Source organism: Ovis canadensis, chromosome 1 (genome assembly GCF_042477335.2).
Source record: "Ovis canadensis isolate MfBH-ARS-UI-01 breed Bighorn chromosome 1, ARS-UI_OviCan_v2, whole genome shotgun sequence".
Lineage (NCBI taxonomy): Eukaryota > Metazoa > Chordata > Mammalia > Artiodactyla > Bovidae > Ovis > Ovis canadensis.
The window spans coordinates 240742003-240814091 of record NC_091245.1 but is presented as its reverse complement, the minus strand read 5'-3'; the positions used below and the strand labels follow the sequence as shown (position 1 = coordinate 240814091).

The window sequence follows — 72089 nt, the reverse complement described above, 5'->3', positions numbered from 1 at the left end:
AAACAGTGGAAAGTGTCAGACTTTATTTTGGGGAGCTCTAAAATCACTGCAAATGGTGACTGCAGCCATGAAATTAAAAGATGCTTACTCCTTGGAAGAAAAGTTATGACCAACCTAGATAGCATATTCAAAAGCAGAGACATTACTTTGCCAACAAAGGTCGGTCTAGTCAAGGCTATGGTTTTTCCTGTGGTCATGTATGGATGTGAGAGTTGGACTGTGAAGAAAGCTGAGCACCGAAGAATTGATGCTTTTGAACTGTGGTGTTGGAGAAGACTCTTGAGAGTCCCTTGGACTGCAAAGAGATCCAACCAGTCCATTCTGAAGGAGATCAGTCCTGGGTATTCTTTGGAAGGAATGATGCTAAAGCTGAAACTCCAGTACTTTGGCTACCTCATGCGAAGAGTTGATTCATTGGAAAAGACTCTGATGCTGGTAGGGATTGGGGGCAGGAGGAGAAGGGGACGACAGAGAATGAGATGGCTGGATGGCATCACTGACTTGATGCACGTGAGTCTGAATGAACTCTGGGAGTTGGTGATGGACAGAGAGGCCTAGCGTGCAGTGATTCATGGGGTTGCAAAGAGTCGGACACAACTGAGTGACTGAAATGAACTGAACTGAACTGATTATACCAAATATTAAAATATTTCAATATGCCCTGAGTTAAACATGATTAAGAATGGCTAGCGTCAAAGGAATGTGTATTCTTGATCAAAATTTCAACCTTCTGTTTTCTACAGAATACTAAAGATGCTGTATTCTCAACGACTTCTACATATGATCAAATATATATAGCTCGCATATCTTCTGATATTTCTGCAAAAATTAAAATCACTTCAATAAAAATCTATCTAATTTAAATATTTTTTCTTTTAAAAACACGTTACTGCTGTGAATTTCCCACTGTTTCATGATTTTAGGCATATTATTTTCATAATACTGAATGAAAATGTAGGATGTTATAAAACTGGAAAATTCATTTTTTTACACTATCTATTGAGAATCTAATATGTGCCAGGCTCTATTATAGATCTTAGAACTATAAGAATGAACAAGACAGGTTAAAAAGACTTTGCCCTCTCCTTTTTTCATTTTAGTGTGGGAAGATAGACAATAAATAAAAGAAGTAAATAACATAATCTATTAAAAGGTAATAAGTACAATAGAGAAAAACAAAGCAGGAAATAGGGATGGATGTGGGAGGAGCTTATGGTTTTAATTAGTCAGGTTAGTCACACTGAAAAGGTGACATCTGAGCAAAGATTTGAAGAAGGTGAAGGAATTAGTCATGCAAATATCTCAGAGAAGGAGCAGAAGGTACAGTAAGTGTAAAAGTCCTGATTCAGGAGGGTACCTTGAGGTAATTAGCTAATAACTAGCATATTCGAGTGTTCCCAAAGCTAAAGCACCCTTTCATGGATCATAGCCTTGTCTCAGCAAAATGGCTCATGGAATTCAATGAAGTTATGAGCCATGCCATGCAGGGCCACCCAGGACAGACAGGTCATAGTAAAGAGTTCTGACAAAATGTGGTCCACTGGAGGAGGGAATGGCAATCCACTCCAGTATTCTTGCCTGGAGAACACCATGAACAATATGAAGAGGCAAAACATATGACATTGGAAGATAAGTCCCCCAGGTCAGAAGGTGTCCAATATGCTACTGGGGAACAGCAGAGGGTAGTTACTGATAGCTCCAGAAAGAATGAATCAGATGGGCCAAAGTAGAAATGATGCTCGATTGTGGATGTATCTGGTGGTAAAAAAAAAAAAAAAGCAGAGAGATAGTGGAGGACAAAGGAACCTGGTGTGCTGCAGTCAGTGGGATTGCAATAAGTCAGATACGACTTAGCAACTGAACAACACAAAAGCTAAAGCAAAAATGTTTTGTGGATCCATGTATATGTTGGCTGTTGCACACAAAACCAGGCTCCAATCTTGTTTTTTGGAAGTCTAGATTTATAAAATGTTAAAACCAAAAAGTCACCAAAACCAAAAATATTCCTCTCATTCAACTTGATTATTTTACAGATAAAGAATACGAGACCCAAAGAGGTTATGACCTGTGCAAGGACACATAGCTAGACAGAAAGATAGCTGCAGTGCATACAGTAACAAAGGTGTCCTGACACACCCGTTGTATTCAGCTTTACTTCTTGTATTTTAAATATTTTTCCATTCATGTCCTTTCAATTCTTTTTTTTTATCTTATAAGTTTGTTCTTTAAAATGTTTCCGCATTAATTTAATTCATCTGAAAAAGCACTAATCATTCCAACTATTATCTTCTGATGGCATTCAAATATATAGTGCTTATGAGGGGCAATTTGTCTTTGGACAGCAGTTATGAAGTGCCATCTAACACAAAAGTAAAATTGTAGTCTCATATCTTGTTATACCTTTATGAAGTCTCTTTTGGTTTAGGTAGTGTGTGCGAATACATTTTAAAAATACAATAGTAATACATTCAGATGAAAATTTTATGTGATCATTGCAGAAAATTTGGAAACTATTTTTAAAAACTAAACAAAAAAGCCTATAATCTCATCACCCAGAGACAGTCACCAAGTGCAGATATATTCTCCCCAAAATTTTTATCCTATGTGTACATGTAATTTTATCCCAAAGATGAGATACAATTTTGTTTAATGTTTTTTAACTTGATTATATTACCATCATTTTTAAAATATCAAATAATGACAAATGTTCATCTTTAAACGTCCTTACGTCTCCTGCATTGGTAGTCAGGTTATTTATTACCAGCTCCAGAAAACAACAAAATTCTGTAAAGCAATTATCCATCAATTAAAAAAATAAATAAAATTTTTAAAAATGGTTTTGATTTTTGGAAATAAAAGTAAACCAAACATAAAATTCATTACTAGGGTAGGCTAAAGAGTCTGGGTGACTTTTTGCCGCTAATAACAAAGTGTTATTGTAGAGTAATTTGATCAATATGCAAGCTGGTTTTCGAAAAGGCAGAGGAACCAGAGATCAAATTGCAAACATCCACTGGATCAGTGACAAAGCAAAAGAGTTCCAGAAAAAACATCTATTTCTGCTTTATTGACTATGCCAAAGCCTTTGACTGTGTGGATCACAATAAACTATGGAAAATTCTGAAAGAGATGTGAATACCAGACCACCTGACCTGCCTCTTGAGAAACCTGTATGCAGGTCAGGAAGCAACAGTTAGAACTGGACATGGAACAACAGACTGGTTCCAAATAGGAAAAAGAGTACATCAAGGCTGTATATTGTCACCCTGCTTATTTAACTTATATGCAGAGTACGTCATGAGAAACACTGGGCAGGAAGAAGCACAAGCTGGAATCAAGATTGCCAGAAGAAATATCAATAACCTCAGATATGCAGATAACACCACCCTTATGGCAGAAAGTGAAGAGGAACTAAAGAGCCTTCTGACAAAAGAGAGGAGAGTGAAAAAGTTGGCTTAAAGTTCAACTTTCAGAAAACAAAGATCATGGCATCTGGTCCCATCACTTCACAGCAAATAGATGGGGAAACAGTGGAAACAGTAGCTGACTTTATTTTTCTGGGCTCCAAAATCATTGCAGATGGTGATTGCAGCCATAAAATTAAAAGACGCTTACTCCTTGGAAGGAAAGTTATGACCTTTTAATATTAAATATTAAAACTTTAAATTTTAATATGCTAGAGAGCATATTAAAAAGCAGAGACATTACTTTGTCAACAAAGGTCTGTCTAGTCAAGGCTATGGTTTTTCCAGTGGTCATGTATGGATGTGAGAGTTGGACTATAAAGAAAGCTGAGCACCAAAGAATTGATGCTTTTGAACTGTGGTGTTGGAGAAGACTCTTGAGAGTCCCTTGGACTGCAGAGAGATCCAACCAATCCATCCTAAAGCAGATCAGTCCTGGGTGTTCATTGGTAGGACTGATGTTGAAGCTGAAACTCCAATACTTTGGCCACTTGATGTGAAGAGCTGACTCGTGGGCAAAGACCCTGATGCTGGGGAAGATTGAAGGCAGGAGGAGAAGGGGACGACAGAGGATGAGATGATTGGATGGCATCACCGACTCAATGGACATGGGTTTAGGTAGACTCTGGGAGCTGGTGATGGACAGGGAGGCCTGGCTGGCATGCTGTGGTTCATGGGGTTGCAAAGAGTTGGGCAAGACTGAACGACTAACTAAACTTGATCAATATTCATAAGCTTCATAATTAAATTGTGAAAACATTTAAGAGTTTCAGAATATTTAACAAAAATGCAACACTGAAACATATGAAATCCTTTTAGAGAATTTGCATGATAACCTTGGCATACTACCCTTTTTCTCTTTTTAGTCTTGTTTTTTCTGCTCTTAAACATTTTTTTTTCAGATTCTTTTCCCTTACAGGTTATTACAAAATTTTGACTATAGTTCCCTCTTTTTAGTCTTAATTCCTTATAATCATACTTTCTAAAACACCAAATTCTATGAGAGATGATGGAGAATCACAAAACTTACTGTGGTAATCATTTCATGGTGCAAGTCAAATCATTATGATCTACATCTTAAATTCAATAAACAAAAAGTGTTAGTTGCTCAGTCGTGTCGAACCCTTTGTGACTCCATGAACTATAGCCCACCTGGCTCTTCCATCTGTGGGATTTTCCAGGCAAGAACATTGGAGTGGATTGCCATTTTTTTTCTTCAATAAACAAAAAAACTGCCTTCAAATAACAAATAGTATGTTTCAAAAGTATTGGATAAGGTAAGCAAACTTTCCTTTTCCTTTTTGTTTGGAATTTATACCAGTGTGTTCACGTTTTACACAGGGGCCTATTAGTGCAAAACATCAAGGTGTTTCTTCTCCCATGTTCAGTTAGGAAGACAGATGAACTTTGTGTGTTCCATAGGCCTATGCATCTATCCCTGTGGAAGCACTCTGATATGATGGCCCTGTTTTGGAGACTAAGCTGTCATCGAGATTGCCAGGAGAAACATCAATAACCTCAGATATGCAGATGACACCACCCTTATGGCAGAAAGTGAAGAACTAAAGAGCCTCTTGATGAAAGTGAAAGAGGAGAGTAAAAAAGTTAGCTTAAAGCTCAACATTCAGAAACTAAGATCATGCCATCTGGTCCCATCACTTCATGGGAAATAGATGGGGAAACAATGGAAATAGTGACTGACTTTATTTTTTGGGGCTCCAAAATCACAGCAGATGGTGATTGCAGCCACGAAATTAAAAGACGCTTACTCCTTGGAAGGAAAGTTATGACCAGCCTAGATAGCATATTAAAAAGCAGACATTACTTTGCCAACAAAGATCCTCTAGTCAAGGCTATGGTTTTTCCAGTGGTCATGTATGGATGTGAGAGCTGGACTGTGAAGAAAGCGGAGCACCAAAGAATTGATGCTTTTGAACTGTGGTGCTAGAGAAGACTTTTGAGAGTCCCTTGGACTGCAGAGAGATCCAACCAGTCCATTCTAAAGGAGATCAGTCCTGGGTGTTCATTGGAAGGACTGATGTTAAAGCTGAAACTCCAATACTTTGGCCACCTCACGTGAACAGTTGACTCATTGGAAAAGACTCTGATGCTGGTAGGGATTGGGGGCAGGAGGAGAAGGGGACGACAGAGGATGAGATGGCTGGATGGCATCAACAACTCGATGGACATGAGTTTGAGTGAACTCTGGGAGTTGGTGATGGACAGGGAGGCCTGGTGTGCAGTGATTCATGGGGTCGCAAAGAGTCAGACACAACTCAGCGACTGAACTGAACTGATGATAAGAACTAGAGTGTCACAGGTGGCGCTAGTGGTAGAGAACCCCCCTGCCAACAACACAGGAGATATAAGAGATGGGGCTGGGGGTGGGGGTGGGGGCAGGTTGGATCCCTGGACGGGAAGATCCCCTGGAAGAGGACATGGCAACCCACTCCAGTATTCTTGCCTGGAGAATCCCATGGACAGAGAAGAGCCTGGAGGGCTACAGTTCATAAGGTCGCAAAGAGTCAGAGAAAACTGAAGCGATTTAGCACACGTGCATGCATAGTAAGGGGCTTCCCTTTGTGGGTCAGCTGGTAAAGAATCAGCCTACAATGAGGGAGACCTGGGTTGGGAAGATCCCCTGGAGAAGGGAGAGTCTACCCACTCCAGTATTCTGGCCTGGAGAATTCCATGGACTGTATAGTCCATGAGGTCGCAAAGGGTCGACACGACTGTGTGACTTTCACATGCATGGTAAGAATTAATTTAACCTTCTTACACAAAGGACTGGAATTGGGAGAAGACAAAGGAAGAGGTGAAGAAAGTGGCCAGGCCAGTTGGGGCCACTAACTCACCAGAGTGAAACTTCTTTAAAGAATGCTATCTTCGTGTTTTCTTGCTAACAAAGAAATAGCCCATGAAACCAAGTAAAACTCCCGAAAAGGAAATTAGGTAGTAATCTCTTAAAGAAAGTAAACCCAGCAATACCAAAATGTATATGGCCTTGCCTCCTACCTCTTCCAGAACGATTCCTCCTCTGTGGCTCTTTTACGACTCACTGAATGCTTCAAAGTGTCCCTAGATTTATCTATGGATATTTTTATCTCATTGGAAAAATGAGGCTCAGTTCTGAGCCTCCCTAAAATTAGCTCTACTTGTTAGAAGTTCTTCTTGTCAGGGGGTTCTGTCAGTTATCTAATGTTGCATTTAAGCAAAATGCAATTTTTTTCACCATTGTTTAGGGGTTTCTTTTTCTTTATATGGGGCATTTCACATTCTTCTTGAGTAATCAAAATCACTGCAATTAAGTTAGTTAGGGTCTCATTGAGAAAAAGATTTCTTATGAGTATTAACCTTTCATTTCGATATAAAGTTATTAAATCTGTATATAAGAACTGTCACATAGATTGTTAGATATTTCTACCACTTTGGTATGATACAATATGATAGCCCTATAAACTTGTCTTTGACTATATAATGAAAAGCTAGCTTAACTTTGTCTAAACATAATACACAACATATTCTAAACTATGAGAGATTAAGAAAACAAAAAGGTTTCTTTTTAAATGTAAATCAGGTTACGTTAATCCTCTGCTTATAACCCTCCCGTGGCTTTCCATTATATTTAAAATAAAATACAAGTTTTTTTGCTTGGCCCCTGCTCCCTGCAGATGGTTCCAGCTCCCTCTCCACCACACACTGGTTTCCACCTCAGGGTCATTGTCTGCACCTGTCTCTCCTCCTTAAATGCTGGCTATTGACAATGAGCTTGCCCTTGACTCAAAAAAGTCTTTCCATAGGCCCACCTGCCACACACCTAAGGTGCCCTGGCTTCCATCTTCCATGATTGTTTTCTGTCTTCTTAAGTCTTGTAAATATTTTAAATTACAACTTTTTTTTTTTTGCTTTTCAGTGTCTGTTTTCCTATTAGAACATAAACCTTTAGAACAAGGGACTTTTCTTTTCTAGTCTAATTCATAAGTGTTTTCCCAAGTCTAGAGAAGAGGCCAGCATATAGTGGGCTTCTAAATATTTTTTGAATGAAGAAACAAATAGATATTTAAAGCTGTTTATTCAGGGACTTCCCTGGTGGTCCAAGGGTTAAGACTTCGCCTTCCAGTGCAGGGGGTGCAAGTTTCATCCCTGCTCGGGGAACTAAGATCCTACATGCCTAACAGCCATAAAAACCAAAACATAAGACAGAAGCAATGTAACAAATTCACTGAAGGCTTTAAAAATTGGTCCATGTTAAAAAAAAAAAATCTTTAAAGCTGTTTGTTCAAAATATAAGGCTAATGTTACCAGGAGATATTTTTTCTTTCATCAAAATATAATATTTCAGATGAAATATTAAAAAACACAATTATTTAAGCATAGTAATTAAGCTGAAAGAAATTCAGTGGAGAATACTTGGATAATGCGAATGAATCATTACCACACAATTTCTCTTTCTTAGGAATATGCATTTTTGTGGAAAAGGTTGATTATCTTTTCCTTCAAGGGTAGAACCGCTGTATTGACCGAGTACCTATACAGCAAGTAAGAATGAAATTTTTATAAACAAAGAAATCTAGAATTAGATCAGTCAGTGAATGAACATATGCAATATGCAAAAAAAGAAAAATTAGTATCAAAATCCAAAAAAGACAAGGTGAAGATGGAGAAAATATCCTAAATATTTGAAGATGAAAATATATTTGTATCTGGTCAATTTAGTTTAAAAATAGGTAAGTACCACAAAGCAGATGCCACAATAATCACAATATGATTATTCATTAGGGATTTGATGGCCATAACTGGAATGATCTTTCGGTTAGCATTTCACCTTGATTTTGCACTTTTCCCCTATTTCCCTTTTCCAAAGATCCTAGGCAACAGATGGAAAGAGAAGTATTAATTTGCAGAGAAGCAGCTTGTTACATGGACATTTTAAGTAACACACAAATCCTTGTACAAACATGGATCATGAGTTGAGCTTTTAATGAGAATGAATGCTGTCAAATTTGGATTTCAAGTATTCTAAAGTTAAATGCTAAAAGTGTTTTGTTCCCAGTGACTAAAGAACTAGTTAGTTTTGAATTAAAACATAACTTCAAATACAAAGTAGTCAAGATTCCAGCTGTGCCTTTCAACCTTTTGTTCCTTTAAATTAAAAGTAGTCCCATCAGCCAGGTTAGAGTGACCATCAGATTATTAGCCAACAACACTTCAGGTCAGTTCGGTCGCTCAGTCGTGTCCGACTCTGCAACCGCATGAACTGCAGCACACTAGTCCTTCCTGTCCATCACCAACTGCCGGAGTCTACCCAAAACCATGTCCATTGAGTCGGTGATGCCATCTAACCATCTCATCCTCTGTCGTCCCCTTCTCCTCCTGCCCTCAATCTTTGCCAGCATCAGGGTCTTTTCAAATGAGTCAGCTCTTCACATCAGGTGGCCAAAGTACTGGAGTTTCAGCTTCATCATCAGTCCTACCAAAGAACACCCAGGACTGATCTCCTTTAGGATGGACTAGTTGGATATCCTTGCAGTCCAAGGGGCTCTCAAGGGTCTTCTCCAACACCACAGTTCAAAAGCATCAATTCTTTGGAGCTCAGCTTTCTTTATAGTCCAACTCTCACATCCATACATGACTACTGGAAACACTTAGACCATCCTTTACGTCCAAATAACATGTATATAAGTCTCTATTCAAACATATTTTTTAAAAAACTTTGTAAGATGATAATATTAACATACAGAGGGAACTATAATCCAGAAGTCTAGAAACTGGCAATGTCTTTGAATGTTCTTTTGTGAGTGTTAAAGTCATAACTTAAAATTATAGGTATATCATCACTTGAAATGATACATAATCACAACTGTGTAATACCAACTTCATATACACAAGGACAGAATAGACAGTGATGATTCACATACCAAAGGATATGCTATTAAATGTTTGTAAATAAATAGCTCATCTATGACAGAATACATCTTCTTCCTAAAATCATGTACACCTTATAACTTTGTTTTTAATTAACAAATTGTATTGAAAATATTATTACCAATAGCATCACATTCCCAAAGATGCCAAAGATACTATCTTCCCAAAGATGCCAAAACAGTGCTACATGTATTATCTTTTTCCATCCATTCTTTCTCTGGGGTTGGAAGTTTAACACCCCTTTACCACAGTGTTGCTTCTTTTTAGTAACAGAAACTGAGGGGTTAATAAAGACTTCTTAGTGATCACAAAACAAAGTGATAGCAAAATTGGAGATTACTCTTGATCTCAAGTTCTCTCCAATTAGGCAATGTAGATTAATTTTATTCCAAGTGGTAACATAATGTTTAAAAAAAAATGGTTGGGGGGGGCATAGTCATTAATAGATTTTCTTATTTAAGCTAGATTTCAAAACCACAGAATTAATGTTTTGGCTTCTAAATTAAGTTCCATAATAAAAGTAAGTAGGCTTTAATAGGATGTTATATTTATTGTTTAGTTCAAGATGCACCCTTTTCTTTCATCAAATTGCTATATTTTGCCTGAACATCAAAGATCTTTGGGACTCAAGGAAATCTTCAACATTAAAAAAAGACATCATTGTTTGCTAGTATATCAAACTTTAGAAGAGTATCTAATAGAACTTTCCTTAAATGTGAAAATTTTACATACTTCGTTCTCAAAGTTTGTACATCTCAATCAGATTATCAGATTATATTTTTCTCTATAAAAGTATTCATGGAATTTCACTAGCCTTAGGCCTCTTCTGTTACATTTTTTTTTCCTTTTTGGAAAATAGTATAAAATGGCTTCACTGTAAGGGGTTATTAATAAGATATTATTCCAGAAATGAGACCCAAGGTAAATCATAGTAATAAATGAAGTACTTATTATTTAGACAACCGATGTTTATTTCTAACAAATGCTCTTGGAACCTGAAAATTAGTCCTCCACTTTGCGTTTTTCTAACAATTTAGTGATTAAAACTATAGAAAATAGCGACTTCCCTGGCAGTGTAGTAGTTAAGACTCTGTGCTTCCACTGTAGGAGGTGCAGGTTTGATCCCTGGTCAGGGAACTTAGGTATCACATGCTGCATGGTGCAGTCAAGAAAAAAAAAAAACAAAAACTTTTTTAGTATAGAAAATAAATACAAGTTATTTCTAAATTCCAGAAAAATTTCTTAGCTGGAATAAAAACCATCCAATTCCTAATTCACACAAGATAATGCTCAATAAATGTCACTGTCTGACTGGTAGTATTAACTCTAAAGAGTTACTTCTCTTTACCTAGGCAATTGCTTCATTTTTACTGAAAGTATAGCTTTCTTTTCTCTATCCCAGAGTGTTTAGATTACATACTATTACTATTTTATATGTATAATATTCATTCATTGAGAAAAAAAAAGTCAAGTTTTCTTGAGTATCTCTGGTTTACATCCCAGGATCTTGTGACTATAAAATAGTTTTCCATCTGGGAATCAATGCTTTCAAACTGTAGTGCTGGAGAAGACCCTTGAGGGTCCCTTGGACTGCAAGGAGATCAAATCAGTCAATCCTAAAGGAAATCAACTCTGAATATTCATTGGAACCATTCATGCTGAAGCTGAAACTCTAATACTTTGGCCACCTGATGTGAAGAGCCAACTCATTGGAAAAGACTCTGATGCTAGGAAAGACTGAAGGCAGGAGAAGAAGGGGATGACAGAAGATGAGATGGTTGGATGGCATCACTGATTCAATGGACATGAGTTTGAGCAAACTCGGGGCAATAGTGAAGGACAGGGAAGCTTGGAATGCTGCAGTCCATGGGATCCCAAGGAGTCAGACATGACTTAGTGACTGAACAATAAATTGATAAGGGTAGATGATAACCTAGTAAAATTTGGGGGTATGATGCTCTTACATGATGAAAAGATCTTTCTGCCATAATTGCTTCGTGTTTTGTTTTTTTCCCAATCAGTGGAAATACTCCTTAGTTTCTAAGTCATTTTCCTCCCTGCATTGTTCTTCCTAAATGTGCTTCTCATACATTGCTTCAAATTAAGTCTTTGAGGGAAGAATCAAGCACAGAACAGTCAAGTTAGAAGTGCTAGAGCAGTAACCAAGGATTCCCACAGTTTCCACCTGCAGTTTCTGGGTCAGGCAAGAAACAAGGATAGTTGCCTTAATATAGCTAGCCTTGAGTTTTGGTACTCCAGGGAGCTTCCCAGTTCCAGTGAGTTATACTACCAAGTTACTTATTATGAACTTTACACACACACACACACACACACACACATTTGTTGTTGTTTAATCACTAAGTCGTGTGTGACTCTTTTGCAACCCGATGGACTGTAGCCCACCAGGCTCCTCTGTCCATGGGATTTCCCAAGCAAGAATACCAGATTGGTTTGCCATTTTCTTCTCCAGGGGATCTTCCCAAGCCAGGGATTGAACCCATGTGTCATGCATTGGCATGAAGATTCTTTACCACGGAGCCACTCAGGAAGTGCCCCTCCCCCAGCACACACATACATACTTGCATGTATATCCTGCTTTTAGTTACATGTTGGCTTTTAATTTTTTGCGGGCCAACCAGAAATTACATAGCTTTTTTGTAGTTTCATCAGAGTTATATGATTTTTTGTTCTATATAAAATTTCAAACTTATTTACATAAAGCAAAATTCTTTTCATTTCTTAATAGAAATTTTAAGCAGTGAATTCCTTACATTTTAAAATAGAAAATATATAAAAGAAGCTAGGGCCTTAAAAGCTTTTGAAAACTTACTTTCAGGAGAACTATATTATTAGTTTAAACCCACAAAAATCCTTCAACCGATATATAAAAAATTTAACTTTATAGATATTATTTTTTGCTAAGATGCCTTTAACATCTTTAACTCTATCCTTACTAGAAATATAGCCCATTACTGATGTCTTCTAAGTTACCTTTGTCATCACTTTCATTTCATAATATATCCTTTAAGGAGAAATAGTCTTATGGATTACTTAACATCTTAAATGTTCCCTTTAAATGTAGGAGTAGCATAACAAGCAATCGAAAAATTGATGTGGGGATTCCCCTGATGTGGTTAAGAAGCCACCTTCCAATGCAGGGGACATGGGTTCAATCCCTGGTCCAGGAACTAAGAGTCTACATACCATGGGGCAATCAAGTCCAAGCACCATAACTAAGGCCTGACACAGCCAAATAAATAAATTGTGGATCACAATAAACTGTGGAAAATTCTGAGAGAGACGGGAATACCAGACCATCTGACCTGCCTCCTGAGAAATCTGTATGCAGGTCAGGAAGCAACAGTTAGAACTGGACAACAGACTAGGTCCAAATAGGAAAAGGAGTACGTCAAGGCTGTTAATTGTCAGCCTGCTTATTTAACTTCTATGCAGAGTACATCATGAGAAACACTGGGCTGGAGGAAGCACAAGCTGGAATCAAGATTGCCAGGAGAAATATCAATAACCTCAGATGATATGCAGATGACACCAACCTTATGGCAGAAAGTGAAGAAGAACTAAAGAGCCTCTTGATGAAAGTGAAAGAGGAGAGTTAAAAAGTTGGCTTAAAGCTCAACATTCAGAAAATGAAGATCATGGCATTCGGTCCCATCACTTCATGGCAAATAGATGGAGAAACAGTGGAAACAGTGGCACCCCTTATTTCTTAGGGCTCTAAAATCACTGTAGATGGTGACTGAAGCCATGAAATTAAAAGACGCTTACTCCTTGGCAGGAAAGTTAAGACCAACCTAGATAGCATATTCAAAAGCAGAGACGTTACTTTGCCAACAAAGGTCCGTCTAGTCAAGGCTATGGTTTTTCCAGTGGTCATGTATGGATGTGAGAGTTGGACTATAAAGAAAGCTGAGCGCCGAAGAACTGATGCTTTTGAACTGTGGTGTTAGAGAAGATTCTTGCGAGTCCCTTGGACTATAAGGAGATCCAACCAGTCCATTCTAAAGGAGATCAGTTCTGAGTGTTCATTGAAAGGACTGATGTTGAAGCTGGAAATCCAATACTTTGGCCACCTGATGTGAAGAGCTGACTCACTTGAAAAAACCCTGATGCTGGGAAAGATTGAAGGCGACAGAGGATGAGATGGTGGGATGGCATCACCAACTCAATGGCCATGAGTCTGAGTAAGCTCTGGGAGTTGGTGATGGACAGGGAGGCCTGGCGTGCTGCAGTCCATGGGGTCGCAAAGGGTCGGACACAAATGAGCAACTGAACTGAAGTGATAGACATATATGTATATATGAAGTTGCTGTAATAAGATAACGTAATTGGACAAGCAGGCATACAATACTTACTTTTCCAAAAGCTGCACACATAATATCACCCATTGATCTTCACTTTTAACAATCTAGAAAATCAATCCAAAATGAAGTTTTTATAAACTTATATTTGATGTAACCAGTTGATCTAACTTATTGATGGAAAACTGTCTAACAATTACTGAAATTACAGATTTAGTAATGAAACATTCCATTAGCTATTTTTGCCACAATAGCAACATTATGTTACCCCTTGGTTCCTTTACTCTCTCCCACCCCCTTAAGAAGCAGGAATTTTATTATGTTGTCTTATTTCACATCCTGACCTCAGTCATTTGGTTTGAAATACACAATGTCTCCTAAAGTTTAATGACATAGACATATCCTTGTATATTATTTTCAACTAATGACCTAAACAGTTCTCTGAAATTTTAAATTATCAAAAGATCCTTTGGAATAAAAAATATTTCTATTCTTCAAAGATTAGAGAACTGAATACAATAATTACCTTGATTTATGTCAGTCATGATATGATTGCTAAAGCTGTAACAGATATTAAACTTTGAATTCCATCAAGACACTTTAGATTTTACCTAAACAATGTGTCAAAGAGCCACCTTCCTTTTTTTTTTTCCAACTATTTAAAAGAATGACGTTACCATTTTCTTTTGCCAGAGAGTAACTAAATGATGGTAAATTCTCCAGTACTTGCATAGCTGCTTTCTGGACAGGAAAGAGTGCTTTCTAACTTGCTCAGATTGTTCACGGCCCAATCCAAACCATCTAACACTCTGGCTCTAAGAGTTTCAGAATAAACAAAAGAAAGAACTACAACTATTTGACGCAGTAGGTTCTACATTTATGGAGCCCATAAGCTGATTTCATGCTGAAAGTAAAAACAGTCTCAAGATGTTTAAACGAACTCTTCGATGCTGGAATCACAACAAACTCAAGAAAATTAGGAATATGTTGGTAACCTCTAATCTTTTTTTAAACTGACCTCATCCTGGGCAAGTAACCATCTCCTGATGCCATTGTTGGACACTAAAATTTCTGGCTGAAAGATCCTTTTTCTGACTCAATCTGGCTTGCTATTCTTGGTTAATCCTCCCCGTTTCTCTCAACATTTCACTCTTCTGACTATAGTGGATAACATTCATTTGCAGGAAAGGCTTTTTATAAGTGATTCGGTTCCTCCAGCCGTCTCCCTCTTTATCCTAGCTAAATCCCCCAACCTCCATTCCTATCGCCTTCTTTCACTAAGATTTTGCTAAACATTAGACACAGCAAGCACATGACCTCCAGTTTCCAATGTCTCCGAATAAACCGATATAAAAACCTTCAATTGGCGCGGCTGTAAGTTTTCCTAGAGTTGGAATTTAAGAGTCTTTAGTTCTTCAACTCTTAAAGACCTACAGGGCAAATTTAAATTAAAAAAATTTTTTTAAATTAAAAAAAAAAAACCGCTCCCCGTTTTTAACCTTTAGCCCCGCCCACTACCCCCCAGCCTCCACGCGAAACTCTGCAGGAAACCGGAGGGGGCGGGGTGGTGACGTCACGACGCCGGTGCGTCACGGAACGGCGGCGGCTGCGGCGCTGGCGGTGGCTGCGGCAGCGGCGGCATTTTAGTCGGCAGCGGCGGCGGCAGCGGGGCTGCTGCTCCTCCCAGCATCCCTGGCGCGGCCATTTCAGCCCCATCTTGGCCGAGGGGAGGGAGCTGCAGCCGCCGCTTCAGCAGTTTGAATTTCAGTTTCTACAGGGCCTGCGAACCGGGCGCATCGAGGAAGAGTCGAAGAAGCTACCGCAGCTACCTCACACAGCCGGCGCGCCGTCGCTTGCCGGCCTGCCGGCCGCCGCCCCTCACTCTCTCAGGAGCCGCGAGGGGAAGGCCGAGACCGCCGCCACCGCCCGCTCGCGGGGGTGGCTCCCCCTGTATAGGGGAGGACCGAGCCGGCTTTCCCCTCCCCCGGAGCAGGTTTCCGCCTGAGACAGTCGACATGTCCCTGGGACTGAGCTCCGGCTAGAGCCGGGGAGGGAGGGCCGCCCGCCCGCGCCGAAGCTCCGCCACCCGCCCGCGGCTCCTGGCTGAATCAGGAATCCCTGGCTCCGGACTCGCCACTCCTACTCCTGCTTCCCTCGGCGTCCGAGAGCCCGGAGCTGACGCCGGCACTGGTTCGAAGAGCCGGAGCGGGGCAGCACCGCCCCTCACGCCGCCGCCGCCTCCCCTTCGCCCTCCCACTCCCACCCCCAGCCTAGGCCTGTTGACCGCGCGGAGCTGGATTGACCACGGCGGCCCGAAGACGCGAGGAGGAAGCAGCCGACCCGCCCCTGGGATAGTGGTCTCGCCGCCACTGGGGGGATTGAATTGAGGCCCCGCGACTGCGGGAGGCGAGAAGGAAGGAGGAGCCGCCGCACGAGTGAGACGGGGGCAGAGCGGTAGACACCGACTCGGATAAGGAAACGGGAGGAGGATGTCTCACGGAGCGACCGGCGCCCGGATCAGCCCGTGACTCTTACAGCGGCGGGCCTCAGACCCCAGCACGGACACGGACTTTGTCTTTGGGGGCCAGTGTTCTGCCCTTCCTGGTTTCCGGCAAGATCGCGGAGGAGCCGGGTGCTTCTGCCCTTCCAGCCTTCCTCACCATGTCCAAGATGCCGGCCAAGAAGAAGAGCTGCTTCCAGATCACCAGTGTCACCACGGCCCAGGTGGCTACTAGCATCACCGAGGACACCGAGAGCCTGGACGACCCGGATGAGTCACGCACGGAGGACGTTTCTTCCGAGATATTCGACGTTTCTCGGGCCACGGATTACGGCCCCGAGGAGGTCTGCGAGCGCAGCTCCTCCGAAGAGACACTCAACAATGTTGGGGATGCCGAGACTCCCGGAACCGTCTCCCCCAACCTTCTCCTGGACGGACAGCTGGCGGCCGCGACAGCCGCTCCGGCCAACGGAGGAGGAGCCGTTTCGGCCCGGAGCGTGGCCGGGGTGCTGACCAGCACCCTGTCGCCGGCCGCCCCCTCAGCCCCCTCCTCGGGGGCCCCCGGCGCCCCCCCGGTCACAGGCCCGTCCGCCACGCCGGGAACTGCCGCCTCATCACAGCCCCCCACCGCTTGTAGTTCGCGTTTTCGCGTGATCAAGCTGGACCACGGCAGCGGGGAGCCTTATAGACGCGGCCGATGGACGTGTATGGAATACTATGAGCGGGATTCCGATAGCAGCGTCCTGACCCGGTCCGGGGATTGTATTAGGCACAGCAATACTTTTGACCAGACTGCGGAGCGGGACAGCGGCCTGGGCGCCACCGGAGGGTCGGTGGTGGTGGTGGTGGCCTCCATGCCAGGCGCGCACGGGCCCGACTCGGGAACTGACAGCTCCTTGACTGCTGTGTCACAGCTACCCCAGTCGGAGAAAATGAGCCAACCCGCCCCGGCCCCGCCGCAGAGTTTTGGCGTTGGGCAGCCGCAGCCGCCGCCGCCGCCTCCGCCCGTAGGTGGGGCTGTGGCTCCAAGCTCGGCTTCGTTGCCGCTGTTCCCGGGAGCCGCGGCCGCGCCGCCGCAGAGGTTGGCAGCCCCGCCGCCCAGCCAGGCCCAGGGCGCCGGGCCCCCGGGGCCCAACGGACAGGGCCTGCCACTGACGAATGTAACCCTGGCGCAGCCCGGCCTGGCCGTGGGCGCTGCCACCGCGCCCCCGCCCCAGCAGTTCGCGTATTCTCAGCCTCAGATGCCGCCGGGCCATCTGCTGCCCGTCCCGCCCGCCGGCCAGAGTGAGTACCTGCAGCCGCACGTGGCCGGCCTGCAGCCGCCCAGCCCGGCGCAGCCCTCTTCGGCGGGCGCGGCAGCGGGTCTGGCCGCGGCCGCCGGTCTCCCCGCGGGCACCGGCCAGAACGCCGCCTCCACTGGCGCGCAGATGATGGGTGCGCCCTCCTTGCCCGGAGAAGCGGTGGCCCCTGGGCCGGGCCCCGCGCCCGGAGGACCGGCCGCGCAGGGTCAGCCGGCCGGAGTGCCCCCGGCTACTGTGGGAGGCACGGCGCCATCGGGCCTGGTTCCCGCCGGGGTCGGGCAGCCGCAGGCCGCGCCTCTGCCGCAGATGGGTGGCAGCGGCGCGCCGTCGGTCGTGCCCGGCGGTCCTCTTGCCGTGGTGCCCGGAGTTGCCAACGTGCCTGCAGCCGCGCCCGCTCCCAGCGTGCCTAGTGTGTCGACGACTTCTGTTACTATGCCAAATGTTCCCGCGCCCCTGGGCCAGGCGCCGCAGCTTTGCAGCCAGCCTCCGGTCAGCAGGAGCGGCAGCAGCATCCAGCACGTGGGGCTGCCCTTAGCGCCTGGCACAGCCAGTGCCCCGACGAGTCTACCGCAGTCTGACCTGAGCCAGTTTCAGACTCAGACCCAGCCTTTAGTCGGGCAAGTTGACGATACTAGAAGAAAATCGGAACCCCTACCTCAACCACCACTTTCTCTCATTGCTGAAAATAAGCCTGTTGTGAAGCCTCCTGTTGCAGATGCCCTGGCAAATCCCCTTCAATTAACACCTATGAACAGTCTCGCCACCTCTGTATTCAGCATAGCTATTCCTGTTGATGGTGATGAAGACAGGTATGGAAATCTTATTTGAAATATTTGATGGGAATGCTTGAGCAAACGTTGTAGTTTAGGATGCAACTGTGGGAGATTCTTTTGTTTCTTTTTTCCAATTTGAGGACCTTAACATTTCTAAATATAAAAGATAGTTTGTATTTAATAAAATTGATTTATCGGTTCTTGAAAAGACATTCGTTTTAGATTACTGATGTAAAAATGATAGAATTGATGTCATAGCTGTTTATAAGCACCAAAGTGGATAGGAATGCAACATTGTTGATTCGAAAGGGTGGATATTAGTTTAATCTTCTCGATTTGTAAGTCATAGCTAGTAGGTTATGCCCCGTACGATTATCCCTTTATTAGATGTCAATCACACTTGAACACTTAATGGGAGAGTGTTTTGTCAGTGTGAGTTCTGAGACTGAGACATAAAATGAGTTAAGACTTTCCCATTCTGGAAAACCAGGAGGCCCTGTAATAGAGAAAGAACCATGTAAGGTATCTCTAGTGTATCTGGAAAGGGTGGAGAGATAATGATGAAATGTCAAATTCGGCTTTGGAGATCCTGTCTTCAGCCCTTTAATAAAAGAGGACAGGTCAGGAGGCTTCCTAATGACTTCTTTTAAGATGCTTTTTTTTTTTTTTTTTAAAGGCAGAAAGTGTATTGGAAAGATGTTCTTATTTTCCATCAATCTTTTTACTGTAGAAAGGGGAGATGTGAGACTCTGACAGAAGGGAAAGCTGTAGTTCTTAAATATTAGAGTGATTTTATAGTAAAAATATGAACGTTAACAACTGGTTCCCTCTGTTTAGGGGGGATGCTTTTTAAACAGTGCAAGGACAGATTGGTGTATTGCCATACCAAGTCCACTACAGTTGATGTTTGGTTATGATTTAATAAGGATTTTAAGTGGTTTTGAGGAAATGTCACATGAAATTTTGACTTAGTATATATAATGCAAATTTTAAAGAACTAGCTTATTACCAAAAATTACATTTAAAAATCACAGAGAAAGTTTCAGGTACTTCACAGTTAGAAATTTATTTTCTCGGGTTTTTGTTTTGAGAAAGGTTTAATTTTACGTGTGGTAAAGGATCAGAAGTACCTTTATAGATTTCTGATTAGAATACGTGAGACCTGTTAAAACTTTTTCTTCTTATTTTCTTCTGAGTTTCTTCACATTCTTTTCATTTTGAATTACCCTTGTATTTTTGTTACATACTTCTGTGGGTTTGAAATGCTCACTGAAATTCATCCTCTCTTCAAAGTTCATCTTTTTTTATAGGAGATTTGCTTGTGAGGTGTCTATCTTTTGAGAACCCTTAGAGAATACCACATGTCCATAAGTGAGCTCAACTAATCACTGAGAAATTTTATGTGGATGGGACTACCAAATAAAGACTGATTCCACAAGCCACTCAGAAAAATCCTTCTCTACATTTTCTGCCATATTTCACTTTTCACACATTGGTGCAGACCTGAAATGCCACTTGAGTTTATTTGTTCACCTTTGGTAATAATCAGCAGGCATCTTCCCTTTTCTAGCTGCCAGAAGCCAATTTTTTGATGGGTTGGTAAATAATCATTTGCTTACCTCTCTGTTCGTGTTGTACATCCCTCCACCTCATATCTCTTCAAGAAATAATGACTGGTTTCTCAGCCCCTTAGCACCCCAAAAACACATGCACACCTGTGAATTGAATGTATTTTTCTCTCCTTCATACCTCTCAGTTTTTTTTCAGTTACATTTGCCAGAACTTTAATGTGATGATATGGTATGAAGCAGAGAGATCTGTTGATAAATGGGAACTCTGGGTTGTATCCTTTAGGATATGACCTCAAAGATGCATTTATTTCTTCTCTTTATTAAAAGAGTTGGTAATTTCAAGAATCTTATTTCCAAACATATGACTATCTGAATTACAGATACTACTCTATCAGTATTCTTATCAATTTTAACAGTTAACCAGTGCTGGGGTTTTCCTGTGTGTATCCTCCTATTTTAAATGTGGCACTTCCCTCCCCCACCCAGTCTTTAAAGTCTTCATTGCTTATCAAATGTGCATTTCTAATTTTTGCTATAGTCTTCCATTGGTTTCTAATTTAACATGCCAGTTTCCAAGATGTAATCTTACACATTTGACTGTTTTGTCACTGGACCAACACACCTGGTGAAGGAATAAATCCATTAAGTAGAAATAGTTTTGGGGTCTTTTTAAATTTGTTTTTTAATGGAAAGCCTTTGTAAAAGAGAGCACATTTTAAAGGTGTATGCGTGAAATTAAATAACAGTTTTTCCAGTGGTATGTTTAAATTACTGAGATGAGTACTGTTGAGGAGATAGTACTAAAAAAATCACATTAAATATCTTTAATATGATTTTAAGTTGCCTTTAATTAAAATCTTCATACAGTTTTATTTGCAGTCATTCAGATGTAAATAAAATACTGGTGTGAGAGGTCTTGAGTAATTATTAATAGGTTGACAAATTTCAGATCCTTAAATATTTTTTTAAAAGATGTTTGCCTTTTAAAAAGCCGTTAAGATGTCAGTAAACACTATTTCTTTGAGAAAAGGAAGGAAAATGGAAGATAAAAAGATTCAGGTGGTTTAAGTTAATATATTAAACACTCTAGTAGATACTGGTTCTGTTACTTAATACAAGGATCTATATTGTCTCATTTTGAGACCATTTAATTTAAAGAATCAGACCTTATATACTATTCATATCTTTAAAGGGGCTGATGGTTTTGTATGCCAAGTAAGAAAAGTCTTGAAGTTCTCAGTTGACATTGCCTGTTGAGCTTATATTGTTAATTAGCATAACATTGTATATCATTCTAGCTTAATGGTCAGTTGTTGAGATTATTTAAGTTGATTTTGCGTAAACTGGAGGATATAATAGTGGTTGAAAGCATGATTCATAAAAAATTCGTAGACATATCTACAGTAAATGTTACAAAAAAATTTTAACCTACCTATAGACTTAACAGATTCCTATGGTAAAAGGGGGAGGTGCAAAATATTACTGGCCCTTTTGGAAAAGGAATACACCATAGATCGTTTTCCATAGATAACTGCCCAATGTGAACTCTGTAGGCCACATTCCAGGAACTCATGAATGGCTGCAATTGTGAACTGTCAACTGCAACCAAAAGACTGTTGAAAACCTGATTGTAAGGATCCTCTAGTGGCAGATATCTTTATATCTTGTTAATAGTTTTATTTGTGTAGTTTGCTAATGACTGCTGATAAAAGAGTATAAATTGTGAGTGTTAAGTGGTGTGTCCTGGTATGTGCTATAAACACAGATTTTGTTTGTATAGTTGTATATATAGATATGTGTATGAGATATACATATAATTTTTTTAATGAAGTTTTTTTTTTTTTTTGACATTTAAGAGAATTAGTAAATGTGTATCGGGAGGCAAAACTGTCACTCTTATCTGTGTTTTAAAAACCTGTAAGTAACTTCCCAGAGCTCTGAAAAAACTTAACTGCATTTAGTCTTTAAAAGTGAAAGCTCCTTTCTTGAATCTGTATTTCTTTGGGAGCTTATGGTTCCTTATCAATATTGAATTTTGCCTTGTGGCTTTATAGTTGATGTTTAAATCACATACTAGATACCATCTTAGCCTGAGTACTCTTACTGAGGATTTTGTAATCAAAGTTTGATTGACATCATATGAGTGACATTGTTATTTAGTATAAAAACTGATACTGATGCATTCATCAGAGTGCCTCACTGGTATGCTTTAGTCATAAAACCTGGCTCTAAGTCAAGGAAATTATGATACATTTCCAGAAAGGCCAGTGATCAAAAAGTGCCTGAAATTCTTAAAACCAGGAACTCTATCAGCAGGCATATAGCCTTTTTTATTCACGGTGACACAGTTGTTTAAAAGTTTCTGTGAACTAAATTGTATGGACTGAACGTTGGTTAGCTTTTTTAGAAAATATAAGGGCTTTTATGTGTGTGGATAAGATACATTGCCAAGTAACATTTATTAACAGTCTTTTTCTTGAAAGTGATGGAGGGTATTTTGAATTATAGTGAGAAGTTTTTCTTTTTTTTTTCAGTACTGGTAATGGAGTATATGTTTTCTCCCTTATGAGAATAAATGTAAGACCAGTCTGTTCTTTGGGAATTTTGATAGCACTAATTTGGAAATAATAAAACATGATACTAGATTTATGACCTGGTACTTGGTAATTCAGTCGGTAAAGAATCTGCCTGCAGTGCAGGAGACCCAGGTTCGATCCCTGGGTTGGGAAGATCCCCTGGAGAAGGAAATGGCAACCCACTCCAGTATCCTTGCCTGGAAAATCTCAAGACAGAGGAGCCTGGTGGGCTGCAGTCCATGGGGTCGCAAAGAGTCGGGCATGACTGAGTGACTAACACACTTAGTCTTTCTCAGCACCAGAAGAAGTTAGAGGGTGCTCTAGAGTCCTCTCTAGAGTCCTTTAGTAACAAAGAGCTGCCCCACCAATCAGATGGTAAAGAAACCAAAATGAATCTCTTCCCTGAGGAACGGTTTGATAGGGGAGTATAAAAGAGTCTTGACTTTTTTTTCCCTAAAATGGTAGAAGCTGAGGGATTTAGGGAGTAGGAAGTAATAGCAGATAACCAAGACAGAAGTAAATATAGTGAAATAATATGAAATATGGTCTCAAAAGGAATAGGAACAATACCATGTTACTAGTAAGGAACAGTGGTCTAATTTCTTCTTTTAATAATTGTTTTAGACCAGTATGTATTTCCTTTTCCAGAAAGATACTGTTTATTTCTTAATTGAATTACTCCTTAAATAGAAGAGAGGCTTTACAAAAACAGGTATATCTTGTTAAATGTAGCCTGAATAATAATGTTCTAAGGAATCTTTTTATTAGTGGGAAGAGCAGATTTTTAATAAGAAGTCTTAATTGTTGACAGTGTTGAAGGGATATGTGTAGCAAAATTTCTGAATTGTAATAAATCCCTTAAGTTTTTTCTTTATACTAAATCAGTAGTCTTATGATTTGAAGCTGTTCTTTTAAATCATGTAATACAAATTTCTGCCTCCACAAAGAATATGCATTCTGAATCATTTGTATAATTAATTAGGTCTTTACCAGAATAATTCTTGAACACACCAGATTATTCAGTATTTGTTATATTCTTAATCTGGTTTTGCTTAGGGTAAAAATTGGGACTCCTGTGTAAAGATTTAGGAACAGTAATTTGTATCATTCTTATACATCATTTCATGATTTTTCATAATATTTTAATGTATACCCTTCAGATTTGACTGGTAACATTAAGGTATATTGATTATCTGCTCTACCTCTAAAAAGTATGTGATTGGTTCTATTTTTAAATCAGGTGAATTAAATTTCATCTATGCTACTTTGGACTGCTTACCACTCAAATTTAAAGCCTCAAGTCAGGTTAAAGTTTTTAGTTTTAGTTTTATGTCTTTTGTACTCAAACTACCTTTTGTTAAAAAAGAATGAACTCATATTCTTTAAGTTGTACATTTATATATGATGGTTATGTAAAAATTTTGTAGATCATTGAGTTAATAATGTTCACCATGGACATAGACAATTAGTAAACGTCCTGATAATTTATACTCATCATAGTAGGCAAGACAAATAAGTGAAGTCTAAATGTTAAGTTACTTAAAGCCTCCTTTCCCATAAACTCTTACTAAAATCTGATTAAAGAATATAGATATCTAGAAGAGAAACTGATTAATTTGTCAATATTATAAATAATGCTAGTGTGTTTTAAATGTTATCGGTAAAGATTTAGGCTATCCATCTTCATTGTTACACAAGTAAATTGTTTAATCTGTGTATGAAGGATACTCAAAAGTTTAAGGCTGACTGGTTTCTAAAATAGAATTAGAATTCAGTTTCAATAATTGGTATTATAAGTAAACCAAAACAAATCCATGTTATATGGTCTACCTAGCTTTTGAAAACAAAGGAGAGGGGGCTCTTGATCAAATAATCTATAGTGTGTTTAGTTATGTACCATATGGCATATCATGAGTGACCATTAAAGATGATGAAACCAAGAGTCTTCGGTTTTGATCCAAAAATGTAATTGCATGGCATGGATATAATTAGAGAAAAGGAGACATTGGTTCAGGCCAGAAAAAGTCATGATATAATAAGTGGTTCAGAAACTTGTGTTCTAATCCTGGCTTTTCCACCATTTAGCTGATTTATTTGATCAAGTCATTTAATTTTCTTGGTTTTCCTCATTTTCCTGAGCCTTTGGTCAGACTTTAAGATTACCTAAGTCCATTTATGAGAGAGCTGCCAACTTAAACCTTCCTCTTGGTAAAACCCTTTTCCTGCCCTTAGACTAATGTGTGACCCAAAAAATGAAGTTTACAAATACTCTGTAAGCAAGTTGAATGCCCAGGAAAAACATTTGCAGTATGTCAGTCATTCAGCTTTCTCTGCATTCTCTGAGTAGTACAGACTGAGATACAGAAATAAGACTTATCTTCTCCTTTAAGATATCGGGATTTATGGAAACAATTAGCAATTGTATACTTCATTGTAGGCTGTGATGGAATATTTAAGTTATTAATGCGAACAGTTTAGGACATCAAGTCAGATTTGTGTAGGGAGGGAATAGTTAGACTGATTTCTGTTTAAATTATTCTCTGCATAGGTAATATATTTATACAGTTTAAAATTCAAAATATGCAAGTATAAATTGAAAGCCTTTCTGCCACCTCTGTTCTTCTACCCAATTTCTGTCCTCAGAAGCAACCCATTATTAGTTTTGCATTCTATGGAAGCTAACTCTTTGAACTGAATCTTAAGAGTCACTCAGATTGGGTCACTGATGAAAGAAGCAGATGATTTTCCAAGTAGGAGGGCAGTTTTGTGTAACAATGTGGAAGAGTAAGACTGTCCGATGTGGAACATGATGTGATTAATTTGACAGTAACCAGAATGTTTAAGGGCTTAAATGTCACAGAAAGAAATTGAGATTTTTACCATTTAAGTTTGTGATTGCTGTTCTTGAAGTTTCTTGAAGCTTTTATTGTTTAAGTAGTATGTATCTTGGAACCATTTCAATACCCTTTTATAGTGATTATTGTATTTTTAATTAAAATCTTGTGATAAAGTTGTATATAAGGAAATCCTGGGGGAGATCTGAATCCCAGAGGTCAAATTCTCCAATAGAATGGACTAAATAACTTGGTATCTACCTGGCTCCAGGTTCATGCATTCTGCTTGCCTTAAGTATTCTGTTTGCCCCAGTAGTACCTTAATAATGGTAAACTATTTGGTATATGTTAATATACTCTACCAAAAGTTGATTTTTATATAACATATCTAGAAATCATAACCCTGTATTAAACACAGACCAGGCTTGTTTTAGAGCCTATGTATACATAATCTCATTTCATCTTTTCAGTGATTGTAGTGACTGTTTTTCTCCCTCTTTTTATGGATTAAGGAAACTGAGGATTTGAGTCACATAGCTGTTAAGTCAAACAAGGCATAGTTCAGATTCAGGCTTTCAGACTCCATAGCCAGCTCTTGGATATTCCCAGGGTTAATTTTATTACTTTCCTGGCTATGAGATAGGATAAAGGAAAAGCATCTGTAGACACTGATCTGTTGTGTTGTAACCTTTTACCTAAAGAATGTTTTTAAAATCATTTAAAGTTTGTAGATTATAATGTTGGAGAGATGGCCCTTGTTCCTTTGCTTACTGTGTTTCCCTGGTTTCTATTTAGAGATTTCTAAAGTTGAGGTACATATGTTTTTTCTTGCCATTATAGTTGGCAACCCTACAGAGATAGTATCTTAGTTTAGCAGGTAGACATACGTGACATTTAACTTACTTTCTCAGGTATTACATTCATGTACTTGATAATTATCATGACAGACTACTCAGTATATAAACTCAGAGAGAATGTTTATTGTCTGTTGGTTTTGAAATTTTTTTACAAATAGGAAAACAATGTTTTCCTGTAGCAGGCTGAAATAAATTGAGAGTAAGCCACACCTCAGTCTTTGAAGAAGTGCTTCTTTAGCTTTATATTTAAATTAGTATCTTATATTTATATATAAATACTTTATATTTAGTTTACATTGACATCAAATATGTTAGAAAAGTGGTTTCAAATTTTATTTCTTGAGCAGAAGAGCATCTGTGTCCAAATCTCCAAAAAATTTAGTATTTCTAACAAATTTTTAATATCAATTGCTTCTTGATGCCTTCAAATATCATAGACTATAAACTTGAAATGCTCCGCATTAACAGTGTTTTCCTTGGACTCTTGATTTCCTCAATTTTATGCCATTCCAAAACAAAAGTCTTTGATCTGACCCTTCAGTATTACAAATGGCCCTTTTGAAATTCGCCATCAACTAGGTTTCATAGACTTGACTCCTTTAATCTGTGCCTGCTAATCAGTGTTTTGAGATTAATTGTTGCTGTTTGCTAAAAAGCTCTCCGTGTATGGATAACATCCCAGCTTAAGTATTCCAGAAACCAAAAATTTCATATTTTTAAGACTATCTAAATGTTTATCCCTGGAATCTCAGCTATTTAAAAATTTTTATACTGCGTAGATTATATAAATCCATATGGCTTATTTATTTCGAATATATATGTAAAAAGGAATTGTTAACTGCCAGCTCTTGCAACCTAAATGTTTTTGTTGACATGTTCTAAAGACTAAGTACATTTATAGTATTGTATTTCACAGATTTTTTCTTTCTTGCCCCCAGGATACACATCTTAACTGCAGATATATTCTTTTACGCTTCTGCCTTTGACTTATGAGAAACATTTCATTATTAGTATCTGTGCTAAAATGCTGGAATTTCATAACTAAAGTCTTGTGACTTCATTTAAAACTAATTTATTTGCATTTGGATTTAATTTAAATTAAATATATATGTTTATATTTTTCCAAAATTGGGATCTAATGGTCTTTTAAAGTATATCACCCTTAAAAATATATTGTACATGTTCTTTAATGAATTTTTAATTCCAGACTTACACGGTAACTTTTAAGTTTACTCTTTGTTATTTTCTTGTATTTACTACCTTCCTCTTTGTGTCACTTTGTTTATTTTAAACCCAAGGTCTCCAAACAGACCTGTGTGAATAGCAAATTTGTTCCCATATGCTCTTGGGTGAGACTGCTAAAGAAAGCCAAATTGAGTTTTCAGTTGGTTTAGTTGGCTTTCATTTAATTTGGCAGACAGATTTTCTAAGTACAGTGGAAAAAAAAAGAGCCATGGTAAATACATCTAGAGAGGGTGCAAGTTATTAAACAATAGCAACTTCTTAATTCTTTCTTGATATTAGTCAGTTTACTCAGTGCCTTCAATTGCCTTGGATTTAGTCAAGAGAAAAGTGCAGAAATAGTAAAAAGAATAGAAAGGAGTTAAAGTAGGGAAAGCGAAAAGAACACATACTGAAGACTCCTAATTAATCAAACAGTTGAACTGGTGACATGCTGGCATCTAGTGTCTGTCTGCCTTTCTTAGTTTGGGATCATCTGAAAGGTGCCTTCTGGTTAAAATTTAAAATGGTTTTTTTTTTTTTTTTTAATTCAGCAGATAATGTATCTTAACTTGAATTTTGTAATCATGGAATACTATTGAATGTTTTATTTGATGATCAGTGATACTTGTTGATACTTGGTTGTTATTCCAGTAGAACTTGGAAATAGTTTTTCTTATTGTACTAATAATACTTCAGACTCTCCTAAGGCACTAGTTAGGATCTTAGAATTTCCCTGTTGTATCTGAAGTTCATTTTGATGATAAAGATAATAGCTGTCACTTACTGAGCATTGACAGAATGCCAGGAACTTTATATATAGTCTCAGTTCTTGAACCACCCTGCAAGGCTAACTGGTAATATCACCATTTAACTGATAAAGAGACAGACCTAGAAAGATTAAAATTTAACTCTGCTGTATGCTTAGCATAGTAGTTTGAGTATAAATTCTGGGACCAGATTGCCACTTAACTAGCTTTGTGACATTCATCAGGTTCTTCTCTCTGATCCAGTTCCCATGTCCATGAAATGGGAATAAAAATAGCACCTACCTCTTAAGACTGTTGTAGTATTGAGTTAATAAATGTAAAGCACTTAGAACAGAGTCTGGTATGTAATCAGCACTTAGCTTGCTTAGTCTTAGCTTGCTGCTGTGTCTCTGCTACAGCATGCATCGGGAATTATGGAAGTGGCATGGCAGGTGTGCAGATTGGGAGCTGGGGGTACTGCACATATGCTGGGGTGGCAGAGAAACTCGCAGTCACCTGAGAAACAACTTCTGAGATGTGAAGTGAAACAAGCATGCTGGGAGCTTGTCCCGTCAAGATTCTGTAGGATAGCCCTAGGGAATATTTCTCCAGGGAATTAGTAGAACTGGATGGTGATGAAGGCGTATAAGCTCTTACCCCTTAAGGGGACACTGTACAAATGTGAGAAATTAGAAAGCTCCCCTCTAGTTGCAGCATCATTTTTTGTCTTAACCCAGGGAAACCATACATAAATGGACTCTGAAGGTGGAAGTTGTGCAGAGTTCAACCAAGAAAAGAACTTGGTCACCATCAAATCCTATCAAGTCGGTCCTGTGAAGAATTTTTATATTATGAAGGTTTAATTTATTTTATGTGAACACTATACCTAAGAACAGCTTTGTTAAACTGTTGACATGTGTAGGGATTTATAAAGGCATCTGATAAAAAATAGTTGCTGATTAAGCTACGAATTGATCATGCTCATAGGCATATAAACACACACACACACAACTGGATGCTAGTTAGTATTTAATTTTATCTGTATTGTCCCATTCTTTTCCTCCATTGTTGTTGGGGTCTGCTGGATTTTGTCCAGCTTTTAAATTCTTTTGAAATGTTTTTAATCAAGCTAATGTGGGTTGTTTTTTTTTTATTAAAGTGGTTGCACTGTGTTAGAAATTTAAAATATTCCTTCTTTTTTTGAAAAGTAGTGATTTTACTGTACTTTCTCAACTTCATTTCCATTTGATTCTTGGGTCTCACAGGAATCCTTCAACTGCTTTCTACCAAGCGTTCCATTTGAACACGGTTCAGGAATCAAAGAACCTCTGGGATAGGTATGAATACTTGCATATAAAATGCATACATGCAACAGTGTATGCATGAATTGCTTTGTACAGTTTCTCATCGTTAAAACTGATCTTTATATGGTGGGGGGGAAATCACGTGGTATCTAGCATGAGATAAAGCAGCAAAATAAACCAAAAGGACAATATGTATTTTAAATAGAATATGAACATACTTTTTTGCACTTTAAATTTTTGAAGGGCTTACTCTACTGGATTTTATTACATGAAATATCCCCTTACCCATGTGTGTTTAATATAAAAATATGTTCTATTAAAAAAAACCTACAGTTAACTTTATGCTGTTTTATATCATTTCTCTCTAAAAAGCCTCAGTGACTCAAAGCAGAATGTTATTTCGTGCTAAGAAATTGGGGAAGGGAAAAGACTAAGGTATTAAAGTAGCAATCGTTTAATTCTTGGCAAGAAAGTTTAACCTTAAGCTTATTTACTAGAATTCACTATATCTGATTACAGTTGTATAAACCCCTAAAATAGTTTTTCTCACAGAAATGTTGTATAAATTTTTTTTGTAACTTTTTAAAGTATAGACTGAAGTCTTGGATTTCACATATGGCAAGAGATACTTTGGTTTATCTTTCTGCTTAATACACATTTAGATAGTATATGCTCTGTTCACTTATTTTGCTGAATATTTATTAGCACTCCATCAATCTGTGTCTAATTAACAGAAGTTGAGTGCAAACAATGTTTTTAAAATTCACACAAAGCTTTGTTAGATTCTTTTAACTCTGCCTGGCAGCACATTTGTGTCCTTTGGCATAGTTTGGATAACACTCATGGACTGAACTCCATCTCTCATTAGAATAAAGTATTGCTGCGTGCATGTACATGTCATGCTAAGACATGGTCTGTACAGTCTTTTAATTCTTAGGCTTGATTTACTGTATCACTCAGGATATTTTCTAACAAACTATCTTTTTGATAATGTGTTCCTTACTTAACTGAAAATGTTTTAAAATGGTTGCTTATAGAACAAGAAGTTTATAATGTATAGTGCTGTATTTATAGATTCAATTTTTAAATTGTACAGCTATAGCAATATCAAGACATAAATGTAAATTGTGGCATGAAACAGCATGAAGTTTTAATCATTCAGATGGCTTACCAATGTAGCCAGGGTGAGTACTTTAGAAAGGAAAAATCACACTCTTCTTAGAAATGTTATAAAATGTTTTTTAGATATATGATAATTTATTTGAAATAGCTAACTTTCATGAGCTACCATGATAGCAATATGAATAATACCTATTATTTTCATCAAAATGATGTAGAAAGGTTTAAACTTCACTTTTTATAATTTAGATCTAATTAAAAGATTTCTTTTCATTATAAAGCAGCCATACAAGTTGCCTCCTCATCATCTGTTACCGCTAAATACATCTGTTTTCTTTTTTAGATCCTAGAAATATTTAAGGTATCAGAAGTGAGGCAAGTTGCTATATCTATAGTTTCTCATGGGTTGAAAATATTTTCTCTTCTCCTTGGAGCCTCTTTTGTCCAGAGCCACAGAAGTGTAATGGATACTTGGATAGTTGTCTATAGTGTATTAGTGCCAAAATATAATCAGAATTTTATTCTAGATCAGCCATTCTTCACTGTAAATTGACATGTTGTTACTAAGATGATAAACTCAACCCCATGGAAACTGACTAGCTGTTTCCTTTTAGCTTTTCATCTAGTTTAATTTTCAGTTGAGAAGAGGAGTAGTGGCTGGCTTTGTTAGTTCTAAGCATCTACAGCTTCAATTGGCAGATATCTATAAACTTTTTAGGAGTTTAATACCTGGTAAAGTATTGTGGGACTGTTTATTCTTTTTCATTGCAGACAGAGGTTGAAGATTAATGTGTGTTAAGCTTTGAAAAACATCTCAGCTTATTGCCTTGTTCATTTTTGACTATTATAAATTTACGCTTTTTTAAGTATTACTAATTTGGCAAGTCAGTATTTTTTAAGGATGGTATTATTAAATAGAATCCATTAAAGGATTTAAGGGGCTGTACAGTCCTTACATCATTTACTCACTAAGAGGTATAAATTTGTCTATCAGTGTGGATATATATGGTATTTCAGGCTCCCGTTTATGAAATCTTGGAAATCATTTTCGGTAGGGGCAGCTTTTAAGCCCTGTGCCAATTTTTATTAAACCTGCCCTAGATATCTGAAGATCCTTGGGTTTGTCTTACTCAGAAGACTGGGATCTTTTTTCCTAGAATTCTTTTAGCAGACTATCTTTAATCAAAATATAGGTACTGATATATCTTTCTCACATTGACTTAGAGCTATCTAATGGCCTTTTTGTTTTCTCTACTATTTAAATTAGAATTAAGCAAGCTGAGAGACTTTGTGTCAGTCTGCCTCTGCCTATATTTAGATAGTTCCTCTTTCTGTTGATACCCAATGCTTTATTCAGTTATTATACTAAAGTCAAAGCTCCTGTCAAGCCTTCCTTTTCCTTTTCCTGTAGGTGCCATCATTTTCTGTCTTTCCCATTTGTCATTTGCAGAGTCTTCAGGGGATCAGTCAGCTGAAACCATCACCAAATAAAGAGCAGTAGATTCTAGTAGCTAAAATAATACAACTTTTTCTTAGGAAACCCAAATTAATTGCATTGACTGTTTTATTAAAATGAATAATGTAGCTTCCAGGTTTCACTTTTTAAGCCCTGTGCCAGTGTTTAGTGATAGCCTAGCCCGTTGGCATTTCAGAAGAGTAACTTGAGAATTTGACTTCTATTTTTCTTCTTTAAAAAACCAACTTTCCAAACTTAATTATTGGCATTGCTTTGTTGCATCACAGGATTAGTTTAGAAAGTTGCCCTGATAATCACTAGGGGATAGGCTCTCATTGGGAGTCCTTTGTGTGCATAAGCTAAGGGTAAGAATTTATAGCAAACAACTTTTACCCTGTTGTAAATATCGAGTCAGGAAGATAAAGGAGTACTAAAGGGAAGAGATTTTACCTCAGGTAGACTAAAGAAAAAAATCAGGTAGCTTGTAAGGATTTATCCTTATTGATAAACACTTAGAAATGTTTCTGCCTTAATGAAGAAAATACTTAAAATGTAGTTAAACAATTAAAGTAACAGTGGCTAGGTACACCATCTGCTTGAGTCTTTTTGTCCTTCCTTATGACAGCACCAAAATTTAAAAGAGAAATGAATAAGGAAAGTAGTACACATGAATTATTAGCTTAAAGTGAATAAGTCTTTGGGTCTTTTACTCGGTTACTTGATGATTTCAGTTAAGTCTTTATAGTGATTATTTACTTTTCTCTATTTATATCTGGTTTCTAAATTGTTGAATTAAAATGTTCTTATTAAGTAACATCAAGTATTTTGTGTTAGGAGTATCCCAAGTGGCTCAGTGGTAAAGAATCTGCCTGCCAAATTAGGAGATACAGGTTTGATCACTGGGTTGGAAGATTCCCTGGAGAAGGAAATGGCAACCACTCCAGTATTCTTGCCTGGGAAATCCCATGGACAGAAGAGCCTGGCGGGCTACAGTTCATGGGTTGGCAAAAGAGTCTAATATAACTTAGCAACAAAACAACAACAAAAAATTTTGTGTTAGAAAAGGTGTCCAACATTTCCTATGGTTATGAGATTCCACTTTTGAAGTTAGGAGTAAATCAAAACTAAACCATGAGACAATTTGTTCTGTCCTCCTCCAGGAAGCTTGGTGACATCATTAACACCCATCTATTAACCCAAATGGAAAAAAATCAAGTTTCAAAGAATTAACCATGGTGGGCTACTTGTTAGAGATTGTAACTGGTTAGTGTGCTCTCTTGATAATTACACTGTAAGTACTTTGAGGATATGAGCCCAAACTGTGTCTAACCATATGCGATACATTTCTTAATAATTTGTACCTTAAGTACTTATATAATTTATTATCTGATTGTATTTTGACCAATTCCAATTAAGGGTATCTAGTAGAGGATAATCAGAGATACTAAAAATTAGAGGAAGTTTTTAATAGCCTGTCATCTTTTTCCCAGGTGGCACTAGTGGTAAAGAACCCACCTGCCAGTGCAGGAGACGTAAGAGACGTAAGAGTTCAGTCCTTGGGTCGAGAAGATCGTGGAGGAGGGAATGGCAACCCATTCCAGTATTGCCTGGAGTATCCCATGGATAGAGGAACATGGCAGGCTGTAGTCCATGGGGTCACAAAGAGTTGGACATGACCTAAAGTGACTTAGCACGTCACCTTTTTTAGGACTGGATCTCCGAGTTAGATGAAAACCTAAGAACATGCTTATAAAATGTTCAAATGACATTAAAGCAGGAAGTCATAGCTATTATTGGATGATAGCATTTGTGAATGTAACCGTCTAAAGTATGTGCAGAAATTCAGAAAGTGAAAGAACGTGTATGTATACTCAGGAAGGTTGAAACTTAGCTGAATAGGTAGAGTAAAAAGTATCTAGATACACTAGTTGGCTGCGTTTTATAGTTACTGCTTAGCAGATGACGGGCCTGCCACAAAAGCTAATGTAATGTGAGGCAATATTTATATAACTAGAATAAATAGGAAAAGATGGTGACAGACCTACTGTACTTCATTTCTGTAGGCTGGTTCCTCTAAACACAAAGCTAACTAGAAAATCTAATTTATATTCCACCTGGACAGCCAGGTGGGAATTTCAGTAGGAAGACTTGAGCTTATTTTCTGAAAGAAAATGGGTCCTCTGGGAAATAGCCCTGCCATCACTAGAAATAATAAAGCGGTCTTCCTGGCTGTTAGGAATGTTTGAGGTTAAGAGCCAGTTACTTTTAAAATCCCTACTGTGCAGAGTATTATTGTGCCGCTTAGTTCTAAAGAAAGAAAAGAGGTAAGAAAAGTTTTGAAGTTGATCTGCTTCATTTTGTTTTGTCTTTGTTGCCCATTAGTTTTAGAAAACCTCAAAGAGCTGTGTATTTATTTAAGGAATGGAGGCTTAACAGACCATTGGAAGGTTAATGGGAGGTTAATAAAATTCTTTCCCTATTGGGACAGATTTCCCATGTCAGAGGCAATTAAGTTGTGGCCACAAATTGGGAAACCAGTGATTGAGTAGAATTCAGTTGTGCGGGCATGCTTAGTTGCTTCCTTCAGTTGTGTCTGACTCTTTGTGACCCTATGGACTATACAGCCTGCCAGGCTCCTCCAGGCAAGAATACTGGGGCAAGTTGCCATTTCCTTCTCAAGGGGATCTTCCTGACCTAGGGATCAAACCCTGGGTAGATCTGCATTGAAGGGAAATCCTTTACCATTGAGTTACCTGGGAAGCCCCAGAATTTGGTCATGCAGAGTTAAAGGACTGAGGAGGCACATTGCGGTTAGAGGAAATGCTGTGAACCACTGTGGAAGTATATGGTAAGGATGGTTAAATTTGATTGGTGCGTAAAACATTTGAAGATGACAGAGAAAAGATGGTAGATTCGTTAGAGATCAAAGATATTAGGAAGGTGATCAAGGTCTGAATTAGGCAATAGAGATGAACAAAGGGGTTTCCTAGGTGGCGCTAGCAATAAAGAGCCTGCCTGCCAATGCCAGAGATATTAGAGACATAGGTTTGATCCCTGGGTTGGGAAGATGCCCTGGAGAAGGTAATGGCAATCCACTCCAGTATTCTTGCCTGGAGAATCCCATGGACAGAGGAGCCTGGTGGGCTACAGTCTATAGGGCTGCAAAGAGACAAGGCTGAAGTGACTTGGTGCGCTCGCACTTATGAAAGGAAAGGTTGATGAAAGAATGGATATCAGAAGGTTAGAATTAAAGAATTCTGCTACTGATTAGGTATGACAGGGAAACAGTCAAATTTGACTTTGCCAGACCTAACTGAAGGAATAGTGGTATCATTACTAGTATTAGTGAAATTATTGGTTTGGGAAGAAGAAAATAGTAATGAGATTTTGCTTTGAGCTCAAGAGCCAGTGGAACGTCAAGGTGGAAATATTCAGGGTGCAGCTCTAGCTGCAAACCTGCAGATTGGTGGAGAAGTTAAGGCTAGAAGAGATTGAAGGATCTTTTATTTATTTGTTTCTTAGTTTATATTATTGTTTTATTCTAGAATTCAGGCTTTAGGAAAGGCTCATGTTTTCTAGGAGCAGAGTAGTGGAAAGGGGGCAGGCCAGGAGGACAGGCCTTGGGCAACACTATCTACATTTAGAGAATGAGGGAACCTTTGAAGAAGATAAGTGGTCTTAGAGACTAAAAGATTCCAAGAATATTAATTTTTACCCAAAAAGAAGGGAAAATGTTTGAATCTCTATTTTGAAAAAATTTCAAGTTTACAGGAAAATTACAAGAATAATACTATTGACCCTTAATGCAGGGATAAGGGGGTAACCAACCTTCTATGCCTGAAAATTCCTATGTAACTTAATAGTCAGCTCTCCATAGCCACAGAGTTCCTCCATATCTGTGGTTTTGTATACATGGATTCAGCCAACCTTAGACTGTGTAGTGCTGTAGTATGACTATTGGAAAAATCCACATATTAAGTGAACCCACACAGTTCAAATCCATATTGTTCAAGAGTCAGCTGTACAAAAGCATTTCAGTAATCTTAACAGATTTGACATTTGTTAGCATTTAGTCACACTTGCTTTATCACCCTAACATACCATTTAAGAGTAACTTGCAGATATCATCATGTTCATTCATCCCCAAATACTTTAGCATATATTTCCTACTATGTAAAAATAGTATAGCTACCAAATTCAGATTTGTTAGACTTACCTAATATGTAACATACAGTTCATGTACACATTCTGTTGGTTGTCCCAGTAATGTCCTTCATGACCATCTTTTACCTGATCAAAGAGCCTAAAAAGATCACAGATTACATTTAATTATGAAACATTTGTCTTTTTTCTCCTGTCTTATATAAATAAATATTGTATCCGTCTTCTTTAAGATCATTTAAATAGTCACTAAAAAAGGAAGTGCCCGTGTTGTGCTTGAATAACAGGGAAAAATGCATCTGCCTTTTTACAGATGCATGTCTTTTTACAGTCTATGTTACAGGGGTTGGAAAGGAGAGATGAAAGGGTGTGCTGACTAGAATCCAGCTAAAACAACTACTGGGATTGGAGAAGTTTTTAAGAAGAGTCATATTTCTTAAAGTTTAGTAAGGAGCAGCAAAGGAAGGAGAACATGCAGATATTAATGAGGGTGTATCCCTTACAAGAGAAATTGAGGTATATTCATATACCAGTTTTTTCTGTACTATGGTTTTTATACATTAAGCTGGGATTTTAATAATATGAAGACATTCTTACTCACCACTTAGGTTTACAAAATACGTGATCGCTGTCCTTTATAATCTGTTTTATCCTCCTAGTTTTATTGTGATAGTTGCTTAAGGTGGATTGTTTGCTGCTAGATTTTTAACCATAGATCTATATCTCATTGTCTGAAGTCGTGTTTCAGTGGATCCTAAGCATTTGTTCTCCTGTCAGCTTTTCTGTGACTAACAGAAATGGGACACCTGACATGCTGATACTATTTTCAGCACGTGACTGGACTTCAGAATTGGTGATGAGAAATTATTAACTGCTCATCGACTATGATATGCTTCTTTGTGCATGTGCTTACTGCCTTTCTCTTTAGTTAATAAATTTTCTCCATGTAAGTCACCACAACCTACCTACTCTGAAAGATTATGATAGTTATTTTTAGGATGAAACTTGAAAAGCAGTTTTAAAACATGGAAATAGTTGGTAAGGTCTCTTTATTATTGTTGATATTAATTGTTTAACTTTTCACTGAATAGATTTTAAGTAAATCAAACCCTTGAACAGAACAATGTGTGTGTAATTTGCTAAACCCATCTCTTTTTTTTTCCTACAGAATCTAGAACTCTGTAGCAAAGCTTTTTAAGAAAAGACTCTGAGTTTGTTCAGATGACAAGGAAATTCAAATATAGCCTGAAATTGTTGAACCAGATCAAACATACAACATCTGTTTGGAGGTTTTTTTCCATTCTAGTTCCTAACAGTTTAAAAATATGAATTCATACCTTTTCTCTGTACTGAAACCTGCAGATAGTTTTGGCAACCTATTGAGAAGAAAGAAATATTAAGTGGAATTACTTTAATATTTTTATTTTCAGCAAGATTTGGGTTGGTAGGTAGTTAGACAAAAGAAATGACTGATTCCATTCCAACTGACATTCTTTGTGTGTGTGCATGTAATTGACTAATATTCTAAATCATGCAGATCAGGAAATGTGTTAGATTTTTGTGATTGCCATAGATCATTTATATGCATTTGCTTACTAGAAATTAGCTTCTATGTTTAGGTTTCACTTGACGACTTCTAAAATATTTTCCACATTTGACAAATTTAGATAGACGGTAATAATTTAGAATATGTATTCATTGATAAATATCCTCAAATAGCATTTTTATGCTGTTTCCTGGTTATTGTCAAAGTGTAAAGATTTTGGTTATAAATAGGAAAAGATATGGAGGGTCCGCATGGTATTTTTTTTCAGTTTTTAATTTAATGGTGATATTTGGCATGGAAATAGTGGTGGTGTAACCTATATCCTGGAAGCCAAAAACATCTTTCTACATGTCTACTTGGTGGTAATATCAAGGTAAAGAAGTATTCTCCTTCTAGCCCTGTGCACTATTAGAAGGAGAACAAGAAGGGAAAAAGTTGTGTCTGACTAATCCCACTCCTGTTCACAGTGTCTATTAACCATTAATCTTCAGAAAACTTCAGTATTTACAGCAACTGTTTCTTAGATATTACTAACTTAGTCCAGAAAATGTTGCTGAATACATATCTGGAATGGTCATAACATAGTTTGTTTTACAACATTAGCTGTTAACTCTTAAACATAACATGATGATATTTAAAATTTTAAGAACAGTTCTGTTTGCTTTATGTTAACTGTTCTTGGGCTTCCCTGATGGCTCAGAGGTTAAAGCATTTTGCCTGCAAGGCGGGAGATCTGGGTTCAATCCCTGGGTCGGGAAGATCCCCTGGAGAAGGAAATGGCAACCCACTCCAGTATTCTTGCCTGGAGAATCCCATGGATGGAGGAGCCTGGTAGGTTACAGTCCACGGGGTTGCAAAGAGTTGGACACGACTGAGTGACTTCACTTTCACTTTAACTGTTCTTAACAAAGCTCAAAGTCAAATATGCAGCTTTCTGTTAACAAAGCCTGCAGAATGTTATTGTGTATATTTGAGTAATACATTTTTCCATTTTTATCTTCTCCCACCCCCAATTTCCATTTTTTGGTGGGTTTTTTTTTTTGGGTATCCCGTAGAAAGTTTTTTTTGAAAGAGAAGTATAAATCATTGTGAGTAAACATGATCGATCTATCTGTAACTATCTTGTTAAAGCTCTTTTTCCAAAGCTATATTATTTTTTTATGTTAATTTCTTGAAACACTGTCTTTCCAGTATTCTTATTCTACTAGGTACATTTGTACTGATTTTTTTCCCATAAGTTTATCTTTGATATTTCTAGTCTGGTTTCTCTTACACATATGGGAAGTCCTTATGTAATTATCAGGGGCATGAGGGGTTGGTCCATATACCCCCTTTCTGCATTAAAAAATAAGCATTTCTGACCTTTTATAGAGAAGCAAGCATTGATTTTTATAATGTGTAGGAAATCACAGAACAGTGTAGTGAACTTTTTAAAAAATTGTTGTTTATACTTTGAAAGTGAAATTGTGTACCAAAAGAAGCTAAGGACATGCATTCAAATAGCAAGTTCCTTTAGGAACTCATATATAGGTTTGTCTGATTTCACTTACAGGTTTTCAGATAATGACTTGGAAATTGTAAATGGTCTACCTCTTTGCCCCTATGCTCACTCTTTTATTTTGTTAATATAAGTTTTCCATAAAGTTAGCTAAATGATGGTAAACTTTAGCCTGGTTCTTGCTGGGCTAAAAGAACATTTAATAGCTCATTCTCAGTTCAATAGAAATTTTTTCCTCAAAAATTAAAGAATGAAATGATAACTATAGGAAATATTCAAGATTTGTTTTTTATAGCAATCTTGCCAGAGATTCAAGATTATGAATAACTTCTAAACATTCATTTTTAGGAGAATTCTAAGTTAAATTTTAAAGGATATCTAAATTAATCTTAACTCTTTTAATGTATAAGCATTTTATCTACTCAATTTTATTTCAAATTTTTAATAAGAATTTCCTACATGTTAGAATTTAGTGATTGAAACTCTTCAGTTGTGAGCCTTGTTCTTGGTAGGAACTAATTTTGAGAATGCATGCTTGGGGAAAAATTGACACAGAAGTTTTGTATATTTTTAATGTGTATAACTCTTACATCCTAAATTTCCCATACATTTATATGGTGCATGCAACCTTAAAGTACCATTTTTATAAGTGTCACAGTACAAATAATTAAATCTGCTTTATATGGCTGGTTTAATTCTATCTTTCAGAGATTTTTTTCCAGGCATTTATCATGACAGTGCTTTTTGTTGGTAGGTCCTTTACTAAAAGACCGAGTAGTCTGCCATTTAAATGACCAGTTCATCAAAGTCTTACAGACAAGCAGCTTACCAGCATTACTAATTATATAGTTCAAGAAGCATTTACTTATGGCTGTGTATTGTATCTTCTCATGGGACTTGTCCCTCAAATAAGTAAATCATTAAAGTAACTTCTTTTGCTTTTTAAATTATGGTAGTATTTTGGTTGATAGGAGATGAGAGTTGCGTAAAAACATTCTAAAAGCATTTTGATAGTGATGTTGATGAAATGACCGCAACCTTCAACTATTGTTTATCCTAATAAATAAGGATTTTTGCCTTCACCAGGTGATTACATTGTAAGGCTGTCCTTTGAAAATAAAATCTTTGATTTTGTTGAAGTCAAATGTGTTGTCAGGTTACATTTGGAAAGATTATATTTGTAAATTGAAAAAATTCAAGTAGACCTTCAGATTACATAGAAGACTTTTAAATGACCGTGTGTGTTTATAACAGCATAACTCCAGCCCCCTATATTTGAGTCAGAATCTCTGGAGATGGCTGCAGAGTTTCCTTTACAATGCTGTCTTTGAGTTTTTTATAAATTTGCACATCTGATCTTCCTCAATAAGGGCTTTCCTCTTTCCCCCTCCCCTTTACCCCATTATGCCATTTTATTTAGGGTTTTAATGTAGGCAGAAATGTCCCCATAAATGTGTGGGTTGCCTTTCTATGGTTTATTGCCGACTAAAAATACATATCAGCATTCTTATCAAACAGAAAATTCAAGCAGAAAATGATAATATTACCTTCCAATGATTAAAACAGGTACCCAATTGAAAGCTTTTTTATAAAAAATTTAATAAATTTAAGATTATATTCTCAATGAAGTAATTTTTGCAATTATTTAATCTTCCTATCCCCGTATTTTCTTCCATGCCTATAGCAACTTAGCAGCAGCAGCAGCATACACAGATGAGCAGTAGGATTACTTTTGAGTAGGATACATTTGTTATATCTATTACATAAAACACGTACTAAAATTTTATTCTTTCCATCATGTTGTCTAATTTTAAAACTGGGGATGATAAAGATAGACTTGGATTTAGGTATTAAGTTAAATGCTGTCTTGAGCATTTAATGATTGATACAGATTATTACTGATCCAGCCACCTGTGCTGTGTAAGTCTAGAAACTGGTATGGTTGTGGACCAAACAGTATAACTCAAGTGCCATTCTGCAGGACTACAAAGCTATCTATACCAGGTTATGGTGTTAAATCATAATTTCTGGATCATGATCTTAAACCTTTGATGGGTTACATTTCTACTTGACTCTTAACTGACAAGTATTCCTGATGGCCTGAAAGTCCATGTTATTTAAAGTTTGAAGTATCCAGATCAAATATGAAATTATTTTACATTAAAAAAAAAAGTACAAAATATCAGTTGTGTAATCATGGTAGAACATAAACCTTTGCTATAAAAGATTTTTAAAGGCTATTTGATTAAAACACGTATTTACTTAAACTCTTTGCTAGAATTTTTTTTAGAATTCAGCATCGGAGGAGGAATGTGACATAATAATGATCGAAAGCCGAAAGTTTAAAAGTTGTGATGCCCTCACATGGTTGAAGGGTTATTCTAGCTTCTAAGGACTGAATGTTGTCCACAAGAGTGTCTCATCAGGTCATAAATTGGTAAGACTTAATGGATTAGATTTTATGTATTATACCTGATGTTATTGTATTGAGATGAATATTTATGAACAAACTGAGCACATTGTATAACATAAGAGTATAGTATTAAATATATACGTTAAAACTTGGAATTTTAAATACTTGGAGTATGTAATCCTTTCAGGCTGTATCTTCGCAATGGTGTTTAATAAACAGTTTAAAAAATAAAGTGACATCCTATATCATAGTATGATTATTTAAATATTGCTATCGCATCTGCTGTAGATGCTTACAATATAATTAGGGACCCCATATACCTTCTAGTTAATATCCCAAGAAATATTTGAGAAATACATTTTACATCCATTTTTTTCATAAAATATAATTTAAATTAATTACTTACAGGATTTTATTTTTCATAAAAAAGGCATTTTTCATGCTATCTCTAAAAATAAAAGCTGAAGAAACTCTCTCAGTTCTTAATTGAGAATACCTAAGATGATAATATCAGATGAAAATAATATATCAGAAGTCATTATACATTATTTGTATACCCTGAAAAAACATTTCCTTTCAGAATTGTGTTCTGCTTAGAAAGCAGAAATTTGTAAACTTGTGTTATAATATGTCTTCTAATTTTGCTTTGTTTTACATAGCTGTATTTTGTAGGGGAACTCTTAAAATAATATGGTTTAGATTAGGATAATACAGTTTAGATTTAGGATATCTTAATGCTCAATCAGATCATCATATTTGCATATGAAGAAAAAGAATCTGTGTTAAGATATATTTTCACGGTTATACAGAAAATATTAGAACTAATATTTTTCATTAAAATGTGGTACACACATTCTGCAGGTCTGTCAGGTATTTGAAAAAGCATCATCTAAATAGACTATGGTATCTATTTCTAACCTTAATCAGAAGTATGTTATTCTTTTGTACACATTCATACTAATTCTTTTTAATTATATTCTTAATTGCTTCCGATAATAGTATTCCATGACTTCATTTTGATCATATTTTGTATATAAAGTTAAAAGTTTCTTAAACCAGTAATAGCAATCAGTGGTAATCTGGAAGGAAATACAACAAACTAATAGCAGTTGTCCCTTATTCTATATATGTTTTTCATTTTTATTTTTTAATAAGTTCTAATTTCTTTAGTAAGATATCTATATTTAGTAGTCAGTGGGTAGGCTTCAGAGGGTCATGAAGCCTGTGGAATTTTGGATAGAACGTTATATATGTTTTCAGTGAAAGGTTCAGAGCATTTGCCAGGTTTTCAAAAACAGTTGGGTAACATTGCTAGTGAATGTTTGTGTCTAAGGAACAGGCCTTGTTAAACACGCAAATCCGTGACTTATGAAAGAAATTTTTAATGAGTACACTAATTTGTAACTCTTACTGATATTTATCCAAGGCTAGTTTATTATGAGTGATCATTAGACTGATGGAACGAATCATAGCCTAATTGCTTTTAGTTTAGAATAAATCCTTTCAGTCTCTGTGATCAAGTGCTGATTGAATTTCTCCACAGAGTAGTTGTCTTTTTTTTTTGCTACTTAGGGATTACTATATGTCAAGGACTGCTAAGTAAAAATACGCAACATGATAACATGCCAAGTATTTTTGACCTGTTATTTCATTTAATTTTCACAGCAGATGTATAGATACTATCAATAGCCTCAGTTTATAGAGGAGGAAAGTGAAAACTTAGATTAAGGAACTTTCTCAGGTCACATAGCCATTAAGTGGTGAAACTAGGGTTCGGATCTAGCTTTCTAAGTGGAACCTGGGCTCTCAGTTGTATGCAGATCTAGAGAGTAACCCTGGAAAACTTGAAGGATAAGATAAGGGAGAATATCGTATTGTATGAAGATATGAATACATAAATTCCTATGAATTTTAGTAGCAGGGGGTCATCCTCATTATAAAACCATTTTTTAAAGCACTTGCCAAAAAATAAATTTGATAGGTTGCTTACTATCTAAAATTGTTTATTGCATTGTAAAATAACCTCCATTTAAATTTAATGCTTGTAATTATAAACAAGTATATATGTATTAGGAAGTTTTAGTACTTACTGGAATAGTAGTATACTAAGTGTAACCATTAAGGAGTTCACCCTTTAGTATTTAGGATCTATAAATAGGAAACGCCATCAGCAGTTTAAAAAGCTACTTCAGACTGCAAATTTTGGGATAGGAAGATGAGTCAAATGTAGAAATCCCTGCTAAGCTACATCACATTTGCCCTTAGTTGTGAATAACCATTAAGAAACTTATTTTATATTTACTTCTTAAATATTTATGTAACATTCATTTTGGGGGGGTCTGAAAAACAGGATTTTTTTTTGTTGAGCAACTACTTGGTGCAAGTCCTTTTCATTGGTTTAATTTTATCTTCAGATGAACTCCAAACTTTATAACCTTTAGCCTGTTTTTAAGAGTTTGTAACAGAGACACATATTTGTGTCTAAATATGGCTTAGTAAATCTATGATAATATTACTCCTTAAAGCAAAAACATTGTACCTTACTAATACAAATTGTGTAATTAACGTGTTAAGTATTTAGCATGTGCCAGACACAAATGCATTATTTCACTGAATCCTAGCATCTGGTCCTATTTATTATCCTTTGAGTTAGGAGGGAATGTAGTGGTCACTTAGTCAAACCACTTGTCTTATACTTAAATTATGTCTACCACATACCTTCCAAGTTGTCATCTAGTCTTTGAACACCTCCGGTGATGTTTATCTTAGCTTCCTGGTCTTCTTTCTTTTTCCATTTCATGTTTCAACCTTTTATAAACCCTTCTTGTATAGCAGAGACTCTAAAATGTGAAGCAAAAAAATACCTTGCCATCATTTAAAGATTTAGTAGAGAGGTTAGGTTCATGTAAAAATGTAAGCTATACTACAAATTGTATGGAAACATTGAACTGAGAATATTCCGTAGTTAGTTGTGTTAGTTTTCATAGCAGTTGTAGTCAAGAATATGGGTTCCAGTTCATGGCCATAAGTCATGGTTTTTAGTTCTGAAGTTCTTTTTCAGTGGATAAGGAGACATTGCTTAACATCTTAGAGATAGCAAGATGTTTCCTCTCTTCCTAATTGCTGATTCTAGAGGTGATACAAGGGTTTCATTGGACTGCTTTATATGTGCATTGATCATCAGTATAAAAAGAGTGAAGTATATCTGAATGTCTTCAGAATCCTGGATCTACTTCACTTAGAACTTCTACTTGTTCATGATACACACTTAAAGATATTACAGTTTGAGTTGTCAGCTTTCTCTGACCTGACCAAACCAGCAAGCCTTTGAACTCCTCTTTCCACTTTCAGGATAGCCTTTGGTTTCATTTTCTTCTTCCCTATGACTGAATTTTAAAGTCCAGCTTTATTTTCCGCAAAGTCTGCTATGACTTTGTCATCCCCATAGAACTGCTAAGTTTCAGTGGCATAATTTTGTCAGAAGTAACCTGAAAATCCATAGCGCACTGACTTTTCTTTTCCTCATACTTAGAGTTTCTCTACTTCGGTTGCCTATGTTATATAGAAACTGTTATACTTTCTTCCTTTTCAGTGAATAACAACCAGATGAAAAGAATATCAGAAAAAAGTTTATTGGCTTTTTATTTAAGCTGACTTGGTCCAGTGGTTAGGACATGACAGTTTCACTGCCAAGGGCCCAGATTAAAAAGAAGAAATGAGAAAAAGTAATTAGCTGTTAAAACTTTTTGCCACTGAAGATATGCATTTTTTAGCCTATTTCTCCATGAGTGAGAAAACCTTGTAACCCTTTAAATTTTATAATACTGCTACTTTATACTTTTCTTTATTGTCCAAGAATCTCTTTTTTGAGTTAAGTAATTCTAAAGCAGTGATTCTCAACTAAGGGAAATGTAGTTTAGAAGCAAAACAACACTTTATCCCACTCTTTTGAGTTGTTAGTAATATTTAGTGTTGAAATGTCACGTAACACTAGAAGAAGGGCGTGAAATATTTTTGGTTAAACTGGTTTTTGGAAATTTTTATGTTGGATTAAACTGATTAAGTTATATTTTAGTGGCTTTGGAAAAGTTTTTTTACAGTAAGTTAAGATTATTTATATCTAAACAATGAAATTTTAAGATCCTGTCAAAGAATTTTATGAATGTTCAATTCACAGGAATGCTGTGCTTCATAAACATTGATGTAAGTTTAAATCTCAAGTCACAATTTTTATTAGCATATATTTTGTGACTGCATTGAATCTTTAACAAAGAGTACAAAGTAATCAAAGAAGTACAAAGAAATCAAGTAGATTTAAAGCATAACTAGCATTATTTTTCTTTGGGAAAGACCATAAAGGCTGTTTCTTAATGTTAATCATAATTTTTGTTTATACCTTACTGCTTCATTTTTAATCCAAGATACAGTGGGATAGTAAACCTTAAACACTGTCAAAATCCAAATTGATCCAAACAATAGAAGGAACAAAAAATTTTTAAGTACTACTGTTGTAAAAAGTCTCATATAATCCTTACAGCAATCCTTTATGGTAGGTACAAACCATGACCCATTTTACAGATGAGAAAACTGGTTTCAGTATGTTAACTTACTAAGAGCACCTCATTAGTGAGTAGGGGAGTTGGGATTTTAAAACAAGCTTGTCTAGTTGTAAAGCCTATGTTCTTAAACCCCTTTATTACTCTTGGAGAATTCACCCTTTTGCTTAGGCAGCTGCTAAGAAGTCAGCTGTCTTACCCCCAGAGTGAAGCAGAGAGCAAAAGACAGTTAAGCCAAACGGTAGTGAAGTGACAACCTAAACAGTTATAAATCTTCAGGGCGTGCCTTCACAGTACTCTTCTTAGATTTGTTGAAGATGAGCAACTCAATTCTTTGCTCAAACCCAGGCCAACCTATATTTTTAAAACATCCCAAATGCAAAAATTAATTGATTTATTAAAAGTAAAATAGACCAGATATTTTTTTCCCTGATACAGTATTCTCTTCACTTTATTGAAGGGTAATGACCATGCTTGGAGCTGTCCCTTTAGTCTAATTCATAATGAAGCAACTATATTTTTAAAAACCTCATGATACTTTTATTCTTCTGGGTTTATCCCTATTTTGAAACAGTTCCTTGATAACCTCCATTCTTATTTATTATTATTGGACTTTGGGGACAGATTAGGAAGGGATATAATATGGTAAAGAAAGGTTAATTATTAACCTGGGAACAAAAGCTGAGTTTTGGTCAGATAACCCTAATGGTTAACCTGATACAGTTTTACTTTGTCAAATATATTGTCCATAGAATTATGCTTTTTCTATAAAAGCTTTTTTAAATAACATCTCTGCAGACATAAATGAAGAGATTAGCTGTAAGACAAGCAAAAATTGTGATCTCTTCACTGATATTTGGCATTTGATATTCAAGGGGATAGTCTCATTTTGACTCATTTGGTTAGGCCTCATTGCAGAAATGGGATTGAGAGGATTTGTTCAAGAATAGCTGCTTAGTTTAAAAAATTAATATGTGGAATGCTTGAGAAAGAAGAGACGATTACAAGGATATTCAGTGAAAGAAATAATTAGCTTTCTCAAGAAAGGGTAGTGTCTGCCCAGCCCTTCTTCTGTAGCTTTTTACCTGCTGATCTCCAGTGTCCTGGCCCTATTTGTCTTCACTCTTTAACTAGGCTCATCTCTCACAGTTCGAGCTACCTATCACATTCTGACAACTCTCAAATCTAGACTCCTTGCCAAAGATTATAGAGTTCTACATACCTATTTCTAGTAACCTTATTTCTCAACTTGTGTTTCTCCATTGTGATCTATATCTCAGATTCAGCAGTCCCAAATGTAGCTTAAAATGTCTCATTTCCATCTGCAAGTTTCTTTGCCACTCACTCCCCACCCCTCAAAAAATCTTAACAATCTTATGACACATTAATGATCTCCCCACTCCTGAGTTGTTCCATACTAAAAACTGCAGTCATTCTTGGTGTTTTCTATGTTATAGGTGACTCTCATTTTTATCATCCCTCTGATTTCTCAAAGATTCTCTGTGCTTGAGTTATAAAACTTTCATTTTCCCTTGCTTAATCCCTGTGACCGAGCATTTTGCAGTGTCTAGCTATTCCCTTTACTCCTTTACTTGCTTGGGTAACTTTTTTAAGACTTGTCTTAAATGTTATTATCCTTTCTTCTTACTGAATCTGCACCCCTCTTCCCTTCCCTCCCCTCCCCTACCCACCCAAAGACACACACCACCACATTGAAGTAGTTAGGGTGTTTCAAAAGTCTCTAAAACTAAATAATGAAGGGAAAAAGCCCAATAAGAGTAACTTGCCTCTGGACATAGTAAACCTGAGGTGAGGCTAAGTTGCAATGTGTATTTGCTAATTCCACATGTAGTGGTCTTCTCTGTGATGAACACTAACTTCTAACTTCATGTTCTTTCACCCAGTATTTGTTGAGCATTGTGTGTGTGCAGAGGAGACAGATTCGATTTTTATTTTATTTTTTTACAAAAGTGTCATCTAGAAAGGTAAATGTTACTGAGATTTGGCTATTAGGAAATAAGAGGCAGAAGTTTGTCCAGGGTTTATCACCTCTTACCACCAAAGGTATTTGAATTACCTAGGTATACGGATTATTTCATTAATAATAGCAAGAACATATAGCAAGTTTAGTTTCAAATTGAAAATGAGAAATGAGAGTAAGGAATGTTTCCTCAATTATTTGTTTTGTGTTTGGTTAAAATAGTACCATTACCCAAGTTTATTAAATACCAAGAAATGTTGGAAAAGTTTTGCTGTTAAGTGTAGGAGATGATTTAGAGGTGATCCAGTACAGCTATTTCGTGTTACAACTTTACAGGAAAAAAGGCCCCACAGTCAGCATAGCAGGTAATGTATTCAGGACTCAAATTCCAAGTATACAGTTTTTGAGTCTTAAGTTCTGTAGCATTGTTTATTAAATGTCTGCCAGCCTCATGGTAGATTGTTAGCACTTTTGTGTGGTAGGAGATTGATGAAACTGTTAGAACACACCCTATATGCGGAGTGCTGCAAGTGTAGTGTGAAGTATGACTTACTGTATTACTTCTGGAAGAGTTACAGAAGGCTTTCCAGAAGAGAAATATTTGAGCTGAAAGCTCTAAAAAGAATGGTAGAGTATTTAGAGAGTGAGAAGCAGTATCAACAAAGAGAATAAAAGTAAACCACGGAGCATCTTAAGGAGTTTAGACTTTTCACTTCAAAAGTTGCAGGCATTTGGAGTTGGGGAGAGGTGAGGTGGGATAATGTAAAGGTTAGCATTAGAGATACATATAGTAAGCTAGTTCTTGATTCTTCCCCCACTTTCCCTGCCACACACACTTTGGCCCATTTGTATGTGATTGCTGAAGAATTCAAAGTTACTTTAAAAATTGTAGATGAATTTAGCTACATAAAAAGTTGTTTTATAATAGGCCCACTGCTAGGTAAAAATTTATTCAATGCTTCTTGGCCTCTGAAATGAAATGCAAATCTTAAGAGCTTTGCATTTTTGTTTTTATTGCCCTTGATATTCTTTTTTATTATGTTCTTTCTCCAGTTTTGTTCATTTTCATATACTTACACCATGAAAATTTCCTTAGTTGGTAACTGTTATTTCCTCATAGTCAAAGGGAAGGAATGCCATATTGTTAACCATTTAAAGGAGACTTGATCTTATCTGCAAAATGGCTGTTAATCGTAGTCCTTTCCCTGAAAGTATTTTTCTTAATCTTTATCCTTTTCCTAACACAGCTGGAAAAATTTGAGCTTTTATGTGTTTGTAATGTCTTCATTAATATTAAGAATTTTTATTGAATTTTTCTCTTCTACTGAAGTTTTGTTTTTTGTAGGAAAGGTAGGTCTTAAAGTATCAGAAATCATAGAACTTTTACTAGGTTAACCTATATGGTACTTTAATCACCAAATTTTAATATTTTTAGATGTTGATTAACTATCAGCTTCTGTCCCAGCAGACTAAAGGGAATGGCTTTAGAATATCTAAAATGAATATGTGGAACTACATCCACTATGTTATTTTTCAGTATAACTATGTTAAATAGGTTTTTGTTAGTTATTCTGAACATGAGTTGGGAAAAATACCTTCCTAATCTCTCTCCTCCTTTTTTTACTCTCAGATACCAGTGTACATCTCAGTCTAGATAATTGTCAGTCGTATACTGGTTTCCCAGTCTCCAGGAAGTATTAGCCAGGACTATAGTGTCAAATTTTAAATTTAGGCTTAAACACCTCCGTTATGTGTCCTTCCCTCCCCTGTAATTTCGCTATCACCAAATTACCAGTTGCTGCTTTGTAAACAGTAAACTGAAATCTCTTTCAAGAGAGTCTCCTTTAAATGTAAGCACTCCAACATTGGGGAAAATGCTACCCTCCTACCCCTTTCTCACACCCTTTCTTTTTTCAGTCTGACTCAGGAAGGAAATAACTTTTTCATTGTGTCAAACCTTGCCTAATGCTAGTCTAATAAGAAATAACAGTGCATAAGCTCATTTATCTTATGTAATTTATCTTATGTAGATATGATTTTTCATGTACTTGTTACATTTAAGTATTTAACCTGAAGTAATAGAATGTTAGGGTTTCCGTGATGGCTCCCACGTAAAGCGTCTGCCTGCAATGCAGGAGACCCGGGTTCAAATAGAATGGTAAACTTTCTTAGTTTATTAGAATGTTTGCACTGTAATGGTAAAATTGCTATGCTGTTTTCCTTTTATATAAGTCTCCTGACTAAATTCTTATATCTTCCATCTTGACTGTTTTAACAGAAAAATATTTTTAGTTTGGCTAGTTTTTAAGTTGTTTCCTTAGAGTAGCTCAAGAAAAATATGTATATAATTATATCAGAATTTTACTATCAAATAATAATTCCTCCAAAATATCATAACGTTGAAGTGTAAAGAAATCTGGAAAAAAGTTAAAAAGATCTTACTAATACTTTATTTGGAATTCATTTTTTAATGCAACACTGTGTAAGCTTATGTAGCCTGTTGTATCTTAGATACTTATCTGAGAGACTTTTACTATTTAGTTACCAGCATCACTTTAAACAGAAATAACTATACTGTGAGTTATGTTTTTAAGTGATTTTAATTCACCCTAAGCCAAGGAAATAAATTTTACAAATACAAGTATCATGTATATCAATAGTTTCCTGTGTTAAACATAGTACCTAATCTTTCAGAAAGAAAAAGTTCCAAAAGCAAGTGGAGTTGTTGGTCCTCTTCCCTCCTTTCTTCCTTTCTTGTTTCCTGTCTGCCATTTGGTCATGTCTTAGGTTCACACTGTAATAACTCCTTTATGAATCATTTTCATTTTGGAAAATGTTTTTCAGTATTCTTCAAAGTGCATGAAAGTAGTCTTCAATCCCTGTTCCCCTTGTGCCTTGCCTTCGCAAACATAACTTTCTTTGTGTGTGTTTCCAGTCTGTCTGCATATACAAGCAAATACATAATCTCTCTCTTCACATAAATGATAATATATACACATCATACGGTTTCCATCTCAGTACACAGAACAGCATCTTTGTGGGTTTTTCCCCTTACTAAATGGCTAGTATTAAATGAATGGCTATACCATGATTTATTTAAACCCCTTCCCTATTGCTAGTCAGAAACCTTGCTGTTAGGAACAACGTTGTAATGAGTAATTTTGTCAGTACATTTTTCCTATGTATGTAAAAATACCTGTTGGATAAATACCTACTTGTAGTATTGCTGACTTGAAGAGTGAGGGTGTGTATGTACATGCAAAATTTATTAGATGTAACCAAATTGCTCTCTATAAGGATTATACCATTATACCATTTTTCATCAGCACAGTAAGAGAAGGCCCATTTTCCCACAGCCTCACTAATTTTGCATTAAATTTTAATATGTTTGCCAGCGTGTTTAGGGAAATAGTATCACATATTATAGTTTTAGTCTGTATTTTTATTATGAGATAGAGTATTTTTTAATGTCTTGTGAATGTTCATGTGTATTCTACCCATTTTTCTACTGGGGTTTCTTGTCTTACAGATTTATAGAAGTACTTCATATATTTTGAGGCATATAGTTAGAAAGGCCTCTCCCACTCCAAAACAGGAAAGAATTCCTTCCTAAATGGACATTTTTAAGGTCACTGATACAGATATGTGGTTGACTTGGACGAAGGGAATCTGAGGTAGGAGAGGGACTTTATATTGATGGTATACCTTTTTGTGTGTACCCGCTGAATTTATTTGACTTCCCTGGTGGCTCAAATGGTAAAGCATCTTCCTACAATGTGGGAGACCCAGGTTCAATCCTTGGGTTGGGAAGATCCCCTGGAAAGGAAATGGCAACCCATTCCAGTACTGTTGCCTGTAGAATCCCATGGATGGAGGAGCCTGGTGGGCTATAGGCCATGGTGTTGCAAAGAGTTGGACATGACTGAGTGACTTCACTTTCACTTTCCTTTCACTGAATTTATTCTTTACTCTGTACTTGTATCTCGTTTAAAAGTTTTATTTGGAATACTTATAGATAAGTTGCCCCCCAAAAAAAGAAGTACAGGGAGGTCTTATGTATCCTTTCACCCAGTTCTTCCCCCAATGGTAAAATTTTGCATGACTATAATATAACACCTGAAGTCCAGAAACTGACATTGGTATAATCCACAGTGTGTATCCTTTTTTCCTCTTTTTAAATATTCTTTTCTGAAACAAAATTTCAGGATTTTGACCTGAAATTAATTAGATGAATGTAAAATATGCTAACGGTATTGGTGAGCAAGGTTTTTATAGATGTTAAAAACAAATATCAGTCTTTGTATATTTAGCTGGGTTTTTAATATTTCCTTGGTAAAAAGCTTTTTTCGCAGTAAGATTGAGTACTTGATAACGTTTAGTTTTGTGAATAGCCATTTTACCTGCTTGCTTAGCATGATAACAGCTTTTATGGTCCACAGAAATCACTTATTTTGTGTTACTGAGAATAAAATCTCCATGGGGACTTTTGCCTATGTTTTTTAAACCACGAAATTAAACAGATTGTTTTTACATTGTTAGAACTTACGGTTAATAATTAGGGTACATACAATTTGAGTTCTTAGCTTAATTTTCTGTTAATTTTGTCTTACAGTTTTATTCTTAACGACAGAGGTTTGCATTTAGCCAGAGACTGTCTGTATGAATTTTTATCTACATAGGCTCTTTTTTGGAAGGAGGATTGTCACTTGCTCTTAATTGTGAGAAAATATAAATAGTTTTTAAAATTCCTTTTGATGGCTCGCACGGTAAAGCGTCTGCCTGCAGTGCGGGAGACCCGCGTTCGATTCCTGAGTTGGGAAGGTCCCCTGGAGAAGGAAATGGCAATCCACTCCAGCACTCTTGCCTGGAAAATCCCATGAAGGGAGGAACCTGATAAGCTACAGTCCATGGGGTCACAAAGAGTCGGACACGACTGAGCGACTTCACTTTACAGAAAGGGTAATAGTTTTTTGTTGTTTTTTTTTTTTTTTTTAAACCTTGATAAGCTTGCTGAGCTGTAGATTCATTGGATTTCTTCTTTTGCAATCAGCTACTTAACAATTACTTTCTAAAAATAAAAACACACATTTCTTTGAGAGGAGGCAAATTGTAATCCAGATTAGAATTAAACCATTTATAGTACTAATGATATAGAGCTTATTATGGGCGGTGGGCAAGGGGTTGAAGATTGTCAATGATGTGTTGGAAACAGTATGTGATTCTTGAGGACTGGCCTCCAAGAAAGACTATAGTTTCTACTTTTAAGTTTAAAAAGAATTGATTTTACCTGGTTTGGGTAAAGGTGCTTGAACCTTAGTGTATGAGATTGCCAATTCAGTCAAATGAGTTCTTATCACACAACATTTTATTTTGTGATTTGTGGAATTCCTGTTTTAATTGTATTGTGCTTCAGCAGAGAAGATTAGGAGGGTCTTTGAGTAAAGCAAGGTAATTTTTAAAATAATATTCTGCATATGGATCTGTATAGTCTTAAGGTACCTTCAACTTTGTAACAAAAGAACATTTTAGTCCTTAGCAGAGAATCAAACTATGCTGGTTGTCTAAAGATCACTGAGCAAGTGCCTTTTCCTAGAAGCTACCTACCTTGTTTTCAGACCTGAACCTCTTCTAGGAATATGCTAGCTAAGATAAATGGCATGTTATGAACATAGTAGGATCCATGCTTGTGGTTTCACAACTAAGTTTAAGCACTTTTCACAATGCACACAACTCTGTATTTCTTTTAGGTCATTATAGATAGTTGCTTTCTTCCTTTCACAGTCTTAATGTTGTGATAGGAAAAGCTTGATAGTGTGTTTTGACATTAATTAGGTTAGGTGGGCTTCCCTGGTGGTGCAGAGGTTAAAGCGTCTGCCTGCAATGTGGGAGACCTGGGTTTGATCCCTGGGTCGGGAAGATCCCCTGAAGAAGGAAATGGCAACCCACTCCAGTATTCTTGCCTGGAGAATCCCATGGACGGAGGAGCTTGGTGGGTTACAGTCCACGGGTTGCAAAGAGTCAGACACGACTGAGCGACTTCACTTTCACTTTCTCCGGTTGTGTCTGAGTAAGTTACTAGGCTTCAGTTTCCTCAACTGTAAAGTGAGAGTATTACTCAGGCTTGGAGTAAGAACTCACTAAAGTGTGTGTGCTGCCATGAAGTGAGAAGTCATTTGTGTTCCTTTCCTCTACCTTGTTGCTTTGTTAATAAGCATTTTTGGGACTTCCCTGGCAGACCAGTGTAAGAAAAATTTTGATTTCTCATAAGGAATTTTTCTTCAATATGAGATCAAGTTAAGCCTAACTTTGCCTTCACTGGTTTTAATTTTTAGAGAGGAAAGACGGGATGATTTGCAGTCACTGAGCTGAGAGCATGGATGAAAGAGTTAGCCTATTAAGAAGGATGCAAATGTAAGACACTTGTGAAGACGGAGCGAAGTCTCCTATCTGGCCCCTTGTCTTCTCAGTGAGGTTGCAAGTAATCTAATGTGATAAGAGTAAGCAGGCCTGGGGAGAAAAACTGTGGTGGGGAACCAATTGTGGTAAATTAAAAGATGAACAGCGTGAAAGTCCATCCAACACTGATACTTAAGTTTTCAGTTTCTCTTAAGTTTTACTTTTCTTACGAATGTGATTGTAATTTATTTAGAGCACTATCAAGCTCCTTTGGGTTCCTTTGGGAGCCACAATTCCAAGAAACGAACATTCATTATATAAAAAAGTAATAGTTCATTCTTGTGTTTCTTCTCACAGTTCTATATTTCTGTCCATTCCCTCAGTACCCACAATTGTTTATTCATCTAATAAATGCTAATCCACCTATGACTTTATTCTAAAAGAGTGACCCATAGTAAACAGAAAGTTTCTTTATGAAAATTACCCCCTTTTGTAGCACTGTATAAGTTTATCAGAATAGTTACAAAGTGTTAGGAAGCCTTCTCTTAAGGAACTCAAGTTCGGAAACTGGTTATTAATCGCCCAGTTAGTGTAGTGAATGCAATAAGAAAGAAAACAAGGCCTAATACTGTAATGTTAGGTCAAGGAAGCAAATAAAAGAAAAGTATTCATTCTGTTGCAGCTAATCATTCTCATTTTAAAAGATTGTAAACCCCAAACCACTATGTTGACTTTGAACACAATAGAAAACACCTTATTACCCTCATTGATCCCATGTTCTGGGATCATCAAATAGAATACCCTCCTATTTGTTTTTATTTAAAACTACCATGTTGGTGCTTGCTTGCTTAGTCGCTATGTCCAACTCTTTTGAGCCACCAGGCTCCTCTGTCCACAAGATTTCCCGGGTAAGAATACTGGAGTGAGTTGCCATTTTCATGTCCAGGGGATTGAACCCAAGTCTCCTGTGTTGCAGGCAGATTCTTTACCACTGAGCCTCTTGGGAAGCCCATTTTGTATCTTTATTTTTAAAGCAGTAGTTCTCAAACTTTAGTTTCTTGCATATCAGCTGGAGGAGTTATTAAAATAGATTTTTTTAATCCCACCTCAAAAGCAGGTCGAGTGGACTGGAATATTTGCATTTCTAACAAGTTCCCATATTATGCTGATGGTGCTCCTGGTTCAGGGACCACACGGAGAACTACTGATTTATTTAAACTCAAAAAAATAGAATGGCTTCCTAATATGAACCAGTGATTGTTTCTAATATATTCAGTAACTGTTGTCATATTGACTCTTTCTGTACACACCTGAGCTCCTATGTGCCAAGCACTGTTCTCTTCACAGAGGTGAAGATGATAATGAACCTCACTCAAAGAGCTCAGTCTGATAGAGTTAACAGTGGTAGTATTATTTAAAGTCACTTAATCCTCACAGGAGTTTTGTGAATTGGGGTTTATAATCCTTGCTCCTTGCTCAGTCACCTCCGACTCTGCAACCCTGTGCACAGTAGCCCGCCAGGCTCCTCTGTCCATGGGATTTCCCAGGCAAGAATCCTGAAGATACCATCCTTATTTTAGATTAAAAAAAAAAAAAAAAGCTGAGATCTAGGAAGGTTAAATAATTTCCTAGAATTCACAGTGAGTATATAGAGGGGCCAGAATTTCATGGTTATGCACTGTAAAAAGTTTGTGATTATTTTATTGAAACCACAAAAGGGATGGAATATTGGTTCACCTTAGGAAACTAGAAGGCATTCCAGAAGAGATGGCAGTGAACATCTTAAGAAACAAGTAGAAGAAAGCCAGGTGAATTGGAACTATGCCAAGATATATATGTCAGGACTGGGGTTAAAATAACTTGAGGTTATTTTATCAACAAAGAGTAGGATGCTAATTATTGTTCCTTAGCTGAGGAAATGGTTTGAAAACTGATTAGGTTTTATTTTAATTGTCAGAAAAGAAATCTTTTAAGAGTTTGAGATTTATTTAGATTTTTTGTTTGTTTGCTCATTAGTATGTAAAACTGGTATTAAAGTTAGCATTTACAATAGTCTATTTTAAACTGACATATTAAAAGAATTGATTGTATTTAAGTCATGAAATGATTTCAGTTATCCCTTGATACAGAATAAAAAAGTATAATCTGGGATTCTCAGGCAAATTCTAATCTAAATGCCTGCTGCTGCTGCTGCTGCTAAGTCGCTTCAGTCGTGTTGGACTCTGTGCGACCCCATAGACGGCAGCCCACCAGGCTCCCCCGTCCCTGGGATTCTCCAGGCAAGAGCACTGGAGTGGGTTGCCATTTCCTTCTCTAATGCATGAAAGTGAAAAGTGAAAGTGAAGTCACTGAGTCGTGTCCAACTATTACCATCTTTTTTGCCAAATTATGGCCAGTATTGGTGACTTTATCCATATGGTGTCTGAACTGAACTTTACATTAAAGTTTATATAGTTCTGTAGTTTATAGTTGCATGAAGCCATATTTAGTCTCTACAAGCATTTTAAAGTCTAACATATATAAGTATTAATGATCTATATATCCTTTCCAGTTATTAGGTATACAGAAGCTCCTTTTCATCTTAGCAATAGCAGGAAGTGAAGTAGTATCCTATTATTAATATTGTAAATGCTCAGATAAACAAGATTAGTGTTTTCCATACATTGACTCAGAGTTTAGAGGATTAAAAAGTTCAAAGGCCACTGAGGCAGAGATACCAACCCCTTCATTTTACAGATGAGGAAACTGAGGCCCAAGGAAGCTAAATAGATGATTTACTGATGTAGGGTAGTGAGTAACAAAACCAGGACTGTAACCATGTCTACTTAGATTACAATATAAAACGTACCACTACGTCAGATAGGATATTTCTGAGCTCAATCTGATGGTGAGGGTCCCCATCATCTAAAGTAAAATAGTCTTCAGATATATTAGCACCTAAATTTATCACTAAATATTAAATGAAGAATGTGTAGTAAAGTTTTATATAAAAATAAAGACCTTTTCCTGTATTGAAACAGTAGATTAATATATCAGATTTAGAAATATCTAATAACTGTTCTTTAAAATTTACAAAAACACCAAGAAAAGGATATAGGTCCTTGCTATATACATAGGAAAATATAAACTGCCAAAGAGGATAATTATTCAGCCTTCTGTGTCATTATCATATACATCTAAAATGATACTTGAACTTGAGATATACTTACCAGCTAAACTGTTTCCAATTGTTTCTAGGAAAATTTGGTCTAAACCACATACCTTAGTTGGTGATTTTTGCCAGGTAGCAAGCTACAGTCAAAGCATGCAGGTCTGCCAGACATTTGAGTTCCTTGTTAACCAACCCTCCCAAGTATTGTTTGTCCAAAAGCCCTCTGAATCATTTCTACAAGCCAGTTTTTAAAATTTAAAAACGAGATATTAAAAATATAAAAATCTATAGGAGTAATCATCTGAATTTACTGCAATAAGTAACCACTAAAATTTTTGCATGAAAGTTAATTAGAACATACAGTTAGTAAATGAAGAGATGTGGAGCAGATACTGCTCATTTGAAATATATCTAAATTGAGAACTCCTGGATAGAACTGGGAGTTAATTTTTAAAGTAGCATATATATTTCATAGGCAAGTTGGAAATGTTGAAACTACAAAGGATTTTTAGAAATCACCTATTTGCTGAGATCCTCATTTGCAAAGTGAGAGCTTTGAGTATGAAATTCTGAAAATAGACTAATAGTCTATTTTAAATTACTATTTTGGTTTTAAGTAAAACACAAATGTTTTTATTTACTTTAAGAGTTGGAAGGGAGCTTACGTTTTCTTAGAATAATTTAATGAAATATTCTAATTTTTTCCAGTGCATCTGGGGGAGGTGGTGTAGCCATTGACAACAAAATAGAACAAGCAATGGTAAGTAAAAATTTATAGTCTTCTCATTTCATACATTCTTGGGTTTTATCAGTCCTAAAAAACAAGTATCTAATTTCTTTAAACCAAGATGACCAAAGTATATTTTTCAATAATAAGATTTAGTTGAAAATGCTAAAACATTGAGAATTTTTAGTCTAGAAATACCACTGGAGTAAATACTTTTCCTACTTGAACATCTTACATTTCATGTTACGCTATTGATAAGGACCATTTGGGGGGATGTATATAATCAACATGCATTTGATCCCCTAAATATCTCAGCATCAAGAATAACTTAGAGACCTGGACTTTTCTGGTGGTCCAGTGGACAGAGAGTGTATTACTCAGCTTTAATAAAGAGACTTGTTTCTGTTGACTCTGGTTCTGATTTCTGCTGTTACTTTCAGTTTTTCTTAAAGATTTATACTCAACATTATAAAAAGTATTTGGATTCAAGTTATTAAAACTATAAATAGGTTGTCAATAAAGGCCATTAGTCTGCTTTTTTTTTAATCCTAAGATTTTGAAGTTGGAAATTGCAGGTCACTTTATTTTTTAAAGCATTACTATAACTAGTTTAATAGCAGTTTAGTTTCCTTTGTTCTCTTCATCTGACATCTAAGTATATGATTTTAAACTTTTTTTTAATTCTAAGCTTTATTAATTGAAAATTTAAGGAGCTGGTATTTTTTTTTTAATCACTCCAGACTTTGAAAAGAAAATTTTGAACTTGCTGCCCCAGTTGGGAACTAGATTTTTTTCCACCCCATCTTCCTCAGGGTTGGTCAGGAAACAGTAGAAACATAAAAAGCAAGAGCAGGAAAATTAGCATAAAATAATCTTGTGTTTATAAGGCACAACACAATCGTCTTGTGTTTATAAGGAGAACCAGATAGCAGCTCCTTCCCCTTTCACCCTTTTTGACATTCCTAATTTTGTTTTTCACAGGATCTGGTGAAAAGCCATTTGATGTATGCAGTAAGAGAAGAAGTGGAAGTTCTAAAGGAACAAATAAAAGAATTAGTTGAAAGAAACTCTTTACTTGAACGAGAAAATGCACTGTTAAAATCTCTTTCAAACAATGATCAATTATCCCAACTCCCAGCCCAACAAGCCAATCCTGGTAGCACTTCTCAACAGCAAGCAGTGATAGCACAGCCTCCGCAGCCAACGCAACCTCCACAGCAGCCGAATGTCTCCTCAGCATAAAGCTTTCTTGCCTCATTGAGAAAAAAACTGAAAGCAATCTATCCTTGTGTGCCACTGGTGTTCTTTCCACTTTATACGAAAGCAAGTAGCCATGCTTCAGTTGTGTGTTTGGCCCTTTCAGTATTAGACAATCATTCTACAAGAGCTTTTCCTCTCTGAGATGTCATGCAGCGCTGTTGGTGTCCAGTTTCTGTCATCAGTACACAAGGAGAGTAATAGATGAGGTGTATTAAAGTGAGCAGAGTTTGCATTTTACCTGGTGCACACGAGTAGGGTCTTTTAAGAGCTTTGGTGGCTCTCCCATGTTTCCTATTACCCATGGATTTACCCTGAGCCTTTCTATCATATTATAAATAACAGTTCATCTAAAGAGCCACTTTTCTTTCAATATCAGTAACATTTGCCTACATAAGTTTTCATTTATTTGTGTTTTATTTATTACAGGGCTGCTATTTTCATAATGTACATGAACAATGTCACAGAACTTTTTTAATTTTTTGAATAATTATAAGTATCAGTAAAGGAATTGAAAGACAGGATTGCATTTAATAGATAAAACGTTTAGGCAATAATTGAACAAAAGAATCCTGGCATATTTCTAACACTAATGGCAATTTACCTTCGGTATTTATTTTCAGTAGTAAAGACCCAGCTTGAATGTAAATTTTGTATAGTGTAAGTATGAAGAACATAGTGCAGCTGTACAGGTAGTCACCAGTTATTGTGATATAATGAATAATTGGGCTATTTTGATGAAGAAAGCTGTTCATTTGTTTCTACTTTCTAATAGAAATTGCCACGATTCCTCTGCTTTTTGACATTTCGTATGACTTTTTTCGGGTGGGAATAAAAAGCTGTGAAATTGTTCAACCTACTTTGTAACCAAAGAAGCAAAGCTGTGTAATGGAGTTTTGTTTGTTTTCTTTTTTTTTATAATGCACATTCTTTATGTATTTTTATTTAGTGTTTTCTCGGTCACAATTTTCTTTGCTGTCTAGCATGATCTGCATGACCTATAATCTTTGAACCACTTTCGTACCTCATGTTTTTATCCAGCACTCTTATTGTAATATGTACTAGTCTGTGAACAATGTCAAATAAAAAAGAACGAACAGGTAGTGTGGTGGAGCTGAGCTAGTGTATTATACACTAGTTGTAAAAATAAAAATGAAGTGAGCCATCTTTTGTTCATTTAAAATGGTGTTTTGAATTTCGTATGCAGAAAACGTTTTGTTACATTGCAGATTTTAATGTATTTAATAAATGCAACATGCAGATTAAGTGCAGTGTATACTGAGTATTTAAATTAAAATGTACATTTCATAAATACAGTTTCAAGAGAAAGCATCATTTTGTGTATACTAACACATTAAGTGTATGTCAGAAATTGATGTATAAATATATATTTTAACACATTTTCTGAAATTAAACTGCAGTTTTGTTGAAATATTTGGCTCTATATGTGTTCAAAATTTAATTTGATTAGATTTGTATTTTCACAGTTCCAGATATTCCTTCAATGAAAACCTGTTACTAATGACTTAAGGATGGTTCTTAAATCTTCAAGGTAAAATAACTTAAAGAATGCAAGAACAGTGAGCAATATTTGTACTCGATACTCATATTATGTCAATGACATTTAAGTAGGAAATCCTTGTCTACCAAAACTTTTACTTGAATTCAGAAAGGTGCCTGTAGAAATTAAGATGCTCTATATCTATAGCCAACTAGCTAATCAGGAGTTACTGAGAATCAATAATTAGCTCTCTGCATTAAAAGAAGACAAATGTTGTTTATTTAAAATAAAAAGCCACAAACTAAATGCATAAAATCGGAGTGTACATGGAACTTCCAGTTATTTTATATTCTACTTATGCTGCAGGATATATTCACTAAAAACAGAACTTTAATGTTAATAGAAATAACTAAAGGAACTTAAGTCCTTAGGCTTGAAGAAGCAACCCGAAGATATGGAGTAAGATTGCTAAGTAGAGCTGTATCAGATGAGTTAGGAAGTGAAACTTCCATGTTGGAATGTTTACCAAAAGGCTCTCCGGGTGTGCCCCTGAAGTTCAAACAGTATATTTAATACAGGTGGAGAAAAACTAGTATTAGAAAAAGTTGGAATTTTTGTGAAAATATCTATTTTGGTGTTGGGAGTAGAAAAACGCTATAATTCCTAAGTAATAGTCATAAAGGAAATGATTCATATGTTTAAAATGGTAATTAAAAGCAATTATTACGATTACATTTTTTTTAAATCACAGTAGAATACATGAATAGTTCACAGAAGAAATAAATGGCAGTTTCTAAGGGTTTAACCTCTAGTAATCTAAAAAATACAAATTAGTATTTAACAAAATTATTTGTCTTTAAATAGCAGGACCTAATGTAGAAAGGCAAGCTTTCTGTAAATGTCTAAAAAGTAAGTTGGCAAAAATGTACTGAGCCTTAAATATTAACAAACTTCAATTTAATGACATGAGAAGATAACTAATGGTGCCATGTTCAAAAAATGCAAAACGATAGTAGTGCCTGTTGTTTGCTTCCCAACTCCCCTGCCTTCCCTTTGGACTTGTGGAAGGAAACCTGTATATCCATACCTACTCTCATGAGTCCCCCACTCCAAAGTCAGGGACAACTTAGCGTGGAAAATCTATATGCTTGTCTGCATCAGATAGACTGTATTTTAAAGCAACATCAAGCATTCCTCCAATTGATTAAATCTTTAAATTTCAGTTTTACCTCTGATATTTAGGGTCTCCAATTAACATAGCTGGAATATCAATTTACTAAGATGCTAGTTTAGGAGCACAGTCTTTGTATGAATGCCATCTGTAATTTTCTCAGTGAAATGCTCATAGGCCAGGGTACCACAGAGGTTTTCTGTTTATTTACTTTAGCCAACTGCAGAATCATAGGACATTTTGTTTCTGATATGGCAATATGTACAAACTTTATTGCCCCCCCCAAAAATTAGGTAGCTACAATGTTATTTTATAGCTTACTATACCACCCCCCAAAAAAGGGGTTGCGAGATATACATGGTTATTTTAACTCATAATTTTTTGTCCAAAAATAGCTGGATATTGCCAATTCTATTTCCAATGTTCTGAACCTAGCATAACAAGTATAAAGACAGGAATGCTTTATTATCAAGCCCTCAATGATGGCCAATTAAAACTCATTATTCTGTCATGGGTCAGAGATGAGAGTATTTCTCCAAGTTCCAAACACTAGTCATTTCTGGACCTTTAAAAAAAAAATGGAAGGGGGAAAAGGGGTGCAGTGTACTTAAGATTATAGTAACCAAAATATCTGTTCATGAAAATTCTTTGTAGAACCAGAATTAAAATATCACTGGATTTTCTGTAAGCAAATTTTTAAGATGAAGTTGGTTTTTTTTTTAAGGAAGTTATAGCTCAGTGGCAGGCACTTTGTGATGTGACTCAATTCTCTTTAATAATTGGAATTCAATTGAAAAGGACAAAGCCCACCCTTCAACATTCAGAGTTTAAGGATATAGACAAACCAAGAGATACAATGGCAATAATAAAGATCTGTTATGCACTATCAAGGATGGCTTTGTTAGGGAAGATTTCTCAAAGAGGTGACACCTGAGTCTTGAAGGTCACAAAAGTAAAACAGTGCTCAAAGAGTATGAGCAAGGCTTGTTTCCTAGGAGGCAGGCAGTCAACGACTGCCTCACTCAGCTGGGTAGTCTGGCATCGATTAGGAAAGCAGGAATGATTTCGTGAATTTAAGCAATTGGATTGTAATTAGAATTTCATTTCAGAAAAATCAATCATTCCAGCAGTGCATAAGAGGTCGTTGAGGGGTAAAACTAAAAGCTGACATAATTTAGGAAGGACAGTAGTATTAACGTAAAAGAAATGATGGATAGGCAAAATTGCATAGGCCATCTGACATTCATGAAGGAAGTTGGTCGTGAGTCTTTCTGTATCATCTTTGCCTCCATGATGAACATTGCATTCCTAGAATCAGGTGCCTCTTGCGCCAAGGAAAGATCAGAGAGAACTCTAAGTCTTAGTTTGAGTAAGACTTTTGCTTCCATATATCTCTATGAAATGAAAGTCTTTGTTTCCTGTTTAAGGAATTTCAAGAATTTAAATAAAGGGTAGGGGGGACTAGATCAGCCTTGGCTGTCTTTTAATGCCTTTGTGTAAATCCAGTCCTAAAGGTAAACCAAATTTAGCCCTTTTATAGTGACTAGGGATTAGAGTGGCCCAGAAGGATGAATTCAAGGTGTGTCCCTCAGAGCTCTCTCTTCCTCCCCAGAAAGGATAATATGGGTTCTACCTCCATGGCAGACATTTGACAACCCAAATCAGAATGGGTTCTGCTAGGCTGTAGCCTTTCATTCTTTGACACAGTTCAGTTCAGGTTTCTTTCTGCCCTATGAGCCCCTGCCTAAGCAAAACTGGACATTTTCTTCCACCTCCTCCTGGCTAGTAATCCGTGTTTCTATATTCTAGCAATACTAATAGTTTCTTATTTAGAGATGTATATTTACATCCTGTTTTTTTCCCTTTTTTGACTTTCCAGAATGCATTCCAGTTTCATTTATTTCTCTAGCAGGTTTCAGAATTTTTATGGTAAGATCAGCTCTTTATAAGCATGTATTCCTTTCATCAGTAGAGAGATTCTTGTAAAAGTGCTTCTTAATGATTTCCTTCAGTTCACTGCAATTGGATTGACATGTGTTCACAAATAAAAATGGTAAGCGGGGCACTATACAAAGAAAGTTAAAGGTCTTAGATGGCCTTTTTGTTTTTAGCAGAATCATCAAAAATAAAAGTAAGACAGCCTTTCAGGATTGATAATGGTAAAGTAAGAAGCTGCTATTTTGCACTGGCACAATCTACTTGGCTCATAGAACTTGTTCAACATTCTTGGACCATGTAAGTTAGATTTATTTTTCCTTCTCCTCATCAGGGAAACTGATAGATTAAATAGTTCAGGGAGTTTTCCCAAGGTCTAATGACTTAGATTGAGCTATTAAACAGAGCATTGAAGTTTATGAACTAAGGCATTACCCATGAGAGCCAAAGTCACTCCTCTGAAAGAAGGAAAAGGTGTGCTAACTTTGATCCTAAAAATGACTGAATTTTAAAATACAGCACATGTAACTTTTACTTTCCCATAAAAAGTTGAATTTACCTTTTTAATTCATTGTTTTGCACGCCTGATATTTTTCTGTATAACAACCATAAAGTATGCTTGCCCACTTAAATTCAGAATGTTTTCCAGATCTCAGTTCTCGCTGTCATTTAGCAGGCAAGCAGTGTATCTATAGATAGATCATACCTGAGGCAGTCCATGAACAGCAAGGGAACATTTTTCTCACATTTGGGTGTGAACTGTCAGGTCAGTGTCTAGTTCTAGTGTTCCTACTTTAAGAAAACAATAAAAATTCACAAAATATATATAATTTAATCAGGCGGCAGATGGGCAGAAAAAAATATGCATAACTTTGTTATGCCCCTAAATTTTTTTTTTAGAAACTTGAGTTTTGTTTTTTTTATTTTATAGGAACACTATTGAAATACAATTCAATTCTAGTTCAAGTCAGGCACTGCCTGCAGCCTGAATGGAATGTTTGGGAGTAGAAAAATGAGGCATGATTTAAACACTTCAGGAGTTCATGGTCCAATGTAAAAGTAAAAGAGCATCACATTGTTTTTCAAAGTATATCTCATGATTTGTGGACCTCATTTCATTTGTGGAATGAAACATTCTTATAAATGAACAGTAATATTGCCATGCCATGTGAAACCCTTTGACATTACCAGGAAACAACTTGAAATCACCAAAAAGCTTTAACATCAAATACTAGAAAGAGGGGACCTGGCGAAAAGACCTTCCATCTCTATATTTAGCCTGCAAGGTATCCCCTAAGAAAGGAACTAGTCTGAAAGAGAAGTTTACACGTTTCTTAATACTCTAAGTTTGTAGATAACAGAATTGATTTAAATAAAAAGAATTCTTGTATCATGAATTATATCCTCTATTGTCTCATAAACAACACATTCATTATCTTAGCTGACAAAATCAGCTACCATTCAGTGAACCAAGTTAATAATAACTCAGGTACCTAATACCAAAATGAAATCTGATTAAAGCTGAGAATCCAGAAAGAAACACTCATGTGTTGAGTAAATCATAAAAGTGACATTTCAAATCAATAAGGGAAGAATGGATTATTCAGCAAATAGTACTAAGATAACATAACCTTTTGGTAAAAAATAATTTTAGATCTCTAACTCAAAAAAATTAATTCCAGTAGGACTCACGCTTTTTGGTCACATACACATATTTAGAAATATCCCTATGAAAGTACGTAAGCAAGAAGTTTTGCAAGTAGATTGTGAAGAGATGCCCAACTTTAAACAAATAAGGGGAATGTACATTAAAACACAAGAGATATCTCAGATCCAATTGGCAAAATATTTAAAATATAAATCAAGAGTGTGAGGAAACAGGATTCCTACCTTACCAGGGAGCATATAAATTAGCACAGCCACTTCTAAAGACAACCAAATGGTATCCATTACAATTTTAAATTCACATGCCCTATGACCCAATATTTTTCCATTTTTAATGAAACACACTTTACACACTTTTATTCATAATGTAGCTTCTATGGTGATGTCTGTTGTTCCTTTGGTTGTAACTATAAAACTGGAAAAACCAAAATATGCATCTAAGGAATGGAGCATGGTACGTGTTATACATGGTACATGTTATAGATAGGCATCAGTGAAAAAGAATTGAGAGTCCTACATGCACTGACATGGAAAGATCTCTTAAGATACAATGTTAAGCTTTTTAAAAGTTTAGGGGAAAATAGAAGGATAATACATGAAATACACATGGTACCACTGATGTTAAAACACATACCACACCCATTCACACAAATACTGTATAGTGTACATCTTAAGTACCTAATTGTGTATTATAAAAATGTATAGAGAAGGTCTGGAAGGGTACTAACCAAACTGTTCACAGTAGTTTGGTGGAGTGCATTAGCTTTACCTGTAATGTTTGATGTTTTTGAGTATGCGTTCATGTATTGTTTGTGTAATGGACCAATTAATAAATTAGAAATAAAATAAAATAGAAGATGTTTTCTTCTTGTCTGTTGCTAAAGTCTCTCCTGGTGCTTTGGATCTCAGCCTGGCTCCCCACAATTGCTTTCCCCTCAGTTCTCTCCCATTTCTTTTCCTTGGCTCTCTCCTCTGGCTTCATGGCATCAATATTTACACAGGCTCGAACTGGTAAACAAACGACAAGTAACCCCTCTTCCCCAACTAGGAATGTGCCTCCTCCGCTTGCCCTCACTGTTCCTTCTGCCTTCCTACTTCTTTGCCATTCACTGCATGTCACACACAATCTGACTGAGTCCCCACTGTGACCCCAAACCATTTTTGTCATGATCACCAATGGTCACTTTGCTACTAATTCCTTTCAATGCATTTCATTCTTACCTTATTGAACTGTTTTACCTAATTTCAGCTTCTTATCATTTGTTTAGCCTAGTAGATAGTTTTCTATCTCTTCATTTTCCTCCTTTTCATTTTTTAAGGGTTTCTCTTGTAATATATGTGTGTGTGTGTGTGTATACATATATATGTGTATATATATACGAAGTTGAATTTTTTTAACCCAATCTGTCTTTTGGGTCTGGGGAAAGGCAGCCCGCTTAGCTTACAGGATCTTAGTTCCCAACCAGGGATTGAATCCAGGCTCTCTGCAGTGGAAATGAGGAGTCCTAACCACTGAACCCCCAGGGAATTCCCCAATCTATATTTTAATAGATTAATTAGCTGTTTCCATCTATTATCATCACTGGCACTTTTAGATATGTTTCTGCCATCTTGTTTTGTGTTTTCTCCTTGAAATGTTTTTTAGATTCCCGCCCCTCCCCTTCTTTTCCCCTTTTCTTGCCTTTTGTTTTCTTATTCATTTTTATCTCTTCTAAGGGTTGGGAAGTTATACATTCCATGTCCATTCTTCCAGGGGTTTATCTTACAGGTTTTATCATTTTGTTGTGGAAATTTTCAATTATGTACAAAAGTAAACAGCATAATGAATTTCTATGTACCTATCATTCAGCTTAAACCATTACCTAATCTTCTGTTATTTACACTTGTGCCCCATTTCCCCCATGGACCTCTGGATTATACCGAAAGAAATTCAAGATACCATAACACTTAATATATTTTTAAAATAAAACATCTTTAAAATATAAGGTTTCTTTTAAAAAATAACTGTACTATTATTCCACTACAAAAGTAACAATAATTCTTTAATATCATTAAAAATAGTCAATGTCTATGTTCCTCTGCTTATCTTAAATTTTTTTCATAGTGCATTCATTTGTTTGAATTTGAATCAAAATAATGTCCATACTTTGCAATTGGTTGGCATGCTTGTTAAGTCTCTTTTAATCTACAGATTCTTCACTCCCCTCTTTTCCTTCTGAAATTAAAAATCAGAGTTGTTTGTCCAACAACTTTCCCAAGTTTTCCTGATTACATTCTTGTAGAGTCACTGATCCCTGCATTTCCTGTAAATTAGTTAGATCTAGAGGCTTAATCAGATTTGGGTTCATATCTTATCAAGATTAATTCATAAGTAGTGGTGTATACTTCCATCACATAAGGTCTGGCTATCCCTATTTTGTGATTATGGCAGCACTGATAAGCATTACCTAGACCCATTAACCTATTAACTCTCTCGTTCCTTCTCACTCATTAGCAAAACAGTTTCTCTAGAGAGAAAATGACCCTTTTTAATTATTCAATGACCTTGAAAAAGTGAAAGTGAAGTCACTCAGTCGTATCCGATTATTTGCAACCCCATGGACTGTAGCCTACCAGGTTCCTCCATCCATGGGATTTTCCAAGCAAGAATACTGGAGTGGTTTGCCATTTCCTTCTCTAGGAGATTTTCCCGACCCAGGGATTGAACCCGTGTCTCCCGCATTGTAGGCAGACGCTTTACCATCTGAGCCACCAGGGAAGTCACAGTGACCTTGAGGCACAGTTCATATAAAGAGGTCAGGGACTTAATTCTTTCCTTTAACTTCTCAGTTTTCAAAATAATAAGTTGAGTATCTAGAAAGGAATAAAAAGTAAATGAGTGATTGAGGAAGACTTCCTTAATATTTTATTCTGAGAAGAAGAGAGAATAAAGGGAGTTGATCTGGGATGGTCTATTTCAGAGGCTGGTAGGGAGACACCAGGAAATAACTACTCCCAAAAAGCTGAGGTTGGGAAATGGCAACCTGAAAACTTGTCTTTACTGCTGAGTCTGGGAGTAACTTGTGAGTCAAGAGTACCTTGAGGGAATAGAGACAGGAAGCCCCTATCTGGGCAGCTTGGGGGCTGGGTCAGAGCAGCATACAGAAAAAGCAGGTCAGGGTGCCCTGAGGACCCAGGGAGTGCAGAAGAGTTACACAAACGGAGTCCTGGATTATTGTGTGCTTAGTCTATGCCAAATGGAGACTGGAAATACTCTCCTTACAAGCTGACGACAAGCCAGGAAGTTTCCTAAGAAACACAGCATGGGATGGGTAACATTTAGCTTATGCCGCATTTTCTTCTAGCAAGGCAATAAAATCAACGACACTGGTGCCCATGTGTTCTGTTTATTGCCTTTGTTAACCATGTCTTGACTCTTTACAAGGATCAATTTATTATTCTGTGATCTTCCCCTGGACACAAGAAGAGACTTCAGTATTGAGACATGAGCTTAAGCACCTCCTAGTAATCACTCCTCTCATCCTCCTGTCTTTCACCATCCTCTGGCCCTTTCCTCTCCCCTCTCCCCACCCCACTGTCCTCAGTAAACAAATGCTCTTTGGGAAAGATTGAGAAGGAACCTCTTCCCAGAAATACCAGCATCTTTTTAAAGGGGACTCTTGAAGGCTACCCCATCCTGCTCTCCAGAGAGAATGAGCAAATAAAAATGGCACCAGCTGCAGAAACACGGCCAACCCCCGGCTTCCAGTGACCTTGAGTTCCAAACCTGTGAGTTTTGGCTTTTTCCCTGCCTTCAGCTTTCTGAACCCGTCCAGCTCAGCATTAGGTAATCTCTGTGATGATGGCTGACTCATCTGGGAATGCAGTTTTCCTGGAGGTTTGCTTTGCTCAGATAATCACACCTTGGGGGGCGGGGAACAACAAAAACTGGTTAACAGAGGCTTCTACCCCTGGATATTCAAGAATGTTGCTGGCACAGGGTGAGGAATCTCAGGGGGAGAAAGAGAAAAGACATCCGTGTTCTGGAACCAACGTGTGGGATATAAAGTTGTTATTTAGTCGATAAGTCATGTCCAACTCTTCTGCAATCCCATGGACTGTACAGCCCGCCAGGCTCCTCTGCCCAGCGAGAATCCTGGATTGGGTTGTCATTTCCTTCTCCAGGGGATACTCCCAACCCAGGGATGGAACCAGAGTCTTCTACATTGGCGGGCAGAGTCACCTGGGAAGCCCTGGAAATAAGGTGAAGAATCCAGAAACCATGGGGCAGGAAGGTTACAATACTTCAAGCCAGAAGCTGAGTGGTATGGCACTGAAGGAGAGGACTTCCGTGCTGGTACAGTGGATGACAGGCCACCTGCCAACGCAGAGGACACAGGTTCAGCCCTGGGCCAGGAAGTTTTCACCTGCTAGAGGGGCAACCACTGAGTCCATGCTGCAGAGCCTTCCAGCTTCAGCTGCTGAGCCCACGTGCTGCAACTACTGAAGCCCATGTGCTTAGAGCCCGTGCTCAGTAACAAGAGAAGACACCACAATGAGAAGCCCACACAGCTAGGGAACAGCGCCCGCTCGCCGCAACCGGAGAAAGTCCACACACAGCAAAGAAAATCCAGTGCAACCAAAAATAAAAATAGTAATAAATAAATACTTAAAAAAAAAAAAAAAAAAACAAAGAGAATCCCTCCTTTGCCATTCACAGCCGAGGACCTTCAAGCCAGATTGCCCTCAAAGGTAAGATCTGTGCGTGCAGGGACTTCACCTTAGTTGTACGTTTGGTACCTAATATTGTTACTAAATGGATAAATGAACAAGGGCTTGCACGTAGGTTACACATTTCTTTATTTTGAGTGTTCTGATCTGTAAACATAGCCTGAGATAACAAGTCCTAGGCTTGTTGTGAGGATGAAACAAGGTGAAATACATGCATTGCTTAACTGGGACCCGGCCCATAGTGAGCACTTCTCAACCAAAAGCCCTAGGAAAAGATTGGGTGATTTTTAGGATCTGAGAATAGCACCCATGATAATAGAGGTCACCTAGATAAGTTAAACCACCTTCTAAAAGTCTTTTTCCCCCTTTATCTCATTAAATCCTCACAACTATCCTAGTAAGTCTTGGGAAAGCAAATATTTTGCTCATTTGACAGATAGGGAAACAAGTGTAGAGAATCCAGAGAGAGATCTTGTAATCTGCGTAAGAGCTCAGATCTGGTTAGCGGTAGAACTAGATTCCAGGCTATGGAAAAAAACCACATCCCATGTTTTTGTTCCCATTGTACTTAAGTGAGTTAGACACCAGAGGAAGAAAAAGCTCCTTTTTCTAGAACAAATTACATTGAAGCTATACACAAATTATTCCTATTCATTGATTCAGCTATTTGATTTCATCGAGGCAGGGCTATGATTCAAAAGATGGCCATGTGGCAGCCTGAATGGAAGGGGAGTTTAAGGGAGAATGGATACATGTAAATGTATGGCTGGAACTATCGCAACATTGTTAACTGGCTATACTCCAATATAAAATCTAAATCTGACTCATCCTCAACCCTAGTCTGCAGAGTTAATCTCTGCTAACAGTTTTTTCTGCATATAATTAAGAAATACATGCATATACACATTTTGTGGGGTTTTTTTAAACATAAATGGGATCATACTAAACATACTCTTCTTCACCTTGCTTTCTACAAATCTACAGTAATCATGGACATCCTTCCATAACAGTATAATCTAGACAATAAAATGCAACATAAACTATTTTAAATAAATAATTTGATGAGTTTTGACAAGTGTACATAGTCATATAACCACAACCACAGTCAAAACGAAGAGTAACTCTATCACCTTAAAAAAAAATTCCCTCCTGCCCTTTTGAAGTTGAGTCCTACCCATCTCCTGCCCTAGGCTGTTTTTTCTGTTGTTGTTGTTCGGGTTTGCAGGAGGATTTTTTTTTTTTCGGTCTTTTTGAAATTTTAGATTTCCTTTATCTTAAACTTCATATAAATGAAATCATGCAGAATTAATCTTTTGAACCTGGCTTCTTTTGCTCGTTGAAGTATTTTTGGAAATTCATATTTGTTGCTCTATCAGTAATTCATTTCTTTGTATCCCTGATTAGCATCATAGAGTTGCACCACAGTGCATCCATTCAGTGTCAGTGAATAAC

General features: G+C 36.9%; 1 protein-coding gene across 4 annotated transcripts; it reads left to right on the top strand.

The window, feature by feature from the left end:
* Positions 1–15294: 15294 nt before the first annotated feature.
* Positions 15295–61087, top strand: TSC22D2 (TSC22 domain family member 2). 4 transcript variants are annotated; one of them, XR_011251112.1, is made up of 5 exons: positions 16289–18318; positions 29356–29427; positions 41453–41611; positions 58380–58431; positions 59380–61087. XR_011251112.1 is itself a non-coding variant. In XM_069562762.1 (4 exons), the coding sequence occupies exons 1-4, from the start codon at positions 16370–16372 to the stop codon at positions 59638–59640; spliced, it is 2334 nt and encodes a 777-aa protein (XP_069418863.1). In that variant the 5' UTR covers positions 15359–16369; the 3' UTR covers positions 59641–61087. The 4 variants fall into 4 exon arrangements, 2 of the variants coding, with proteins under 2 accessions (XP_069418869.1, XP_069418863.1); XR_011251113.1 differs by lacking the exon at positions 29356–29427 and having other exon boundaries at positions 15359–18318; XM_069562762.1 differs by lacking the exon at positions 41453–41611 and having other exon boundaries at positions 15359–18318.
* Positions 61088–72089: the final 11002 nt, after the last annotated feature.

What these genes read in the sequence shown, in the direction of transcription:
- TSC22D2 (XM_069562762.1), top strand. Translation starts at nt 16,370, where the DNA reads ATGTCCAAGATGCCGGCCAAGAAGAAGAGCTGCTTCCAGATCACCAGT. An exon ending in GTTGATGGTGATGAAGACAG is followed by an intron (nt 18,319 to 29,355) that starts GTATGGAAATCT and finishes TGGGTCTCACAG; the next exon opens with GAATCCTTCAACTGCTTTCT. An exon ending in ACAAAATAGAACAAGCAATG is followed by an intron (nt 58,432 to 59,379) that starts GTAAGTAAAAAT and finishes TGTTTTTCACAG; the next exon opens with GATCTGGTGAAAAGCCATTT.